This window comes from Sceloporus occidentalis, unplaced genomic scaffold (assembly GCF_023333645.1).
Source record: "Sceloporus occidentalis isolate IW3139 unplaced genomic scaffold, rSceOcc1.0.p SCAF_20, whole genome shotgun sequence".
NCBI lineage: Eukaryota > Metazoa > Chordata > Lepidosauria > Squamata > Phrynosomatidae > Sceloporus > Sceloporus occidentalis.
In genome coordinates this window covers 1,572,166-1,644,254 of record NW_028317000.1, presented here as the reverse complement: position 1 = coordinate 1,644,254, position 72,089 = coordinate 1,572,166, and the positions used below count along the sequence as shown (strand labels likewise).

General features: G+C 42.9%; 1 long non-coding RNA gene and 1 other non-coding gene across 2 annotated transcripts; both read right to left on the bottom strand.

Moving 5' to 3' along the window:
• Nucleotides 1-28,939: 28,939 nt before the first annotated feature.
• Nucleotides 28,940-29,066, bottom strand: LOC149301706 (U11 spliceosomal RNA). The gene has a single exon (XR_016272193.1). It is a non-coding gene; the product is annotated as a U11 spliceosomal RNA (small nuclear RNA).
• A 10,512-nt stretch (nt 29,067-39,578) lies between these two features.
• LOC149301705 (uncharacterized) lies at nt 39,579-58,119 on the bottom strand. The gene is made up of 3 exons (XR_016272102.1): nt 58,018-58,119; nt 52,190-52,302; nt 39,579-39,773 (listed from the first exon to the last, which is right to left on the bottom strand). It is a non-coding gene; the product is annotated as an uncharacterized LOC149301705 (long non-coding RNA).
• Nucleotides 58,120-72,089: the final 13,970 nt, after the last annotated feature.

Genomic DNA, 72,089 nt, shown 5'->3' with positions numbered 1-72,089 from the left:
AATTTTTGACTAACCTTTCTAGACATTTACATGTGTGTGTACCGAAGACATCTAATGCCCTGTTTGTTCACATCTTTTATTTTACAGTGAGATTTACTGTGGCTCCCATCCTCTCTCTCAGCCTCCTCTCTAGAATTCACATATTTGGGATTAGATCTCACTTTTGAGCTATCAGATAAAACCCACACACCCCCTCCAAAATTCAATTTAAAAACCTCATCATCAAATTTGCCATACTTTTGCCAAATATATTCTTTCTGGTCTTTGTGAGGTTCAGCTTCTTGACTGTAGTCTCCATTGTAATTAATGACTGAGCCAAGGTATGAAACATCTTGGACTATTTCAATGTTTTCATTGTCTACTTTAACATTGTGATTTATGGTTTTATCTGTGATCATTGTTTCTGTTTTCTTAATGTTTAAACCTGCCTTTGCACTTTCTTCCTTGACGTTCTTATGTAATTGTTCCAAGTTTTGGCTATTTCCTGCTAGTATTATATTGTCACTTGCATATCTTTTGATGTTCCTTCCTCTGGCCTTCACTCCTCATTCCTCCATGACTAAACCTACTCTGTGTATTTTATGTCCAGCATATAATGTTAAACAAATAGGGGGATAAAATGTACTCTTGCCATATTCCCTTTCCAATTGGAAATCATTGTTTCTCCATATTGTGTCCTTACCTCTTGTCCTGAGTTATGCATCAGGACTATCAGATGTTGTGTTCTTGGTCATAGCCCAAATCTTCTTACCATTTTTCATTACAAACCTTATTAATATGGAAGAAAAGGCAAGCTAGAGGCGGCCACAGGAATCTGCTTGTCCCTAAACATACAGGAAAGGGCAAGATCCCATCCATCTCCGACCTGCTGAGACAATTGAGAATGGCTTTTGAACTTTGAAATTAATTTGCAGCAATTGATGAACTGTTTCTGGCTAGAGTTGTTACTATAATTACTAATAAATGGTGCTGACATTACAATTCTGGAGTTCTGTCAAACTCCAATAATCATTTGTTGAATTGCTCCTGAACTTTGCAACCATTTCATGAAATGCATTAAATGTGCTACATATTTGATGTTTAAAAATAACGTTTTCAAAGATGCACTTCTTCTACTGCACCAGAAAAAGAGCATTCTGCATTATCACGCCGGCAATTTGTGGCAATTTTCCCAATGGCAAAAGCAGTCAAAGGATACGATGCAAAATCAGATCAAATCATCTCAATAAAGATTCATGGAAAAACTGTTTAAAAACCTCTAGAGAAGGAGACTCCATCATTTTCCAAGGCAGCGTGTCCCATCGTCTAATAGCTCTTACCATCCGGAAGCCCTTCCTACTCTTTAGGTGGAATCTCTTCCTATAGCTTGAATCCATTGTTCTGGGTCCTAGTGTCTGGAGCAGCAGGAAACAAGCTTGCTCTACCCTCAATATTACATTCGTATTACATTAGTATTAGTGTCAATGATGTTAAAACAATTCAATATATACACCTAAAAAGGTAAAAAAAAACCAGTAAAACCAGTATAAACTAAAATAATACACTATCCTTTTTACAAACCCTTTCCTTAAAGGCAATGAAGTTCTAAAAGCCTTTCTGAATAACAAAACAACAACAACAAATGTGTTTTTTCCAGTTTGGTTTTTTGCTCACTATCAGAAGGAGAGCAAAAAAAGGACCATTCTAGCTCCCAGTGAGAGGGGATTTCAGAGCCTAGCTCCAGCCACCAAGAAGACTCTGTCTTGTGTTCTCCTAACTGTAAAAGCTATGAGACTGAAAGGATCTCAGAATCCAGGCAGGGCCATATCAATCAGTTGCTAAATGGTGAATCAACACATAGGTCAGTACCATTGATTCAATAGAGTCTACTTTATTTGGGACAAACAGGCCTGCCATGGTTTGTCAGATATCCTGGACTTACATCATACAGGGCTTAGGTGCACGCCAAAAAATGCATGGAAGCATGATGCTTTCCCAGAAATTGCTACTTCTATTTGTTCTGCTGAGAAAAGTAGTGATTTAAATATGGGTGCACTGTTAATGAGCAGCGCAAGGTGCATTTTTATGCACATGGAAACCTGAATGGTTTCTGATTCTATAAACTGAGGTAATCGTAGTACTCTGTGAGGACCCAGAGGACCTCCACTGCATATTAAAGAACACGTGATTTGGCTATTTGTGTGTATGCTTCTATACTATTTTTTAAAATGATTGGTGATTAAGATGATACACATTTATTTTATTTTTTAGGGGTATCCTAATAACAAAGAAATGTTTTATTTCTCCTCTGCTGTTTATGTTTTGATGTTTTCAAAATATTTCATATTCAGAGCTAGCCTTTGGCTGACTAAAAGATCCTGTGGTAGAAATTATGGTGGATATGACAGAGAACATGTGCCTCACAGCTTAGTTAGATTAAGGGTATATGATGTTCCTGAATGTCTGGCTGACACCACTGCTGTCATTCATAGCAATACAAAAGGAAACCAGCTTTTCTAGGACTGGGCTATGTGAAAGACATCCTGCCCTACAGACCCAGGAGAGTTGATAAAAGAGTTGGGTAAATATAGATCTAGTTGAAGGAAATTCATAATGTCCCAAGCACAAGTCTGATCTAAAGTCTGCTATATTCAGGACTAACAACAGGTCTGCAAACACTTTAGAACATAAAGAGGCAACCTCATGCCTTCGATATTTTAGAAAGACACATCCGAGACGGCAAGAAGTTAAAGGTCGGGGGGGGGGGGGTGGTCCAAAAATTCTGGAGACCACCATACTGGATCTAACCTAGCCCTATACATTAGCAATTGAAAAAAATGGTTATGTGATACTTGTCAGACAGATGCATTTCTTCTTTAGAATAATCCATTGTATCAGTAATAGCAAGCTGAAAAGTAGGGCAAAAGCCACTAAATGTCTGAATTTCACCTTATTTTTAGATAAGAGATGTAAGTTTACAACATTTCAAGCCTGTAAGGACTGTAAGATTGTAAACAGCCCTTCTGAAAATTCTATTTTTGTGCTATCATTACTTGGGAAACTACCTAAGATATGCTGTGAAAGGGCATGTTGTAGGAATTCCCACAGATGTGAGATAAAATCCACATATTAAAGTTTACATCCCATGCCTAGTGCAGGAGGAAAGGGCAGGAAATGGCGGTCTGATAATCTCCCAAGTGGGAAGAACTAATCTAAAGGTCTGATGTTACAGAGAGTAAATTATAGTTGAATACTGGGGAAAAGATCTTGATATTCAACAAGTTAAACAATGGAGCCAAAGGCTAAAATTGTAGTCAACTCTCCCTAATTGGAAACTATTGTTACCATCACCAGCCCAAGCAACTATTCGTGTCAATAGTCTTAAGATGCAAAAGTTCAGTACAGCTAGTTTTTGCAAACTGTGGCGGGTTACAGACCGCCATTTGGGACGTCCTTAGGACATCCCAGTTTAAAAAAGGGGCGTCTCTTCTAGACGCCCCTACTCCTGTTACGGACTCTGTCCGTAACAAATGGCGGTGGCCGTTCCACACGGCCGCCGCCATTTTGATGTCTTGGACGCCTAGCGTTCAGACGTGTCGCGGCGGAAGTGACTCCGTGAAAGCGCACCTTGCACTTTGCGGCGCCACTTCCGGGGCCCAGGAAGGAGCGCGATTTCCGCGCTCTTTCCTCGCAGCGTCCAGGAGTCCCGTGGTTTAGAAGCTGCGGCTCCCGGACGCTGCAAGTGGCGGCGGAGCCAGACCGCTGCTTTTCGGCAGTCTATAACCCGCCTTAAGTAGGTTTAATAAGGTTTTGCCATTATTCTCATGTCTATCGGTAATTTAAAATATGGAGGACCTGACTTCAGGTGACCCATGTGCTGCACATCTACCATAAATATTAATATTTTAAATTATTTTAAAATATATTAAAATTTCCTGAGAAATTTGGATGAATGGAATGCTGGGTTTCTGCAGTCATTCTTCACCATAAACCATTCTGGCTGAGGCTTCTGGTCATATTTGGACGGTTACATGTGCCCCTTATTGTGGGTTTTTTATTTGTGGTCCAAACCTTGTTAACCATCCCAGCTATAAAAGACAGTTTATTCAATTGGACTGATATATGTATTGACTCTCCATTCCACAGCTGATCAAGTGAATCCTTTTAGTTGGGACTAAACAATTGCACTGAAGCAATCTCAATGTCAGTCTCCTATGCCAAGACTCCCAAAGGTCTTCTGAGAATAATTTCATACTTCCAAGGAGCAAATCCTTGTGGTGCCATTCTATCCTTCCCCCAAAACAGCTTAGTATTTTTACAGAGTCGATCATATGTCTGGAAATGTTCAGCATAGCTTTAAGAATATTCAGTAAATGATTTACTCACATACTGATCCACTAACAGTTACAAGAGCAAATATACCTAGCGACCTTTATAAAGGTGAAATTACATGTGACAGTCAAGTCACATGAGGGGTTTCCCCAAGTCTTGGTATTATTATTATTATTATTATTATTTACAAAACTCCGTTTCTGGGCAGCTACTGTCTGCACCAGAAATTGAAATCACTGTTGGGGGAATTATGCAGGGTTTTTTTTTTCTACAGATGTCTTTCAAATCAAATTTATTTTCATATTTTCATATCAAACTCCTTTTTGCTCTGGGGTTTGAGAAATAAGGAAAATATGCATATCGATTCTCCATGGAATGGATCAAAAGCAGCTCAGAGTAACAGAATGTGGAAGTATTTCTGTTTCATTACTCCAGTTAGGGTCATATGTGCAGAACTGTTCATGTCTTTAATTTGTATGTTTTCTTAACTGGATCTATGTCCATCCTTTTCTCCATAAACTATGGCATTTGCTACCCTGAAGTGTGCTGGTGGCCAGTAAACTGGGTGGTTTTAAAGGTAGGATCAGGCAGAAATTCATTCCAGTTCATTTTTATTTTGAGTGGACTAGTTTATAATTTCCAATTCAGTGTGTGTGTTTGTGCACACATGCCTTCAAGTTGCCTATCAACTTATGGCAACCCTATTAATTCCATAGGGTTGTCTTAGGCAAAGATATTCAAAGGAGGCTTTGCCAGTTCCTTCCTCTGACATATAGCCTACAGTACGTGGTATTCATTGGTGGACTCCCATTCAAGTACAAACCAGAACTGACTCTGCTCATCTTTCAAGGTCACACTGGATCTGGATCTCCCCATTCCACAGTTGATCAAGTTAATCCTTTTAGTTGGGACTAAACAACTGCACTGAAGCAATCTCAATGTCAGTCTCCTATGGTTCCCTTTAGAGTTTTTAGGCCCTCCATCCAATTTGTTGTTTTTTGTGTACCTTCAAGTTGTTTCCAGCTTATTGCGAACCCCTATCACAGGGTTTTCTTGGCAAAACATTTTCAGAGGTGGTTTCACTTTGCCACCCTCTCAGGCAAAGGGGCTGACTTGGCCAACGTCACTCAAGGGTTTTCCATGTTCTCCAGAGTCATAGTTCAATGCTCAAATCACTGTGAGCCTTATCGCTTTGTTAAACAAACTCAGCAGGCAAACAGAAAGATGCCAAATAATTTCTATTTCTGTATGATGTCATTACCTTTCATTCTCTTTTAGTTGTAAACGCATAGGAGAGTATTATAAAAATGTCATAAAAATGTCCCATTTGCCAAGCTGAAATAATCCATTTGCCAAAAATGATGTTTTTACAATGCTCTCCCACGCTTTTAAAGCCTGAAGAGAGTGAGTTATGCATAGGGAGGAAAAAAACACAGAAGTCTTTGCATTTGCCTTCCAAGTTTGTTCAATAATGTGATAAGGTGAAGTCGAAGGCTTTCATGGCCGGCATCCATGGTTTTTTTTATATATATAAATTTTTATTTTTTATTACACAAAAATATGATATATACAATATACAAATATGGATACCAAACAAATACAAACATAATACACAACAACGCACGGATACATTAAACATACATGTTTATTCATTACTGTTTAAAATTCTCTTCAAGTACTTCCAGCAACCATTATGGTACTTAGCTATCTTAACATATACTATATTCCACCACATCCAGCTTGAATTTCTTAGCTTTTGTTATCCTGTCTATCTATCCTAGGATAGAAGCCAAGTATAACTCAATTCCAGTTGGAATCTCCCAGCATAATAAGGGCCTATAGTCTAGCTTCTTCTAGAACAGTCAATATATTGAGACGCCATGCCATATCTATGATATCTTAAGCCCACAATATAAATCCAAACATTTCCATCTCTTATGCATCCATGGTTTTTGGTGGTTTTTTCAGGCTATGTGGCCAGGTTCTAGAAGATTTTCTTCCTGACGTTTCGCCAGCATCTCTGAAGATGCCAGCCACAGATGCTGGCGAAACATCAGGAAGAAAATCTTCTAGAACTTGGCCACATAGCCCGAACCCCCCCCCCCCACAAAAAAACCCGATGTGATAAGGCTTTATACCACGCTGACTCCTTTCAGTCCAGTACTTGAGCCAAAACGGAATTATACAATATTTGCACTTTTCCAAAGATTGCTATATGCTTCTGTGGGTGGGGCACTCACACCCTGCGACATATTGGCCACGTATGTGTTCCAAACAAACTCTATCTTTCAGGCACAAACCCACACACACGTTTCACAGATGCTTCAAACTTTACTAGACACAATTCACAGGCTCCAACAGCCAAATAAACTTCACAGTCAAAGGCAGTCTCTAGTTTCTTGACTGAGATTCCTCGTCGACCTCTCCCTTCCAACTGGACCACTTCTCCAGGGTTCCTGTTTCTTCTTTGCCTCTCTCGCCAAGCCTCGGACCCTGCTCCCAATGTTCGGCCTTTGAATCCTACCACTCTCTTTCCAGCGTTCTCTCTTCCTTTTGGGGCCACTCTCCTTTGTGGGGATACCTAAAGTCTCCTTCCTCTTTAGCATTGTGAAGCTTTACCTCTAGGTGTGGCCCAACTCTTAACAGCCAATTCTTCCCTTGCAAAGTCACTGGGCATCCCTCTCTTCCAGGACTCCTAATCACCTTTCTTGTCCCTTTCCCAGCTGCCTCTCTGCATCCAGTTCTGCATCTCACCCTCCTTCCCACATTCTCCTGTCCCTCACCTTCTATCCCCCGTCCCCAGGTCCAGGCAGGCTTTCCCTGGGTCCTCCCTACTCTTCTGTTGCGGTTCTGCTCGATCAACCATCTCCTTGCCCTCCCCTCCCTGACTACAGCTTCACCAGTGAAAAAAATGCATTAAAAATATATAAATTAGTGAAAATATTACAGAATATTTGATGCAACAGGCAAATGCCAATTGTCATGACCAGCCAGGCTGAGGACTCGGAGGACTCAGAGGAGGAGGCTGAGTTTGTGTCTCAGGTGCAGGTGGAACCTGAGGCCGAGCCAGGCCCTAGCTCTGTGATGCCAGCTCCAGCAGAGTCAGTGCAGCCAGGCCCTGCAAAGACCCTGTGTCTGTTTGCCTTGCAAGCTGGTCTCAGTCCTTATCAACAATTCTTGGCTGCTTTCCTGGATACCAGTATAATTCTGGCAGTATAAAAGAGAGCTAGATCAAGAGAAGAAGTACTCCCATTCTAGTCTGCTTTAGTCAGACCTCACCTGAAAGAGTTCTGTGCACCACAATTCAGGAAAGATTGTGAACAAGCTGCAACATGTTCAGAAAAGGGTAAACAAGATAGCCAGAAGTCAGTAAACCAAGTCTTATGATTTAGGGTGCTAATATATTTAGCTTTGGAAAAGAAAAGACTGAGTAATTACATGATAGCCATCTTTAAATATCTGAAATAGTGTCATGTGATGGAGCAAGCTCATTTTTTGCTGATCTAGAAATTAGAATATAGTTTTAAACTGCAAGAAAAAGAGGGTGGTGCACTCTTCATCTTTGGAGGTTTTTAAATGGAGGTTGGATTGGCATCTCTCAGGAGTGCTTTAGTCATGTGTTCCTACATGGATTAGATGCCCCTTGTGGTCCCTTCCAATTCTAAGATTCTTAGATTGTATGACAGATCCATAATGAGGTTCATTATCAAAATATTATTATTTGTTTTTGTCAAGTTTTGGTTCAACTACTCCATACCCAGCAATCTGACAACTTCATTTTAGATGTCTGAGCAGCAGGATTGTTTTCAAGTATATAGCAAAACTACAAAAGATATACTTTAGTCGAATGCTTCCCTTCCTATCCCCAGGTCTAGATATGCCAAGAAATGGCTTTGTCTTTTAATTTTAATTAATTTTAATTTGTTTTTATTTATATACAGTGGTCCCCCGGGTTACGAAATTAATTCGTTCCGCGGTTAATTTCGTAACCCGAAAAACCTTCGTAAGCCGAATTCCCATAGGCGCTAATGGAAAAAAAGCCGCGGCTCCGCCGCGGCTCCATTTAAAACAGCGCCGGGGTTTTTTCGTAACCCGAAAAAACCTTCGTAACCCGAAACAATAAATCCCTATGGGATTTATTCGTATCCCGAAAAATTCGTACCCCGGGTAATTCGTATCCCGGGGTACCACTGTACCGCTATTCCAAAGATCATAGCTGTGAACAGCAAGTAAGCTAATTAGCAAGTAAGCTAATTTGCCCCCAACAGTCTGGGTACTCATTTTAGCGACCTCGGAAGGATGCAAGCCTGAGTCGAGCTTGGGCCCTTTTGCTGGTCTTGAACTCGCAACCTTGTGGCGAGTTAATGGCTGCAGTACAGGCATTTAACCACTGCGCCACCAGGGCTTAGACTTACTCATGTTAGTCCAGGGATGCATCCAGTGCATAGAGCCCCTCTTCTCAAAGTTTTGCCTAACCAGTAGCTGATGGCTGACTAAATGCCCACTTTGAGAGCACTGGGATATCTTGCACCAGTTTGAGAAAACGAGAGCAGCAGCAGAAGTGGGGATTTGCAATAAAGACTCCAACTAGCGGGCAGCAGCAGAAGGATTTTAGGTTTCTGTTCTCCCACTTCTTATAGCCTAGCAGTGCTTCCAGACCAGGCCCATAAGCTACAGCATTAAGGATTTCCAACCAATAGCAATTAACTAATTCACTATTTTAAGAAGAATAGTCAGTTCCTCAGTCTTGTTTTCATAAGGGAGAAACAGTCCACAGTTTATCCTCCTTTTCTTCTTCTCCTGGGATTTAATGGCAGCTTTTGTATCCTCAGCCTGCCCAAATCACACAGAGCCACCTGCTACTCAACAACAGGCAGCACTTTCACTGGGAATGGCTGGGAAGAAAACTTGAATGCTATTAAAAACATTTGACATTACACCTGTATATGACACCAATAGGATTCTAGCCATGCTGTTTGCCGGCATCTCTTTCAATGTAAATTATAAAGTGAAGGGATGCAGCCATTGGTCTGGTTTAGAAATTGGACTGAGTTCAGGAACACCTTTCATTCTGTAACAAAGGTGCGTTACAGACCGCCCCTTTGGGGCGGCCTATACCCGCCCCTTTCCCCGACGGATCTGGGCCTCAGCTGCCATGCAGCAGCCCTGAGGCCCTAATCCGCTGCTTCCAGGCCACAGGAAGTGGCAAAAGGCCACTTCCCACGGCCTGGAAAGAGGTGCCCTTGGGGCTTCAAGCCCCAAGGACACTCTGAGAGCAGCAGGGAAAGGAGAGAGGGGCCACTCAGCCCCTTTCTCTTTTGTGATGCTGGCGCTGCCATGTAAAGGCTGCGCCAGTGCCACAAACCCAGGAAGGAGCTCCGTTTTGGAGCTCCTTCTTGTGCTGCAGAAAGGGCACCACAGGTGCCCTTCCACCGTGCCACACCATTTGGAGGTGGCATGGTCGTGACGTCCTAATGGCGGCGCCCATGTAGAATGGGCGCCGCCATTTTGTACATACTGTGTACGTACTAGGGTTGGGGGCATCTGAAAGAGATGCCCCTGGGCAACCCTAGTACATACAGAATATGTACTAAAAGGCCCTTCTGGGAAAGGGCCTCAGTTTCACTAGAAAGTTTTGTTCTGGATCAAGTGCGCATGTGTGCCATCTTTCAGTGTGCCACTGATTTTACGGAGTGAGGAGGATTGGGGATTGGGAAGGGGCTAATTTTGAATTTTTATTGTATTCTGTATTTTTATTGCAGTAACCTGCCCGGATTCCTTGTGAATGGGTGGGCTATAAATAAATAATTTATTATTATTAATATCATTATTATTATTATCATAGAGGGAGGTGAGAGAAGAGAAAACAAATAAGCAGTTAGATAAATTGTGAAGCAAGAAAATTCACACCAAGGTACAGAAAAATTCAAAAGCATCATTCATGATTTTTCCATCTGTCCACCCTGAATAGTTTCCAGTGAAGCCCCTACATGAAAGAAATATGGATGGAATCCATTTTAATGTGCCATCATTGGGCTATAGCCCTGTGTGCTCTTGTTGTATCTTGTTAAATTATTTCAGTTTGTGATTTTGTTTTCTCTATCCTATCCTGAGATCCTGGCATACGCTAGGGGAATGATATATTCATAAATAAATATAAATGAATATGAGTACTCAGTATAACCAAATCAAACTGGCTGACTATCTTTGATGGAGAGTTCCTGCATGGCAGAATGGGGTTGGACTGGATGGCCCTTGCGGTCTTTTCCAATTCTATGATTCTATGATTCTATGACCATAGGTTCAGGACAATTAAGAGATGGCACTTCTTCACACAACACACATTAATTTGCAGCACACACTGCCAAATCTTAACTGACTTTCCATGTTGATTAGACAAAAGTCATGGAGGATAGGACTAACAACCACTGTTTGTCTTGTTAAACTGAACCTCCATGTTCCAAGACTATGTGCACCAGAATGTTAGGAGTTTATCACACAGGACTGATTCCATGCAGAAACTGATTTTAAACAAGAAAAAAATCTGCAAAAGCGGGTAGATGTTCAAATGACATCAGGGGTTAACCACAGGGAATTTACAGCAATGATTCCAAAATTATGGAATGGCCTACCAGAAGAGATCTGTTGCATTACTACCTTAGAGGCCTTTAAGAAGGCACTCAAAATGGATCTCTTCTGGCGGACTTACCTTTCAGACTCTATATAAAGATCTATGACAATATCCCACTCTTGACTGTGATCACTGACTAGTGATAAACTGATTTTAGAGAACTAATAGGAATTGGTAAATTCAATATTAGTGTTTTATTGATTGTATTAGTATTCTGTATTATTTCTATTACCTTGTATTATTTTATTGTTGTTATCCCGCCTCGATCTTTGGAGAGGCAGGAAATATAAATAAACTCTATTATTATTATTATTATTATTATTATTATTATTATTAACCAGAACAAAAAGTTGGGGGGGGGAAACTTGCGAAAGTGGGTAGATTTTCAGACAATGTTTATGTGAAGGTGAAATAACACTACATTAACCTGAACGGGAAGTTGCCCAAACCTGCTCCTTTTCACTTTTGGGAACTTCTGAAAGTAAAAACGAGTGGGTTTTGGCGACTTTCCATTTGGTTAATGCCTTGTTATTTCACCTTTACACAAACACATCTGAAAAAACAACCCACTTTTGTGGAGGGGTTTCAGACTTTTAAATGCCGTGTCCACACGAGGTTTCAGCAATTTGCCTCCATGTGATAAACTCCTTAGATGGTGAGGACAAACAATGGCAAATAGTCAAAAAGTTCCCATATATCAAATACTCTGATCAAATATTGATCAGAACAGAGGCTGCAGTCAAGAAATCAGAAGAAGACTAGGATTGGGGAGGGCTGCTATGAAAGAACTAAACAAGATCATAAAATGTAAAGATATAATGCTAAACACTAAAGTGAGGATCATCCAAGCCATTGTATTTCCCAAAACCATGTACAGATGTGAGAACTGGATTGTGAGAAAAGCCAATAGGAAGAAAGTTCATTTGAAATGTGGTGCAGGAGAAGAGTGCTAAGAATACCATGGACAGCCAAGAAAACAAACAAATGGGTCCTAGAAGAGATCAAACCAGAACTCTCTGGAAGCCAAGATGACCAAATTGAGGTTTTTGTATTTTGGCCATATCATGGGAAAATTGAATCATTAGAAAAGACAATGATAATAAGAAAGGTGAAGGGCAGCAGAAAAAGAGGAAGACCACATGCTAGGTGGATAAATTCCATTAGGGAGGAGACAGGCCTGAACCTGCAGGACCTAAGCAGAGAGGCTGAGGACCAACTCAAGGACAGCTAACTTCAACAACTATCAGTATACCTACAAGACTAAAACTCTATACTAATTTACTTTTAGAACCTTCTACTGTGCATGTGCTCCAATAAAAGCTGTTATTGGCCCGGTACAGATGGGCCTCGACGCACGTCTTGATGACATGCTAGAGTTGCCTCGGGCGTTGCTTACAGATGCCCCATAACCCTGGCACTTATTCTCTACGTCAAAATGGCGGCACCCTGTACAGATGGGCGCCACCATTTTGACGTGACGGACGGTTAGTGTCTGCACATCACAGTGCAATACTGACATTGCGAGTGTGCCATTGGTGCACTGCAGCATCAGAATCGTGCCGCAAAAAGAACCTGCTTTTTCAGGTTCTTTTTCCACCAGTGGAAAACCGCGCAGTTTGTCTGCTGCGTTTTCCCCCAGCAGAAAACTAGGCGCCGGCAGACCACCCTTTTTGGGCGGTCTGTACCGGGTCATTATTACCCAATTATAATGATGCTTCAAATCACGTGGTTTCATCAGCACATGCTACAAGTCTGTGTTTTCATTCCTCCTGGTTTTTTTATACTCACTTATTTTGTCACATTTTCTGGCATTTTAGCTACAATATTGTGGAATGGTCTGGAACAGAAGGGGTGTCATCACCCCTAGTGATGCCAGTGCTTTCAAGAATCTACTTGGGAGGCTGCAGAAAAGAAGAATCTCACAATTTGTGACTTGGGGCTGATGAAGCTTTTCTAAAGATGCAGAGAGATTGAAAGAGAAAGAGGGAGACAGAGACAGAGATCTTATAGCCACCCTCTCCATAAATTAAGGTAAGTGAACCTTCTGAAAATATTAAAAGATTTTTGTTGTTCTGACTTGCCATCATGACCGCAATGTTTTGGAACAGTATTTTCTTTTATTCCCAATCATTAATTGCAATAAAATAAAATAAAAGTCCAAATGATTTAGCTTAACTTTATTTTATCCCTTGATTCTGCTGTGTGAATAAATTGGGTCAAAATACCCTGTCCCTGGGCTTTGCAAAACAGTGCAAGTTTATTTGCAGCCACCCTCAGTGCCTGCCCTTCACCTTCAGCTTTTACTTGGGTACATAAATTCTGTCCCCTTCTAGAGCTGTGTGTTTCATATCAAGGCACTACAATCTTTATGAGGGTGAAGTGTTTGCAGAGCTCCTTCTTAAGCTGCTTAACATAAGTATGTGTGTGAAAGATTAACAGCTTTATAAGGCAAAGTGGTTAAGTGACAAAAGAGAAGATGATGTAGGAAGGGGAGAAATAGGGAAGCCCCACCAGTCTTCAGCTGCCTGAGGAGCATCCAGGGAACATTACTGAGGGAAGCCGTTTCGGCCAAGCCAGGGACAAGCTGGTGTTGCAGCAAAGAAAGTGAAGATATGGCCAGCTCAGGAAGCACTTCTCAGACCCCAGGTGAAAATGCTGAGAGCATTTAAAACAACATCAAAACACATCTCTTCCAGCAGGCCTACCCAGTCAATTTGAAAAATGACTTTTTAATTTCAGTGTTTTAAAGTATATAGGTATACTTTAATGGTTTCTTTTGGCCCGGTACAGACTGACCTCGCTGCACATCTTGATGATGTGCTAGGGTTGCCTTGGACGTCGCTTACAGATGCCCCACAACTCTAGCATGTATTCCGTATGTCAAAATGGCAGCGCCCTGTACAGATGGGTGCTGCCATTTTGATGTGATGGATGCTTAGCATCCCCACATCGCAGCGCGATACTGATGTTGTGAGTGTGCCACTGGTGCACTATGGCATCAGTATCACACCGCAAAAAGAACCCGTTTTTTACAGGCTCTTTTTGGTCCGCGAGGAAGCCGCACGGTTTGTCTGCTGCAGCTTCCTCACAGAACAAAACAAGGCACCGGCAGACCGCCCTTTTTAGGCACTCTGTTCCGGGCCATAGTATTTTAACTGTTTGGCTTTTTCATTTCATTTTTAAATGTGTTTTGTATTTTAATATGTTGTGCCTTGCCTCAAGCCTTGAGGAGAGGAGAACAAGAAATAAAATTTATCATCCTCATCATTTCTACATTCTAGAGCAGGGGTAGGCAATGTTTATTTATTTGTTTACAGCATTTCTCTTGGTCCCTGAAGCCAACAGAGGTAGTTAGGTGATGGACAAGAGTTTGTATGTATCCAAGCAAAGGCTACATATGTTGCCCAGCATTTTCATGTAGCTCCCATGTACATGTGATGACATCTCTGGAAAAAAGTGGACTGATTCAGTGCTTGGAACTGCACATGACAGGTGACAAATAATAAGTGATACTTGACGATTGGGCCATCAAGATAGAGTGTTAGCAGGGAGCTGTTTTTCTCATTGCAGGTTCTTTCAAAATTGTGTCCACTTTAACCTATCTTAGGTGGGGTACAGACCTCCAGAAAGAGGCGGCCAGGAGCCGCCTCTCTTTTCCGTGTAGCTATGCAGAAAACAAAGGAGTGCTGAAAAGCGGCTCCTTTCACCGCCGCCGCAAACGGGTGGTAAAAGGCGGCGGCGCAAGCACGTCGCTGCTGCACAGGTCCATGAGGATGGTGTGCAGTAGTGACGTCACAGTTGTGCGTGCTGTGTATATGGTGCTGCGCAGCAATGACATCATGGTGACATGCTAGGGTTGCAGGGTGTCTGGAAACGGTGCCCCGAGGCAACCCTAGCACGTTGCCAGGACATACTAAAGGGCCCGTCTGGACCGGGCCTAATTCAACAGACTTCCTTTCTCTTCTGTTGTTGTTCTGTGCCTTCAAGTTGTTTCCAATTTATAGCAATCCTAAGGTGAATCTTCCTCTAAGGCTGAAGGAGTGTGACTTTCCTAAGGGCACCCAGTGGATTTCCATGGCTGAACAGGGATAAGAACCCTGGCTTCTACAGTCACAGGCTAACACTCAACCACTGTGTGTCACCAAACCAAGAAGAAGTGGGGAGTTTCAGAAACAAGTCTTACAAATCTCAAAGATGAAAGGGGCATCATAATGCTGCACCTCACCTTAGAGGTCACAAAAAGGTGTGTGTGAAGGCTATAGTACATATAAAGGCGAAGGTGTTCTCCGTTGACAAGGTTGTCAAACCGTGTCTGACCGTAGAGGCCAGTACTCATCTTTGTTACTAAGCCTAAGAGTCAGCATTATCAGAGACTACTCTGTGATCATGTGGCCAGCATGATTACACATAACGATGTGTATGTCATTAAATATTGGCCAAAACTTAGTGAAGGAAGAGGAGGAGACTGCTTTTAAAGAAAAGTTGAACTATGATATCAAGACAATCCTCCCTTAGAACCAAGAAATTTTGTAACTTACAGATGTCTACAGACTCTCAAGGGACTCTTTGTGTGACTTAAGCTTTGAAAGAGCAGTAAACTATCTGAATATGACTTCCAAATAGAATCATAGAATCAAAGAATCATAGAGTTGGAAGAAACCACAAGAGTCATCCAGTCCAACCCCCCTGCCATGCAGGAAATCTCAATCAAAGCATCCCCAACAGATGGCCATCCAGCCTCTGCTTAAAGACCTCCAGGGTAGAAGACCTCACTACACTCTGAGGGAGTGTGTTCCACTGTCGAACAGCCCTTACTCTCAGGAAGTTCCTCCTAATGTTGAGGTGGAATCTCTTTTCCTGGAGCTTGCATTCATTGTTCCGGGTCCTGTTCTCTGAATCAGCAGAAAAAAAGGTTGCTCCCTCCTCAATATGACATCTCTTCAAATATTTAAATAGGGCTATCATATGAGCTCTTAACTTTCTTTTCTCCAGGCTAAACATCCCCAGCTCCCTAAGTCGTTCCTCATAGGACATGGCTTCCAGACCCTTCACCATTTTAGTTGCCCTCCTTTGGACACGCTCCAGTTTCTCAATGTCCTTTTTGAGTTGTGGTGCCCAGAACTGGACACAATATTCCAGGTGGAGCCTGACCAAAGCAGAATATAGTGGCACTATTACTTCCCTTGTTCTAGACACTATACTTTTATTGATATCATTTATTTACTAAGTGATACTGTACCAAACACTTTCAAAAAGATAGCCTGTTTTGCTTCTAGGCATGAATTTTTAGGAGGAAGTTCTGTAATTACAATAATTTTATTTATTTATTTATTTATTTATTTATTTCAAGAATGTATATCCCGCCTTTCTCCCACAATGGGATTCAAGGCAGGTTACAATAATTTAAAAAGACAAAATAAATTTTAATAGACAGAAGTAAAAGTGTTAATTTACAAAAGTTTAAAAAATTATTAAACATTATTAATTTTAAAACATAAGTTAAAACACAGTTAAAACCAGCACAAGTAAAATTCAGCCACCAGACCTCTGCCTAAATAAAAATGTCTTCAGCTGCCAGCGGAAAGAGAGCAGGGAGAGGGCTGGCCTGACTCCCATGGAAGGGAGTCCCACAGTCTGGGAGCAGCTATGGAGAAGGCTTTCTCCTGAGTCCTCGCCAAGCACACCTACGAAGGTGGTGGGATTGAGAGAAAGTCCCTTCCTGTGGATCTTAGTGCTTGGGGTGGCTTGTATATGGAGATATGGTCCCTCAGATAGTCTGGACCCAAGCTATTTAGGGCTTTCAAGGTCAAAACCAGCACCTTGAAATTCTGCCTGGAAACGGCACACAACCTGAGATTTCAGGGGGAGTATAACCCCATCCATCACTGGTGACACCGCACCCTGGATGACCTCTCCTAGTGGTTTCATATAGATGTTAAATAACATAGGGACAGAAGAGAACCCTTAGGGACCCCACAGGCCAAAGGCAGGGGGTCAAAAAGGCATCTCCTAACACTACCTTCTGGGCTCACCCCTTCAGGAAGGAGTGGAACCACTGCATAATAGTGTCCCCAAGTCCCATCTTAGAAAGACGTCTCAGAAGGATACCATGGTTGATGGTATCAAAAGCCACTGAGAGGTCTAGCAGGACCAACAGGGACACACTCCCCTGACCCTGTGTGGGTCATTCACCAAAGCGACCAAAGCTGTCTCAGTGCCATAGCAAGGTCTGAAGCCAGATTGAAATGGATCTAGATAATCCATTTCATCCAGAAACCCCAAGAGCCAGGAGGCCACCACTTGCTTCAGACCCTTGCCCAAGAATGGAATATTAGAAACTGGCCAATAGTTATCCAGAACGGTGGGATCTAGGGAGGTCTTTTTTCAGTAATGGTCTCACCACAGCTTCCTTTAGGCAGGATAGAAATCTGTCTTGCTGAAGTGAAGCATTCACCACTGCCTTTACACACTTGGCCAGTCCCCCTCTAGCTGCTTTCAGAAGCCAGGAAGGCCAAGGATCCAGTATACATTTGTGGTGCTCAGTTCTCCAAGGATTCTGTCCACATCCTCAGGTTGCATAAATTGAAACCTATAGTGATAGCAATAGTAAGTACATTTCTATACCGCTTATCAGTTCACTTAAGCACTCCCAAAACGGTTTACAAATTGTAAGCTAATTGCCCCCAACAATCTGGGGACTCATTTTAGCAACCTTGGAAGGATGCAAGCCTGAGTCGAGCTTGAGCCCTTTGACTGGTATTGAACTCACAACCTTATGGTTTGTGAGTGAGTAGTTGCAGTACAGGCATTTAACCACTGCGCCACCAGGGCTCATATAACTTATCCAATAATACAGACAAGCAGGCATCAAGATTATATCCACTGGACCTGTGTCAATTACAGCATCCAAGTCAGAGCAAATCCGAGCGATTTTGTCTGAAAAGTGTCTTTCATATTCTTCACAGTGAGCTGTTGAGTGGTCTTTGTCTTCTTCTTGGGGGGCAGAATTTAAGAAGTCCCTGATTTCTTGGAATAGCTTTGCTAGACGGCACTGTACAGATGCAATGGTGGCAGAGAAGTATAATTCCTTTGTTGCCACCATTGCCACAGCATAGACTTTCCAATGAACTCTAGCCCATGTTTAGTCGGACTCACTCCCAGGCTTCTGCCATCATCACTCTAGTCCCTGTCCCACTCATTTCATCACCATCAGCTCCCTGGTAAACCAGGGAGCACATTTGGCTCCACTTTGTGGGAGGAGACACTTAGGGGCAATTGTGTCCACTGCCCTGACCATTTCCCCATTCCAGAGATCAGTCAGGGCTTCGACATGATCATCTGCCAAGGCAAAAGAAAACTCCCCAAGAGCCATCAGGAACCCACCTGGATCCATTTGTCTCCTGGGCAGACCATCTTAATCAGCCTACCACCCCTGCAGAAGGTGTCTGAGTCCCAGTGAGTGTAAACTCTACCAGGTAGTGATCAGTCCATGACAATGGAAATGCAGGAACCACTCCCAGATCACTATCATCCTGCCCAGAACAGAAGACCAAGTCCAGACTGTGTCCTGCCACATGGGTGGCTCCAGATATTACTTGGGACAGCCTCATGGTTGTCATGGCAGACATGAAGTCCTGAGCTGCTCCTGACAGAGTAGTCGCTACCTGGATGTTGAAGTCCCCCAGCACAACAAGGTGAGGGCAGTCCAACACCACCACAGAGACCAACTCAGCCAGCTGAGGAAGGGAGACTGTTGTGCAGCAAAGTGCATGATACACCAACAGAATCCATATTCTGCCTGGCCACCCATCTTTAAATAGACACACTCATACCCCGTAGACTGTGGGACAGGGCACCTGGTAAGGGAGATGGCATCCTGATAGACCACTGCAGTCCACCTCCCCACCCCCCAAGCCTCATCTGCTGATGTATGGAGAATGCAGGTGGACAAAGCTGGGAGAGATTAGCCACCACCACCACCACCACCCTCAGCAAGGTCTCTGCAATACAAACTAGGTCAGCATGCTCATCCAGGATCAAGTTCTGGCTCAAGTCCTGGATCAGTGGTGTCTTTCCATTCACTGACCTAGCATTGAGGAGCACCATTTTCGGCCTATTTGAAGTGGTCACCTTGAGAATAACCAGTGCCCTGTGGCTCTCCCTTCTTCCAGGGTAATAGTGCTGACTCCCCAGTGTCAGAATCCACCTTAAGTCAGTCATTCAGGGTATATTCTGCCATGAGGTTTGTAGAGACAGATGATTAGATAGATGATAGCTAGCTAGCTAGCTAGCTAGCTAGCTAGCTAGCTAGATAGATAGATAGATAGATAGATAGAGATAGGGAGATAGATAAACCGCAGAGTGGGGGTCAGGGAATAGGTTCTCACCCACAAATAGGGAAGATATAGATACACATATAGAGAGAGGAAGTAGAGATATAGATAGACAGTCACTTTGAGAATAGGGGGCTGCCACCATGAGGAATGGGCCGGATGGTCACGTATTGCATGGCAGTTAGGCAGTTTTATGAGGGGTTGTTGGGAAACTGATACCAAAGGTGCATACAGTCTTAGATCTCTACTTGGTAGAGGAACTAGGAACCAAATGGCCAAAAAAAACCCTTCTTCCCCCCCTTCAGAACAAAGGGAGAAATTCTACATCAAAGGCTGAACCGAAGGGAACCAACTCAAAGGGAGGGGTCTGGGGAATTCTAAGGTTCTGTCTCTATTTGGAGTTCTTCAGATTCAACAAAGACGTGGCCAGGAATACTTCTACTCAAGTCCTTACAATAAACTTTCTGATCTACCTGAACTTTGTCTTGGATTTTTGGTCAGAGTAATCCCAAGTCTCACACCCAGGCCATATCTCCCTCTGTCTACTACTGTCATAATGCTGCTCCCTGGGCTACATCCCCTCCCATGACCTCCTTATAGCACATGTTGCTGTTGGTGGCAGGTTATTTAAAAGATGCCAACAACTCAAACCACCCCTCCTCTTCCAGCTGAATAGATTGGCCCTGGCCCTCACCCTCACTTCCCCGTTTTTGCTGTTTTGATGGCAACCCTCCCAGAAGCAGCCCCCTCACAGCAAGCAGCCAGTTTATATCCCCTTTCCCAGAGGCAGGCATTTCTCCTTGTATTGCATGGGCCCTGAAATGGGCCCATTGCTTTCCAAAATGGAGGCATGTATGGGCGCGCACGGAACAGGATGGGGCTAGGAAAGCATGTTACTGCACAAGGGAATGCCGCTGCTGCATCCTACATCCGTTCCAGAAGGTGTGATTTCTAAGAACGCTTTGGAACAGTTCTCAGAAATTGTGCCCTTTGGAATGGATGTAGGATGCGGTTGGAACGCCCGGCAGCAGTGGCAGCATTCCCTTGTGCAATAAGATGTGTTCCTAGCCCCATCCCATTACGTGTGCGCCCATGTGTGCTCCTGTTTTGGAACTGTAATGACTGGACAGGCCCTGTTTCAGGGTCCGTGCGATAAACATCAGGAAGTAGTTGGGTGTCTGGGTCCTGGCTCTGACAGTCCACCAGGTAAGGTAAGGCCAACAGCAGCAGCATTAGCAGTAAGCAGGCAAGAGGGTGGCAAACCTCTTCCTGGGGTGTGGGAATGGCAGTTTGTCTCTGCCCCTGTTCTGGCTCCCCTTTGTCCCACAGGCACCTAGCTTATGGCCCCATACAGACAGGCCAAAATAAAGCTGCTTCAGGTCACTTTGGAGGTATGATGTTTAAATGATGCATGCATCCTAAGAGTCCAGAAGCTATGCCAAAGCTACAATCCAGTCCTAAGGCTGGGAGCACATCTTCGGTGCAGCTTCCAGACTCTTAGGACGCATACATAATTTAAACAGCATATCTCCAAAGTGACCCAAAGCAGCTTTATTTTGGCTTGTCTGTATGGTGCCTTATATCCCTTTTCAGAAGGTGCAGGTGTTCCTCCATGGCTATGCAGCCAAGAACGGACTGGGTGCCTGGATCCTGTCAGGGAGGAGTGTCCCAAAAGTCCACCAGGTAAAGTGAGGTCAGCAGCAAATTTCTTCCTGGGGTGTGGGGATGACAGTCCTGGTCTCCCCCTGTGCTGATAATTAAGTTTTAGGGTCGATTTGAGCCTACAGGAATGATGTTTTCAGATGACTTTACCCTTGTGATGTAATGTAATGCATTTGCAATATATTTGATCTTTGTGTTTTATTTGATTTCTTTTTTGTAATGTCTTACTCTACACAAAAAAATTTGCTTACTTAGTTACATCATGTCTCATATATTTAAACATATTTGTGGCCTGGATGACAGAAGTGAAAGAAACTGATTTCTACATTTACTTTCTTCCTTGTGGAGTAATATTTACCCTTGGGTCTTGTATGCTGCTGCAGTTCAGAAACCAAATGAAACATCAAGTCAAGCATACTTTCCCTCTCTAGATATCAAGGAGAACAGCATAATTCAGCCAAAGGGGAAAATCCATTTTGAGTCCCAGCTAGTATAGATTTACTGAAATGAATTGGAATCTTTACTCATCACTCATGTAAGGCCCATGCGTTTCAATCATCTAACCACTGTTCACTACCACTGATGTCCAAGGAAAAGTGTTGCACAACCAGTGGAGATGATTTTTTTATCCTGGTGCAGATATCTGTCATGTACTCACAGTTTTTGACTCAGGAACCCAAACCTTCAAGTCTTATTGAGAAGCCAAAGCATTTCACAGCAAAGTGATGTTGTTAAAGACTGCTTTAATATGATACTTTTCTGCCATAACAATAAAGAGGTTTTGTGTTATCATTTATTGTCTAAGTGAATTTCATCATAGGTGCACAGCCATAAAACAATGTCATCTATTTGTCAAAGTTGTTAGATTGAAAAGAATAATGTGTTTACCAGTATTTTATATGGTTGAACATTGCCTCAGTTTTTATTGTTTTGGGATATTTACAAGCATTCCTTAGAAGCAAACTGCCCGTTTGCATGGTATATTGTTTTAAGAAGGCACCACCTGGGTATTTCCCAGGATTTAGGAAAATGTAGCACCAGGACGGGGGCAGTTTTAGTATTTGCCAGAGTCCCATCACCAATCTATTGCCTTAACAACTTTACCATTTCCAGTCTGCACAGAGTATCCGAGGAAAGTTTTTTGTGGGTTTTTTGGGCTATGTGGCCATGTTCAAGGAAACTTTGGACATGTGCATAGGTCTTCTCAGGCCCCAGCAGTTGATTTCTTGAGCTCTAAGAAGTAGAAAAAGCTCCTAGTTTAGTCTCAAGACTCACAAATATCTTTTGTATGGTTGGGGAATACTTTACTTTTTCCACCTCTTTGGTGAAATCATCTTCGGATGCAGGGATGGCTCTGCTAATAGGCAGAGGGACGTTGTCACTTCTGGTGGCATATATCTGGGAGTAGGGATGTGAAGAATATATTTTTAAAATTTTATAAAAATAGCTGAAAAAACATGTCTCTTGAGTGCCAAGAAACTGACAAGAATTTTAGACTGATGAGAATCTACAGTTTGGGACATTGTGTCCAAAACGTGGTACACAGTTACTTTCTACAGAAAACAGCATTTTCTGCAAAGAAAGTAATTTTTCACTGCCAGAATGCCATCTTCTGTTGAGAAAATATTGCTTCCTCCACATACAATGTTTTCTGCTAATAAATACCACATGGGAATTTTGTTCCGAAAGAGGGAATGTCAACACTGGACATAAGTCTGGGGCCACTCTGGAACATTATGCTCTGGAACTGGCCCTGGATTGGTCACAATGACGGTTGCATGCACTGGGCTGAACCCAGTGCAGAGGCCCAGTGTTGTCCACATGGACCAGCCAGGCTGATACCACATCAGCATGTCTGGCCTGGCCCACGTTCTTCCATACCTACAGGAGCTCTATAGACTACCAGCATGCTGCCACTTCTCCAGAAGGTCCACCCATGAGAACAACAAAAAGAGAAGGTAGAGGGACCCCCGATCATATGGCAGCCAAGTGATCAGTTGGTCTGGAGAACCTCGCCATGTGACTGGAGGTTCCCTCTATCGCTCTTCTCATTGATCTCATAGGTAAGAGATGCAGCAGCATGTCAGATGACCTGTCCATGGAGCTCCTGCAGGTGTGGAAGCAGCAGCGGCTGCTCCAGGGTCAGGTCATTCTCTTACCTATGCTGCTCAGTGTAGGGAAGGGGAATGGTGTGTTGCCTGGCATGTGCAGGTGACCCAGCCCAAATTAGGCCCAATACAGCTGTTTATATGACACAAACCCCCATGCTCACCCTAATTTTTCCCAACTTTGCCAACTCAGGGGCAAGGCTGGGTTAACAGAGAACAGTGTTTCACCAGAAGTCACTGGAAGTCATGCAAACAGACAGCACACTTAGCCAGGAAAAATTAATCAAGATCAGATTCTGCATAATCCCTTTATTGATAGGAGTGATGGTGTGTGATAGACCTGGCGTTTGCAAAAGAATTAAAACCCAGGTATACCACCCTCTGGAGGAGATACTTCATTGTCCAGAGAACAAAGGCAATGATTGTCCAGTCATTTACAGGTACTTTTCTCATTCTTCTCTCCTGGAAACTTCATTTTAATCCCAAAATCTTCCCCAGGATATGCTTTGCCCTATAGATATGCCTGCTAAGACACCCCCAAGCTGGTTTTACTTGAGATTCAGAAAGACACTCTGTCAGTATCTCACTTAATTCCTCAATATTGCGGGCAGCTGTTGAGCCATTTCACTTCACAGAATCCCCCGAATCGAACCTCTGCTTCTGGAACTAGTACAATATCACCTGCTGCAATCCCTCAAGTTGCTATCTGCTAACACCTTTTGTATCATTAGTTCTTGTGAATGTGTGTCAGTGTGAATGGTGATTCCCTTTTACAAATAAAACTACGGTGGGATACAGACCGCCCAAAAAAGGTGGTCTGCCGGTGCCTCCTTTTCCACCGGTGGGAAGCCAGTTTCCCGCCAGCAAAAAAAGAACCCGCAAAAAGCAGGTTCTTTTTCTGGCGTACTTGTGACACCTGAGTGCCCCAATGGTGCACTCATGATGTCATAAGTGCACCGTGATGTGCGGATGCTAAGCATCCATCGTGTCAATATGACAGCACCCATGTAGACAGGACACCGCCAGTACACACTAGGATTAGGGAGCGTCTGCATGGTGCACACTTCCTAACCCTAGTACCGCCGCCAACACGCCACATTTTGCCCATCTGTACCAGGCTAACATTTGAAACTTATATTCTGGAGTTCTGTTTCTCAGAACAGATATGCATAGACTTGTCCTCTGCTTTTAGTTTATTATTTATTTATTGAGGGCATTTATATCCCATTCTTCATCCCAAGCCCTCTCAGCAGCTTGAATTTTGTTAATAAAACTCCCCTAATAAATATTGATTGTAAATGCCCTCTCAGGACCCTGCCATTTTGTGTAACATATGTGACACATATGTGACTGGGTACAATCCTTGAGCTTAAGTAGAGTTCTGTGACTTACTTTTATGCACTCTATTATTTTATTATTTCTATAGGATGTGAATTTATTGTATAGTTTATTGTACAGTCACTTTGTATTTTATCCTATCTTGTAAAACCATGCCTTAAGTATTAAAATACAAAGAGGCATAATTTACAATAAATGCTACTTAGCTACTTTGTTAAATTTTACCCCATGGTAAAAAACTGTCTTCTTTGTTCTTGTAATAGTCTATGACCATAAGAAATTGCTGAGTGATAGGTTTTAATTTTTATGCCACCTTGACTCTCAGTCACAATATCCTTTAATCCTTCTTCTGGTATTTCAAGGACAAAAATTATGACCTCAGTTGTTGCCTTTTCTTCCAAGAAAAGTGTTACTACTGTAGTTTAAAAAAATACTATTTTCCCCCTGTAACATCTGATCATTTGACAGTTGTAAAAACTGGAAAGGGAGAGTGGCCTATCACATCTGCAGAGCAAGCTTTTAAATGTGATTCTTCCAAACTTGTGGGCCAAAGGGTTAGGAGGATAAGAGAGGAGAAGAGAAATGGTTGAAGAGGGTGAAGATTGGGAGACGGAGGAGGAGAAGATTGGTTAACGGAAGGATGAAAAGAATGGGAGGAGTGTGAGAGGAAGAGAGAAAGAAATGATGAAGGAGGAAGGGAGGGAGGCTGGGATGATAAGACTGATATGTGACATCTGATGATTTTGTTTGTTAGATAGAGAGTTAGATATGTGGGGTCAAATTGGGATAAATTGCAGAGGTGATGAAGAATTCTGATGTGTGATGATTCATGTTCAATTTTATTACTTTTATGTATTATCATCTTAACGCTGTAATACATTCATTTTTATTTTTTTTACCCAATTTTGTATCTTGAACCTGCGGTATAGATTTTTATGATCAGTTTTATAACTATGTCTCATACGTCTAATGTACTTACATTGTTTTACATTTATATGACAGCCATACAGTACTTTATATACATTTCAGATTCTGCTCTTTTCTAATTGCTATAGAATTTCATAGTGTGTTTTACTTGTTTTAGTGTTATTTTGTGTTGTTTTGAAATGGCTGAAGGGCTAATCATTAAACATTTCTTCTTGTTGTTAGATATATTTGTGAAATAATAAGTCTGGAATAACAATAAAAAAATAAAACCAAAACTCGTGGACCAAAAGCAAGAAGTTTCCCTTGCAGTTGCCCAGGCTGTTCTTACCTCTCCAGATACTAAAAGCGCAGCTTATACCTCTGGCTTTTATCCAACTGCTACTCCCTGCGGAGACAACAGGCAGAGTAGAAGCTTGGCACTAGTCAATGGGAGCAAAGCCAGGAAAGGTGGAGGCTGCTCCCAGGAGTGAGTATATAAGAGGGAGGAGCAGGTTTGGAAGATGTTGTTTAGTGTGCCCTAAAGGGTTAAGAGCCATTGAGGCTGGATTAGGCTGCTGTGAAGGCAGTTAGAAAGGGTTTTAGATACCAAGAAAGGTACAAAGAGTGCCCTTAATTAAATTGTTGTAGACATAGTGTTTGGTGACTAGAGGAATCAGAGGTAACCAGAAGGGTTAGAAGATACAAAGGTTTAATAAAGGTTTTGTAAGAACTTAAGGTGGGTTACAAACCTTGCAAACCACGTGACTCCCTCGCGGAGCAAAAAAGGAGCTACAAAATGGAGCTCCTTCTCGCGGCGTGGCTATGACGCCGCAAAGCGCCGCTGGTGCACTCGCGGCATCATAGCCGCCGCGACACATGCAGAAGCACAGTGTCCGCTACGTAAAAATGGCGGCGGCCGTGTACTTTAATGGCAGTGTGTAACCCGCCCCAGTCTGTAAGGAAAGATATATAAAGCTAAAGGGAAACAATTACAAAGACAAGCTAAAGAAACTGTTATATTGTGTAACTAATAAAGTATTTATACACCATATCCATTGTGGACACCACCCACTGAAAGAGCTACTGTATTCAGCCTGACTTGTAAATTAATTTATTACTATGTTTCAATAAGCAGCTGTCTGAACTGATTTCAGAAACATATATTAAAAATGCTTCTAACATTGAGAAAAGTCTTTTAGATTTGGGACACATTAGATAGTGGGTGTGTAAGAGAATACACTCGTCCCTCCACATTAGCTGGGGTTAGGGACACAGGACCATAGAGTCACGCTGGAGGACCTAGAGATTCCTAGAGAGAACATATTAATATAATCTGTGAATAATCAAATCTGCAGAAGTCAAAGTCGCAAATGTGGAGGGACGAGTGTAGTTGGTGCCAAGCTGGGGAAAAACTTGGGACCCAGATGGCTGGCATCTAAAGAGAGTTATAGTACAGGAGACACTTAAGAGAGTCCTGAGTTCAAGTCTCACCTGAAAAATTGGTGGGATAGTGGCCATCATCTTCACATAATTGGCGGCAGCGGTGGGATCAAAAAGACCCATTCTGCTGCCATCTGAGAAAAGAAGTTGAGTGGGTGAGTCTCACCTTCACACCCCCAAACAGAGTAGGCTCATTAATTCAATGGGAATTTACTATGTCAGTAGATTCACTGTTCTACTCTGTGGAGACAAATACTGAATTTAAGCTTTTGACTCTCTTTCATACATTAGATCAAATGTGAAATAGTTTTTTTTCTTGTATACCTTGGTACAGAAATGTGACACATACTACTAAGCTCTAGAGCAAGGTTCGGCTCTTCCAAAGCTGGACAGACTACACATGCCAACATCTTTAAGTATTGCCTGAGTGGGGATAATGGGAGCTGAGGACTAGTCACATCCAAGGAGACTCACATTACCCAGTCTGGTCACAGACTCATTAAATACTATTGGGGAACACTGGCTAGCTGCCAGAAGTCAACATGGACAACTCTTTCTTAGTTCAATGCAACACAGTAGCCCTCCTGAATCAATCCTGTATCATAAATGAAAACAGAGTAGGGATGTGAAAATCTCAAGGTCTCAATTTCATTGCTGCAAAACACACTGTAAAACAGTTTGAGAACACCTTTAACTGCCCTGGCTGAATGCTATGGAATTCTGGGAACTATATGACTGCTCTCCACTAAAGCAGGGTGCAGTTATTGCAGAGATGCAACTCATGTTGCCTCCCCCCCCAAGATGTTGCTGGACTGCAAACTCCAGTTTTCCTCACCATTAGCTAACTGGCTGGAATTGCTGGGACTGCCTGAGGTTAACATCCAACAACATCTGGACATTCAGATGTTTACCAATGCTCTTTAAACACTATACAGATGGGTGCTATAGTGTGCCCTCATCACGTGCAAGGGGTGGGACTTCCAGATGCCCCTCACCCCTCGCATGTGACGAGGGCATCAAAATGGCGGCGCCCTGTACAGATGGGCACTGCCATTTTGATGTGACAGACGCTTAGTGTCCGCACGTCGCGGCGCCATTGGCACAATGCAGCTTCATAATCGCACCACAAGAAGAACCCGGGTTCTTTTTGCTCTGCGGGGAAGTCTCACGGTCTGAAGGCTGTGGCTTCCCCATGGAGCAAAGCAAGACGCCAGGAGACCGTCCTTTTTGGATGGTCTGTCCCGCGCCTTAGATACCTTTTCTGGTAGCCCACAACCTTCAAAAATCAGTTGGAGGTTTACATCTTGTTCATTGCCGAGTCATTAGATCTGTGTTGATACCAAGTTGTAAGGAAATCTAGAATAGCTTTAGAGAACTCCTCAGGTGGGATTTATATATTAACTTATAGATAATTTAGCATAGATTCCAGAATTTATTTTGATCAGATCTCTGCATTGCTTGCTCTACTGGAGGCACCCCTCTTTTCTCACTTTGATCACTCAACAGCAGTTAGTCATATGCCTGTTCACCCTTGTAATCCACTTGGTATATTAATCAGAATTGACTAACTCCCATGCTGTTGTTATCCATGGGACGTAGTAATAGTTACCTTTTTATTCTGACTTGTGCCCATGATTTTAGAACAATTTATTTTTAACTGTTGATGATAGCAGTACATAGTTTGCCAAGGGCTCTTATAAGATATGTACAAGTTGGAAATGGAAGGATAATATCATCAAGATGAATAATAGGGAGAAGATGTTTGAGCCAATTTTGGTAGGGAAAAACCTGTCTCAGCAAGAAGGAGTCAGATGTACAGTGTGTACAGAACACACACATCCTGGCTTCTACGCAGTTTACTAGGCTTTGGATTGAAAAGGGGCTGTATATAAAACATGGAAATAAAATAAGATAAACAAACAGGCAAAATCTGAGATAGGATAAGCTCTAAATATGTATATAATAGCAAACATATGTCCACATGTCAGTCTGGTACAATGGAAAGCCTACGGGCCTAGTCCAAAACAACCAGTAACACCAGTGTGGCCCGTGGAAACACTTGGAGTAGTTAACAGTGAATACTATAAGACTGTATTTGGGAATGAAGGAAGATTTGAATTAATAGGGTCCAGATGATTCAATTATAATTCATTCCAAAAGAAATGGAACGGTACTTATCTAATAGTGACCTCCTCAGTATTTTAGAACAAGTGAGTATCAGCTACTCAGGGCAGAAAAAATAAAGCCTCCAAAATCTCTTTATACCAATTCTACACAGAAAGTTAGAAGGCCACAACCAGCTCTCTCCATGTGCTATTCATAGCAGAAGTTCCTTTTTAAAAGAGGGCTGGAAAGGCTGAGCATGTAAATCATGGGGCTGCCATGTGATACTGAAGTTTCCCAGTAACAACACTAACTACTCTTGCATTCACTTGCATTCAGAAATTCAGTTATTGAGGCCCTAGTTTAAAACAGATTTATTTTTGTAGGTTTTCAGAGTGTAAAGAAGGGTTTAATGAAATTATATTAGATTCTGTATTTTATTGTTTTTATGTTATCTTGTGTGTAATTTTATACTTTCAGTAGTGATCATGTTCATACAGCGATTGTTTTTTGTGGTTGTTTTCTATGTTTTTATGGGGATTGTTTAGTACATGGGGCTGATGTGAAGAAAACTGGGATATAAATCAAATGAGTAAGTGTTCTCTGTGGTAAAAGTTCTCATTGCATGTAATCTGGGAATTTTTTGCAATTATACTAAACCAGTGATGTAATATTCCATTTCAGGAATTGGGTGGTTGACCTTTCATACATGTACTGTTTCCTTGATCAAGAGGAATCATACAATCATGCAGTTGGAAGAGACCCCTAGAAGGGCCATCCAGTCCAACCCCATTCTGCCATGCAGGAACTCTCAGTCAAAGCATCCCCTGAGACAGAGGGCCATCCAGCCTCTGTATAAAAAACCTCCAAATTAAGGAGATTCCACCACTTTCTGAGGGAATGTTTTCCACTGTCAAACAGACCTTACTCTCAGGAAGTTTCTCCTAATGTTGAGCTGGAATCTCCTTTCCTGTGGCTTGCATCCATTCTTCTGTGTTCAAGTCTCTGGAGCAGCAGAAAACAGGTTTGCTCCATTCTCAATGGAGTTTATCACACGGGAGGAATTTCTCTTTATTTCGAATGAAAAGAAAGTGGGGCCAGGATGCATTCATGTGAATTCGCTAGTTCAGCGAATTTACGTGAATTCAAATTGCGTTCAAACTGACTTCCCGTTGCCTGAAAATAGCTTGCCATTGCCTAAAATTACGTGTAATCACCTCACAGTCCAAACACAATCATGGGGTTAGCATGTGAAATCCCATGATTGCGTTCGGACTGACTTCCCGTTGCCTGAAATTGTGTGTGTTAGTCTATCATGCTATAATGTATGATTGTGTTCGGATTGCCATTGGATTATACTTCCAATTTCCCTTGCCTGATAACGTCCAATGTGACATCCCTTTAAATACTTAAACAGGGCTATCATATAGCAATAGTAATAGCAAGTACATTTCTATATCACTTATCAGTGCACTTAAGCACTCCCTAAGCAGTTTACACAGTGCAAGCTAATTGCCCCCAATAAGCTGGGGACTCATTTTAGCGACCTCAGAAGGATGCAAGCCTGAGTCGAGCTGGAGCCCTTTCACTGGTATTCAACTCCTAACCTTATGGTTTGTGAGTGAGTGGATGCAGTACAAGCATTTAACCACTGCGCCACCAGAGAATGCCTTAACCATCTCTTCTACAGGCTAAACATACCCAGCTCCCTAAGGGACTGTGCAGGCCGCCCCTTTTACAGCCAGATCAGGGCCGCGGCAACCGCACGCTGCAGCCCTGATCTGGCCTTTGCAGGGTGCAAAAAGGAGCCATAAAATGTTGCTGGTATTGGGGGACCATTAGAGGATCTCCCATTGTCCCAAGTACAAAAGAGGATGTTGGGTAGAAAAATTAAGTGCCCCTTCCCTTATCCCCACCAATAAAATTATAATGTTAATGTTAGCTGTGCTTCCTTCTGCACAGCTGAGAGTACCACAATTTTTCTCCCAACATTTCCCTCCTTTGTTTTTAATATAAATAATTCACAACAGACAGGTTTGCAATAAAAATATATATCATATTATTTTTTTAAAATAATGTTATTTAAAAATTAAAAAAAACCTCTTCTGTTTCAAAAATGGGGAAGAGCAGGATGAAAAAGTTAACTGAAGGGAAGGGAAGGGAAAAGAAACATGATGCATTTAAACTGGGAAGGCAAGGGCAAAAGGTAAAGAAGTTTAATTTACATGGTTAGAGGTGGAGAGAGAGATAGGAGTAATATTTAGATGGGGAGGAGATTTGGGGATTGGGATGGTAAAGGATAGGAGATTATTACTGAATGGGAAGGGGAAACAATATATATGGTGGGACACAGAGAGGTAAGAGTGCCTGAAATGTAGTCTCTATCTGCTCTAGGTGGGCCTCCATTTCTGAAAACCAGCTGCTGCACTGTATATATTAAAAAAAGGAGAGAATAGGGTTTCCATTATATATGGATTTTTAACCATGTGCCACCTGCTATAAATACTGTTAGCAAGTGATGCTGGTTTTCTTTCTCTTCACATTCCCATACCTTGCTGCCTCAAAATAATAACAAAAGGAGGAGTGCCGTGATGCCGTGCGCTATGTGGTGTGGCACACGGCAACATGGCACCCTGGGGGTGGAACTGGGGCATGCATGATGTAGAGGGGTGGAATATTAATTATTATTATTATTATTATTATTATTATTATTTAGACGCTACACCCCGATTCCGCCCCCAGCACAAAATGCTGTTCTGCACAGAGCCAGAGTCTCCTTAAGCCAGGTGTCCCCCATCCTATATCTATGCATTTCATTTTTTCTACCTAAGTGCAGTATTATTATTATTATACTTTATTTATATAGTGCTGTAGATTTACACAGCACTGTACATACTAACAATAAAATTGATAAAAATGCAACCTGCCAATGGGGTACAGTCTACACAATACATATTAAACAATAGATAATAATACAAGCTGGACTTAGATAAAATAAGTAGGCAAGAAATTAAAAACAGCAAATATCAAATCAAAGATCAGATAACAATCAGATAAACAATCACACAATGCCTGGAGACACTTCCCTGAACAATATAGTCTTCAACTCAGTTTTGAAACTGGTTAAAGAAGTGATGAAGAAAGGTTCCAGGAGTGAGGGGCAGCAATTGAGAAGGGACGAATCCAGGACGGGGCAGTGGAAATCCTAGGCATATCTAGTATCTTACATTTCTCCCTGCTGAATATTATTATTATTATTATTATTATTATTATTATTATTATTATTATTTTCCCACCTCTCCCGAATGGATCGAGGTGGAATCACAACCCAGTAAAATACATACAAAGACAGATCAATAAAATACAATAAAAATAATTACATTAAAACTATACAGTGGTCAGAAAGTGGAACAGTATTCCTTACAGGAGGTCAGGTGGGTAAGCTTGCCGGAAGAGATCCGTCCTAAGTGCCCTCTTAAATGCTTCCAAAGAGGAAGTTCATTTTGTTAATTTTTCCCCAGCTTTCCAATCTATTCAGGTCATTTTGAATTTTGATCCTGTCCTTTGGAGTATTAGCTACTACTCCTAATTTGATGCCCCCAATTCTGTCCTCCAAGTCATTGATAAAGATGTTGAATAGCACTGGGCCCAGGGCAGAGCCCCATTGGACACCCCACTGGTCACTTCTCTCCAGGATGAAGAGGAGCCATTTCTGAGCAGTCTCCTCCAGTTCCAGCAGAGCTTGTGACTCAGCAGCCCAGCCTCCCCACAGCAGAGTCCAGGCACAGAAGATATGGACAATGAGGTACCTACCTTTAGCCAGTAGAGAACTGAGAGGACATGCCTCCACTGGTCCAGGAGGCTTTATAAGACACACTCAGCAATTGGGAAGCACCTGTGATTAGGAACTTGATATATAAGCGGGTGCAAGATGCTGAGCAACTTCATCAGAGCTTATCTGAGCTTTCTGGTGAAAACACATTTCTCTGATTCCCTTGTTGCCTGAAACCTTGCCTCTTGGATTACAGATTGATCTGGAACCCTTGACCTGTGGACTGCCTTGCTGACCTGCCTTTCTGGAACCCTGGACCCTTGGCTTGCCTGACCTTTCTCTATTGGACACTGATTTGCTACTTGGATACTATATTTGATTTCTTGCATTTGTAAAGACTTTTGGTATTTCCAAATAAAGCTCTGTTAGGCTGTTCTGAGCCATTATCAGCAGCCTTGGCAGCTTTCCCAGACACACTGTTTCAAATTATACCTTTAGTATCTCCCTTTTGAGAAACTCCCATCTGGAAGAGACCACAAGGGCCATCCAGTCCAACCCCATTCTGTCATGCAGGAAACCACAATCAAAGCATCCCCAAAAGATGGCCATCCAGTCTCTGCTTAAACATCTCCAAAGAAGGAGACCCCACCATTCTCCAAAGAAGTTTGTTCCGCTGTCGAACAGACCTTATTGTCAGGAAGTTCCTCCTAATGTTGAGTTGGAATCTCATTTCCTGGAGCTTGCATCCATTATTCCAGATACTATTCGCTGGAGCAGCAGAAAACAAGCTTGTTCCATACTCAACATGACACCCCTTAAAATATTTAAACAGGGCTATCATATCACCTCTTAACTTCTTCTCCAGGCCACCCCTTCAGGGCCTTCTGTTTAAGCCCTAAGTTTCTTGGTTTTGGAGCTATGACAGAGATAGACAAATGGATATCTGTCGGGCTGTCCATCTATCTAATAACCTATCAGCACCAGGAATTTCCCTCTTGCTCATGTTTGTCATAAATTTTGCTCTTAATATGGTATTGTAAATCAATTGGATACCGTGGGTCTCCTAGAGTTTGTTCAACCATGGATACCAAAATCCATAGATGCTCAAGTCCATTATATACAATGGTGTAGTAAAATTGTGCCCCTTACATAAAATGGTAAAATCAAGTTTTGCTTTTTGAAATTCAATATTGAATATTTCAATTTGAATATTTTCAAGCCATTGATGGCTGAATCTGTGGATGCAGAAGGCTGTATTTTGGTAGATGTTAAATTAATTAACATTCTCACTTTAATAATGAGTGTTCCAAAACACAAGCATTTATGCACATGCACTGAGAAACACAATTTAATACAGTCACTGCAACAGGGAGTTCAGATTTGGGTGACATCCAATACTGCTTGTATTGCATCCCACAAGAGCGAAAGCTGAGCCAAAATTCATGCATTGTAAACAGGTAGAAGGGTTACCTAAAGTCTTTGTTCCTTCCACCATGGCTCAGTTCAAATGATATTTCCAAAGAGAGACTGCAATAGAATTTCACATAAGCAGTCCCGGTTCCTCTGCCAAGGGCACTGTTGTCAAGCGTCGGTGATGTGGCATGACGTGCAGCACCTAAAATTCCAGGACTATTTTTGTTCTCTTCCTGCTTCTCTCCCTCCCTTTCTCTCTCTCTCTCTCTCAGAGCTGCTTTTGTTTTCTAAGATCTTTCTGACCTTTGAAAATGCCACCTCCATTTATGGGCCCATCCTGTCTGGGAACCGGTGCATTTTACACACAAAAGCCTAGTGAAGCCATTGTGGTGTTGGAGACAACTTCAGTTGCAGGTACAGAGGAGTTTGTCAGACAAGGAAACTGGAAGTATAATCCAATGGCAATCTGAACGCAATCATAGGATTTAATGTTATTGCATGATAGACTACCACACACAATTTTGGGCAATGGGAAGTCAGTCCAAACGCAGTCATGGGGTTTCACGTTATTGCGTGAGAGGTGATCACATGCAATTTCAGGCAATGGCAAGCTATTTTCAGGCAATGGGAAGTCAGTTCGGACGCAATTCGAATTCACGTAAATTCGCTGAACTAGAGAATTCATGTGAATGCGTTCTGGCCCCACTTTCTTTTCATTCGAAATTAAGAGAAATTCCTCCCGTGTGATAAACTCCCGAGTCAAAACAAGCCTTGATGGTTGACTCTGATGACTGGTGGAGACTTGAGGCTGGCAGTGCAAGTAGGGGAGCAATGAGGAAAAATTATCATAGACCATTATACTAACACTAGATTTGAGCATGCCATAATGAACCCCTACTTGTACTTGAATAGTTGCTCCTTTGTAATATACCCATAGCGTGTCTGGATGCAGCCATGTTCATCTACATACCCTACTTTCCCCAGAAGTAGAGGCAGTCAGGGTTTTCCATGCTTTCCACCATTTCATTATGAAAATTGTGCAGGACTGTGGCACCCATTTTCTTGTGCTTATCATTCTACCCCCTTTGGGAGTAAACACATTATTAAAGTACACAACTTCCAGGGTTAACTATCTTACTAAACAATGAGACAGCTGAGTTAGGCAGCAGATACTGGAGGGTCAAGAAGAGTCTTGAACCCATTGCTTCCCTCCAAGATCCTAAACTAAGTTATTCTGAGATTACTAGGATTACCTTTCCTCTTCAGCCACACTGCGGGATATTATTTTATTGTCCATGCTAAAATAAGATTGAGCTGCTATTCTAAGGTGCAATCTTGCCTCTTTGCCTCAGAGTACAAAATGGGCACCACATTGTATAAATATATCCTTTCTTCTACAATGGCTTGCCCTCCCCTGGTTGAAAGTTAACCAATGTTCCTTTGGCTAAAATTATACTAGGGAGGGAATAACATGTCGTCTGGTAATATGTTATAATGTACAATACGATGGTCCAAAATATGAAATGCTTACTGTGTACACAGTACATAGTGCTCAATGCTTGTATGAAGGCATGTGGAAATAATTTGTCGCAGTTCACTAAACAACAGATTTTTTTGTTTTCTCAACTCCCTTAAATTTTTATTTACAAGCAGATAAATTTCCCAACAGCTTACCTAGATGTGATCATTTTCATAGAATCACAGAATCATAGAGTTGGAAGAGACGACAAGGGCCATCCAGTCCAACCCCATTCTGCCATGCAGGAACTCCCCATCAAGCCACTCCCAACTGGACTAGACAGGCCTGTAGAAATCGACAGACATGCTGACATTTTCTGCTGGAAATCCCTCTTCTAAATAGCTTGCAAAAATGTGGGAGAGCCACACACTTTCACATTTGGCCAGTCTAGTATTTTGTTAATAAATGTATGCATCCATAATTTAAAGTAATACTAATAACAATCCTTGCCTGATATTTATAATCTCTTTAAAAAACCAAGGAGCTGTTGTAAATTCTGTTCGTCTAGCTGAATCCATCCCTTCTCCAGTCCAAATGCATTGCTATTGTTTTTTAGTAAAATAATTTTATGTAAACATAGCATCGGATAGTATAGGAAGTGTCCAAAAGCGGGAATGAATGATTTATTCAGTCTCATTTTTAATCTAATAGGTTATGATTATGTGGAATGTCCTTTTCAATGACGCTGACAAAGTGGTAGGTCGCATATGATAGTTAATAGCAAAACGCTAAGCATATTTTCTCAGCTTACTTGCTTATATCATTCTACTTGTTAGTACATTTTTAAAGGATTGCCACCTTACTTAAATTACTTTATATTTTATTGTTATTATTTTACTGATGGTTGTAACATACTTTGCTGTATGTTACATCTGACAACTGAAACAATAAATTGAAATTGAACTGACCCCCATGGGGCTCCAACCCTCCCAAATCCATTTTTCTTAATCCCAGCATAGCCATGATTTCCTCTAATTTACCAAACCATTACTTTCTATAACTTCATTTCATGATTAGACACAGTTCCCTTGCCTGTAGCCTGTGTATGCATCACTCCTGCAATGAACCCTTCAGAACAAGGAGCTACTCTTTAATTATACCAGAAATGTCATATTGGTTGTACCATGAAGTAACAAAAGCAGGTTTCCACAAGCTTCCTTTTAATTACCATCCTGCACATTACCGAATAATCCCAGGATGAATTACTGTATAATTTGTAACCTGTAGATAGTGCCATCAGACTTCTGTTTCATAGGCAGGGCGTATTCTTGTCTTATGGATATTCACAAGCAATAGTTATGAAGGATATGTGCGCTGTGGAAGACACAAGGACCCCAGCCTGGGAATGGTCATGTGAAGACGTGACACAAGAAGCTAGTCATTTGCTGGTTGTTGCAAATACTTTAGTGCTTAAACATAATAGAACATCTATATTGAATGAGACCAAAGGCCTGTCTAGTCCAGCATTCTATTTACACAGTGCCTCACAGTTGCCTGTCAAAAGTCTTCCATGCCACAACATCCTCTTGAAGGCCACAACATCCTCCCATTCATGTGCCCAAACAGTTGATTTATAGAAGGAATATATGACAGTCACAACTAGTCGAAACTTTTCACACTCCATGTTCCAATTACATATTTAGTGTTGCTTCTAACTATGCTTGTTTTATTGGATATATTTCTGTCTGACCCCCCCCCCCCCCAAGTTGGTTTTTGAGCTGTCTCATCTAAAGAGTTTTCTTGTTGAAATGGTCTTGCAAGGAGGGACACCTTTTGCCTCCTTTCATGCAGTGCCAGCAAGTGCCAGCTATGATGACACTTTTGTTCTCTCTGTGAGACTTGACTTCAGTGTCACCCACCACTACTGCTGCAGCCCAGTAGCTGTTCCTATATTATTTTATGCCTGTTAACCTGTCTATTATTCTCTTCTTCCCTCCCTCAATTCTCTTTTCCCTTCCCCTTTTATATGCCTAGGTATTTTCCCCACCTCCTCCATGCCTCCTGCTTTGTCCCTAGCAATGACATTGGAGGCCTCCTGGTCTTCTTACTTGGGGGAGGGCCCCGATGTTCCTGGGCTGCAGCACCAAAGCCTCCTTTGTCCCTGGAGGCAGTGGCTGCCTCATGGTCTCAATGGGAATGGCTCTGATGTACCTGGTTCCCAAGCCTTCTGCTTTGTCCCCACCAATGGCAGTGGATTCCTGCTCTCAGTGGGGAGGACTCTGATGTACCTTGCTCCCAAACCTCCCATTTGCTCCCTGTTGATCGCGGTGCCCTTCTGGGCCTCAGTGGGGAGGGCTCTGATGTATTTGGCTCCCAAACCTCCCACTTGCTCCCCGTTGATCGCGGTGCCCTTCTGGGCCTCAGTGGGGAGGGCTCTGATGTACCTGGCTCCCAAACCTCCCACTTGCTCCCCGTTGATCGTGGTGCCCTTCTGGGCCTCAGTGGGGAGGGCTCTGATGTACCTGGCTCCCAAACCTCCCACTTGCTCCCCGTTGATCGTGGTGCCCTTCTGGGCCTCAGTGGGGAGGGCTCTGATGTACCTGGCTCCCAAACCTCCCACTTGCTCCCCGTTGATCGCGGTGCCCTTCTGGGCCTCAGTGGGGAGGGCTCTGATGTACCTGGCTCCCAAACCTCCCACTTGCTCCCCGTTGATCGTGGTGCCCTTCTGGGCCTCAGTGGGGAGGGCTCTGATGTACCTGGCTCCCAAACCTCCCACTTGCTCCCCGTTGATCGCGGTGCCCTTCTGGGCCTCAGTGGGGAGGGCTCTGATGTACTTGGCTCCCAAACCTCCCACTTGCTCCCCGTTGATCGCGGTGCCCTTCTGGGCCTCAGTGGGGAGGGCTCTGATGTACCTGGCTCCCAAACCTCCCACTTGCTCCCCGTTGATCGCAGTGCCCTTCTGGGCCTCAGTGGGGAGGGCTCTGATGTACCTGGCTCCCAAACCTCCCACTTGCTCCCCGTTGATCGATGTTCCCTTCTAGGCCTCAGTGGGGAGGGCTCTGATGCACTTAGCTTCCAAGCCTCCCACTTGGTTCCTGTCAATCGCAGCACTTTGTGATAGGGAATTAAATTGAACTATATTCTTTGTTAAGGCTTTCAGTTTTTCCTGAATATTCCACCATTCTCTTTCACTGCATGACTTCAGGTTGTAGGGATAAAAATGTGTGGTTTTTTTCTTTTTTGGTCTACTTTTCCCAGTGTACATGCCTTTATTGTGGGCTCCTCTTCCTCACACTTTTTTCTAATGCCTCTTTTCACATTACAGAATTATAGTGCTTTGATACCATTTTAAGGACTATGGCTGTATCACACAGACTCTTGGGATTTGTGGTTTGGTGAAGCACCAGTGGCATCACTGGAGGAGGGTGTGTGTGTGGTGCAGCCAGCACTGACTGAAACCTCGGAAGAGGGGTGAAACTACTCAGGCCCTCCCCTCTTTGCTGCCCCATGCTTTCCCTCATGTGGAAAAGGAGGAGGCGGCACCAAGGGAGGTCACACATGCTTCCCTTCACATGCTATCCTGACCTTTTCCACATGAGGAGAAGGACAGGGTGGCACTGAGGAAGGCGGCGTGTAATGCACCCCAGACGCCACACCCCAGGAGCCCTGCCTCCCACACCGGGTGACACAAGGCGCAGGGATGCCACTGTGAAACACTTTAGCACTTCCAAACTGGCAAATCCTAGGATTCAATAGGAAGAAGCCATGGTAGTTAAAGTGAATCAAAATGCTATGATTGCACAGTGTGAAAGAATTCTGAGCTAAGGAGCCTCTAACGTTTTCTCATATGGGAGTTGCCCCAGCCCCTTGATTATTTTAGTTGCCCTTTCCTGGCCTTTTCAACTACTCCCTGATACACTGCCTCAAACAAATCCCTTGGGGAGAGGAGCTAATAATACCACCAACACTTTATGGCTCCTGTTTTTGTCAGATAATTATATGCTGGATTATCAGGCCGCTCTTACATTGGGTAGCTGTTTTAATGATGGAACATCTCCTGAGATAAATAAAAGCAATATTTCTCTTTTATTGCAAGGGAGAGAAATGGTTGACTTGTCCAAACTACAGCATCACCAAACCCAGGATGATGGAATAAACCTGGCTCAGGAGCAGATGGCATCACTTACTGCAGAACTGATTGGCTGAAGGGAAGGAGGCTCAGCTGTTCCATTATAGCTGGTGGGATGGTATCTGTGGGGCTCATCTTCTTATTCTTGCATATTCAGTAGTAACCACACTGCAAAGTAAAACAAAATCCATAATCCACAAAAGAGCTATATCTTAATTGGCCGGCCAAGATACACAGAACACATCCTGCAAGCTTTTGAAATGCCACTGGCTTTTTTAAAAGGGAAAAGATGTTTAAAATCATATTGGAGTGGGGGGAAATGATGGTGTTGGAGTTACAGGACTACAACATCTGATACAAAATGTAGGTCTGTGACTCAAACACTTGTATTTTTCAACATCTTTTGCCTGCGGAAGGAGCCAGTGGAGCTTTTGTGGGTTTTAGATTTTTGTTTTACTCCTGGCATGTCTCTGTGATCAGATTCATTTGTTTCCCATTTGGAAAACAATTTGTTCCTACAACAGCCAATCCATATGCCAGATTTGTACACAAATGGCTCATTCACACTGTGAAATAACCCGGTGTGGAAGCTGGGTTATTTGAAGGTCGTTCACACTGACACTGAATAGGCTCAGTGGAGTTGGGGTGGGGGGGGGGGGGGCTGGCAAAAAAAAACAACCCATTTTAACATGGTTCTAATGGAACCAGAGATTTTACACCATCTTTTCAAAAGAACCAGTCTTTTTTTACCAGCTGCAAATTGGAACTTGCTGTCAATTCAATTCAGAGTACAGGAAGGGAGGGCTTAATGGGCAGGAGATGGATCATGCCCGCTCCTTTGCTCTCTCCCTGCCAGACAAGCACCATTGTTTTTCCCTTTCAGCACTAAAAGCAGTTCCATAAATGAAGTGGATTCAAACTCAGCAAATGCAAATGGGAAAGCACTCAGAGTCAGGGGCTTTCCCAGCAGATAATGATCCCCAGTTAGCAGACACTAATCCTCTTTGCATTAGCCTCCCAGCCTGAGGCCTGCCATCAGCACAGAACAAGACACATGCAATTCACTCCTGCATTCCCAGGCTCACACAGCATATATAGACCCACTTTTTCCAGGCACGCATTCTCTGAAGATGCCAACCACAGATGCTGCTTGCGAAACGTCAGGAAGAAACTCTTCTAGGACATGGTCACAAGAGCCCCCAAAACCCACAAAAAACTATGGATTCAAACTTCTTGTGCATTGGGAAGTGGTCTCTTTAAAGTGCGTCCCAGTTTTTTCCCCCTTCTGCCAGTGTCCCCTTATCTGCACCGATGGCTGATTCCCAGAGCTCACCAAAGCCAGGGAGGGGGTTCTCCTTGGAACATCATTAGATAATGTACTTCTCTCTTTTTTATTGATTTGACAGCTTATGCACATCTTTGCTATTGCTTGGCCACAGTTGACAGTAGCTTTAAAGACTTGCATCATCAGTATGACAAAGAGGCACCTCATTTGACTGACAGTTTAAAAAAACTCGAGAATGATCAAAATGTCAGTGTCAGAACCCCTTCATTCATTTATTCATTCGGGGTTCTGTCATGATGATATAAAGAGTTTAGATTAAGTCATCTAAGTTAGTAATTAGTTACATGCACTTTGATGATAGGTACATACAACCTTCACCTTGTTGTATGACGTGTTGGAAGGTTGGAAGGCAGACTAGTTAAAGCTGCTGATCATATTTAGTAGTGAACTTATATATATAGTAGTTGCAAATTTCCCATGATGCAGCACTGCAATTTTCCCCCATTTCCTTTCGGTGGTCCTTTTACTTTCAGGGCAACTCATTTTTTATATTTGTGTATGTGCGTGAATGTGAATATACAGATATGTCTGTCTGTCTATCTGTCTGTCTATGTGTGTGTTGAAATTGCTGAAATGGAAGGGAAAATAAAAAAGAGGGACGAAGAAGACACAGAAATATTCATGAGGCAAATATTCACACAATTACGTGAAACAGGGAACAAGAACTTGAGCACCTTTTCACCCCAGAAACGGACAAAGTCATGATTCATTCAGACCCCCACTGAGCATGCGCACGGGTGCCCATTCGAATCATTGAATCCCACCAGTGTAGTAATACAATGTGCACTCACTCCACTTTGCGTGAATCCACATCACGTGACTTGCCTTGGATTTGATTCTCCCTCGATTCAGAAGGGCAATGGAAGGGCAACCAGGTGTGATAAAACATTCATGTTATAATGTGAATTCGCATAGTTGGACCTACAGTCACCCCAGATCTGAGCTGCAAAAACCTCTGTGTGATAAACACCTGTGTTTATGCATCTGTGTCTGTATAAGTACTGGCCTATGGCATTGTGAGCAATGCCTTTTCTCCTTGTTACTTCCTCCAAAGAGAACATACATGTTGGAAGATTTGTTTATTTTTTAAACCTTTCTCTGTCTTATCATCACTCTCTATCGCTCCATGCTTAACTGAAGGAATGCATTTAAAACGTCATATTCACTCAATACGCCTTCATCTCCTTCAAAGGTTGTTGGTCCTTGAGACATTTTCATTTTAAGACTGGTTTGCTTTAGGTGATTGATCATCCCTCAGAGCAGAAGTAGGTGCAAAGGAGTAAAGGAACAGACCAAAAAAGTTGAGAACCTCCATACATTTTGTCTTTCTGATTCTGTGACTACAGCAGAACTGGACCAGAATATTACAAAAATGTTTGACCACAGTACCAAAAAACTTTTATGTGGACACTTATCAAGAAAACAGTTGGAGAACTATGGTGTCTAAAGTAGAGACAAGAAAGTTCCTTTTTAAAGTATATAAAGACTTATATTCATTTAGATTAACAAGATATTCCTGTAATATCTCTTTACTTATTCTGTGCTGAAATTTCCCTATTCTGTCCTCTGCTCCTTTATCCTCAGGTTGAGCTCCCTTTTCCTTTTCTGAGAAGATTGAGGCAAAGAAGGTGTTGAGTAATTCTGCCTTTTCTCTGTCTTCTGTTAGCATTTTGTCATCTTCTCCACGCAGTGGCCCTACCGTTTCCTTCTTCTTCCTTTTGCTGCGGATATATCCAAAAAAGCCCTTTTTATTGTTTTTAACCTCTCTAGCAAGCCTGAGTACATTCTGCGCTTTAGCTTTTCTGACTTTACCCCAAAACATGCCTGCTATTTGTCTGAATTCCTTTTTCGTGATTTCCCCCTTTTTCCATTTCTTATACATGTTCCGTTTCGAACTTAGCTCGGTTGAAAGTTCCTTAGTCATCCATCCTGGTTTCTTGAGACATCTCCCATTTTTCTTTCTCACTGGAACTGTTTGAAATTGTGCCTTCACTATCTCCCTTTTGAGAAACTCCCATCCATCCTGAACTCTCTTCTCTTTTAGTATTTCTGACCACATGATCACCCTCAATACTTCTCTAAGTGAGGCCAGAACGCATTCACATGAATTCGCTAATTCAGCGAATTTATGTGAATTCGAATTGCATTCGAACTGGCTTCCCATTGCCTGAAAATAGCTTGCCATTGCCCGAAATTGTGTGTCATCAACTCTCACGCAATAATGTGAAACCTCGTGATTGCGCTCGGACTGACTTCCCATTGCCTGAAATTGCCTGTGGTAGTCTATCACACAATAACGTTAAACCCCATGATTGCATTTGGATTGCCATTGGATTAGACTTCCAATTTTCCTTTGCCTGATAACATCTATGGAGAGCACCATTTGCACTTGCCTGCTGTATACATATTTTCCCTAACATCACAGGAAAAAGTGTTCAGAATTCTAATTCATTCCTCACTTGGTCCTTGAACAGGATTCATATCCAGACTTTGAAGAGTTTCACACCAATACTTTGGAACTGGATAGATAGAACTGGAGGGCTACAGACAATCAGAGCAGGTGGTACTGTACTAGATGGGCAAATAGCCTAACCTGATATCAATTCCCTATGGTTTTGTTCCACGATTAATCTAGACTTTGCTTTGCTTCTCATGGCATTCATTACTAACTATGACTAATATGCCAATGGAATGCTCAATAACCTGTCCCAAACCACAAGAATGCTGCCTCATATTACAAATACTGTAAGGCTCATGATGTCACTGAGTGCCTATGGAATGAGTTAACACAGCAGTTGCAGAACAGACAATTCTGGATGTCCTTAAGAATGTAACCATTTTTGTAGGGCATTGTAGTAAACCACAGAGAAAGGAAGGGAGAATTCTGTCCAGTCCAAGTATACTGCATTTAGGATGGCCAAAAAAGGAGGAAAAAGGAAAAGCAACACCAAAGAAAATGGCAAAAGGGGGCAGAAAAGTGCATCAAATATATTTGGCATGCCTTCACAGGCCAAATAAAAAAGTGTGCTGTCCAAACAACATATGGGGTTATTCGGGCTGAATCTGGGTGTTTTCATTGCCTCAGGCCTTTAATCAGGAGGGGAAAAATGGTGATATATCTTGTTTTCGAGTATAAAATCCAGACATTTGTCCATGTGGACTGCACTTCATAGCAACATCTGTGTGAGGTCAGTAGAAGGAGTTCAGAAATGCATACATTTACACATATGGGGGTGGAGGAAAAAATGGAGTGGCACCTGCCATGTGAGCATGTACACTGAGATTTATCAGAACAGAGTATGTTTGAAAGGGAACACTATTGGACATTTCTCCTGAACTCACCTTGGTGTGTGTGGATAAGCTTGTGGTTGCTGTGGATTGAGTGATGGGATAACCTCATGATGGGCCTGAGGATGAACCCTATCCGAAATCTGATGTCAGTGAGACCAGGACCCACTGATCCTAAGCAGACTATTTTGAACTCAGCAAGAAAGGGAGGAATATGGATGTTTCAGTGATTGAGGCTAGAAAGTGGAATGGGGGTCACTTGAAGTTGTTTAGATGGCAGCCCCCTGACAAGCGGGCGAATGGCAAACCTCGGTGCCCCAGATGGCAAGAAGTGAGAACAACCAGCCACCCAACTGAGTACTGAATAGGGTCAAGGTTATGGCTAGTGTAGCCCCGTAGAAGGCCAGAGTGAATCGACCCTGAGACCACTACCTTTAACTGTCTACTATGGGAGACACCCTTTTATGTAATATATATAAATATGTGACTATATATCTGTATATCTATCTGATAGTCCTGTTGAGGAACCTGTACTTAGGGCAAGAGGCTGCTGTCGGAACAGAACATGGAGAAACCAAATGGTTCCTAATTGGCAAAGGGGTCAGACAAGGCAGTATCCTTTCACCCTATCTGTTCAACTTGTATGCAGAACATATTATAAGAAAAGCAGGCTTGGACACAGAAGAAGGAGGAGTGAAAACAGGAGGAAGGAATATCAACAATCTAATATATGCAGATGGCACCACAGTACTAGCAGAAAACCTCACAGACCTGGAACACCTACTAAGGAAGATCAAAGAAGAAAGTGCAAAGGCAGGCTTAATGTTGAACATAAAGGAAACAAAAATAATGACCACCGAGGACCTTCACAAGTTCATCCCAGACAATGAAGAAATAGAAATACAATTGACCCTTGTTATACGCTGGGGTTTGGTTCCAAGATCCCCTGTGTATAACAAAATCCGTGTACGCTCAAGTCTCATTAAATATAATGATATAGCAAAATGGTGTCCCTTATACAAAATGGAAAATCAAGATTTGATATTTGAAATTTATACTTCTTTTGAACATTTTCAAACCATGGATGCTTGAATCCATGTATTAAAAAAATCTGTGTATAAGAAGGGCCAACTATAGTAAAAGATCCTCCAGTGGATCCTGGGACTCAGCAGCCCAGCCTTGCCCCAGTGGAAGTGCCAGATTTGGGAGACATACAGCAGCAGAGCACTGAGGTTCCTACCTTCAGCCAGAGGAGATCAGAAAGGGCGTGCCTTCGGCGTTCCAAGAGGCTTGCTGAGAAACACTCATTAGGTAATCAGCAGCTGTGATAAAGGAGCTAGATATAAGATCACCCCCAGTATTTCTCTAAGTTTACTAAAATCAGCTTTCCTAAAGTCTAGAATGCGTGTCTGACTCTGCCTGGCTTCTCCTTTCCACTGTATAACAAACTCCAGAAGAACATGGTCACTTCCACCTAAGGATCCCACCACTTGCACCCCATTAACCAAGGCATCCCTGTTGGTTAGGGTCAGATTCAAAATAGCTGATCCCCTTGTTGCCTCTTCCACTTTTTGGACATTGAAATGGTCTCCAAGGCAAATGAGGAATTTGCTAGACCTTGAGGATTTGGCTGAGTTTGACTTCCAGCAAATATCAGGATAGTTGAAGTCACCCATCACTACTACATCTCTCCTTTCAGAGTGTGAGTCATCTGTTCTAGAAAGGCATCCTCCATTTCCTCCATCTGACTTGGGGGTCTGTAGTAGACTCCCACAATAACATCCCTGTTGTTTCCCTGCCCTTTAATTTTTATCCAGATGCTCTCCACCTGGCTTCCAGGATTGATGTCCTGGGTCTCTTCACTGGTGTAAATGACCCTGACATATAGTGCTATTCCTCCTCCTTTCCTGTTTGGCCTATTTGTCTTAAAAGGGTTATAATCATGAGCCTCATCCCACTAGGTTTCAGAATGCCAGTGAAAAGGAATTAAATATTAGGGTTTTTTTGAATGACTGCAAAAATGGGGCCTGAATGACCAAGCTGGGTTGGGGATTCTGGGAGTTGTAGCCCAATAAGTGAGATTCATGATTCATGAGGTCTTTGCCATCTAAAGCTCCATGGTGGGCCAGTCAGATCCCTTAACAAGGTCCTGAAGATATACTGAAAAGGAGCCAAATTAGGTCATCTCTCTGACTCAGAATTTTCTTCTGCCAAGTAGATCACTGCAATGACATCATAGGTGTTTTCCATCACTCATTCTGATGACTGCATGATTGGATGAGAGAAGAGGCATTAAAAACACATCAGAGTGAAACATATTTTTATTGCTGTGATTATTGGGTAGAGTTGCCAAGGCACCCCAGGCTAGAAACTTTAATAGAAACTGCCACCTAGCCTACATCAGCCCTTGCTGCAGTGTAAAAGGTGTGAGGTAGCTGAAACCAAGATGATCTTGGCTTCCAATTAGTCTGGGCCTTTGATAACCAAACTAAAATGACTAAAATGATATTAAATGTGTGCATTCATTTTGACTTAGATCCAACATAAGAACACAGCAGAGGCTTTTATCTCCAGATTTATAATGGAGTTTGACTCATAGATGCTTTCAGATGACAATTTTCAAAAACTAAAGATAACCATGTGGGAGCTGTCATTCAAAAAGGTTACTCCAGGGTCCAGGCTTTGTTAGGAGTAATGGTCAGGGGTGAATCTGCAGTATTTGCTCCCAGGGCAATGGAAAATGCAATTTGCTGCTATCTTTCTCTAGCCCCACCACTTCTGTCCTGGCTTCGTCTCTGAGGTATGGTGAACCAGTCTTTGGAGACAGCAGTTGTTCAAAGAGGGTTTTATCCAAGGCAAAGATGATCTTTGTCAGAACCAGCTCACTCTGTTTCCAATGTACAGACAACCAGTCAGATTGTGATGGAAAAACAAAGACTTTATTGCAGGCAAAGGAATAGAAGTTGCTAGAAAAGCATTGGAGGCCCCATTCCAACTCACGCATTTGCCTTGGATGGAACTGGTCAGATTCAGTTCCTCCCCCCCTCGAATCTCTCTGGAAATGAGTGCCAATTATCTTTTACCTTGATCGGGGTAATTTACCCCTCCGAAGTTCACATTTGTGGTACTGGTTTAAAATGTAGGCTCCTTTGCTGTCAATCAAATTCACTTCTGCTTTCGTCAAAGGTGACGTTTCCTACAGCCATTGGCCAATGGAACGGGTGCTTTCACTTCTCCTTTTTTTAAAAAAAACTGGCAGCAGTGTGTGCATATTCTGTCAAATTTAAAAACCTCCAGGTGTATGTGTGTGTTATGTGTATTTGGGCCATTACAGATTATGGAAACCCTAAAATGACCCCATCCTGGGATTTTCTTGGCAAGATTGGTTCAAGGAGATTTGCCATTGCCTTTCCTCTGAGAGAGTTTGCCTCCCCCAAAGTCATGGGTTTCCACAGCCTTCCAGCCTCCCCTTCGCTTCCAGCCCAATGCTACAGCCCTTGCCTCCCCCCATGCCATGCCATCCCGTTCCAATAATAATAATAATAATAATAATAATAATAATTCCTCACTCCAGAATGCCCTCTCTGCATCCTCTTGCTTTGTTTTCCCTCCTTGCGACCCCAGAATGCACACACATACATAAGTAGCACAAGCATTCACATATTGCATCAATTTGCCAAATTGAAAGGGAAACATTTGTACCATTTGCATTGTAGCATTTGCATATTACACAAAAAAATAATATTTTTAAAAAGCCTCTTGCAAAGTGAGGTGCCGTGCCGGCAGCAAGCAGAAAGGGGAATGTAGCACAAGCAGACACATCCTATCAAAATGTATCTCCCTGTAGCAAAAAGCATTTGCATAGTCTGTCAAAAATAAAAATATTTTAAAAAGGGAGAGAAGAAGCTGCCTGCGAGAGGGAGGCTTGTTCCGTTCTCTGCCCTCCCTCTGACCTAATTCCCTCCCCTGAACTTGACCCTTCGTCCTGCTCCTTCCTCCTCCTCCTCCTCCTCCTCCTCTACCCCGATGAAGGGGAGGCATGTTCTGCCCTCTGCCCTCCCTCTTCCCTAAATCCCTCCCTTGAACTTGACCTGATCATGACCAGGGTGAAGTTCATATTTGCCGGACCCAGTTTTTCTGAAAAGATACAGCTTAAAGTCCGTTTTCAAAAGACCCACGCCAAGGGGCATTTGCCCCTGAATGGGTGTGGAAGCCTTGATTTCGCTTGTGGAAGAATTGGGGCCAATATGAACTTCCTGTGGTTAATCCAGTTCCTCAACCGGGGTAAAAGGTAGTCTGAATGGCCCCCTAGTTAGATCTAACCAATTTCAGCCCCAACATAGTATTAAAACCTAAAACAATAAAACTCCATCCATCCTCCCACGTATTGGCTCACAAAACTTATTCCCACCAGTGATCTCTAACAGTTTCATTATCACCCATCGTGCCCCCCCCCCCAATTGTCATTCCCAAAGCTCTAAGGTCCAGAACAGACTGCAGAAATAATCCAGTTCAAGATCCCTTCAACTGCCCTGGCTCAGTGCTAGGGAGTCCTGGGAATTGCAGTTTATTGTGGCACCAGAGCTCTCTGAAAGTGAGGGCTAAAGGTCTCACAAAACTACAATTCCCAGAATTGCCTAGCATTAAGCCAGAGCAGTTGAAGTGGTCTCAAACTGGATTATTTCTGCAGTGTGTTTTGAACCTAAGGCGGGGCGGGGGGAGGAGGAGAGGAAAAAACACTCCTCCACATTCCAAGCCTCTGGCAGAAGCAGTCAGTATACCAAGCAACCAAGGTTCTGATGTACATTGCCCAAATCGGCCCATCCTCCAGCCAACACGAATGCCTTCCCATCTTCACATATATGACCTCCTTCCTCTCAGCCACACAATACCAAATAAATCCCCAAATCCACCCCAAAACCATACATAATGGCAGAAGCAATCAAGGCACTGACAATCCTTGCCTCTACACATGATTAAAAAATTATAGATGGACTTACACATTAAAGTTTATTCATATATCACTGTAGATTTACACAGCACTTTACATAACGAACAATCAAAGACAAATAAAACCTGCCATTGGTGTACAGGCTAAAAGCAAAGCAAATTACAAAATTAAAACGTATCTTAAAATAATTTTGAACATTAAATTATACTGACTTATGTTGATGATTTGATTGTGACTTATCATGATAAAGCCGATTGTGGGGAGAAAGAAAGAAAGTGAAATGTAAACTATTTAACCCTCCTGTTCCCATTTGCTGACTAGAAATCTTATTGTAGTTACTGCTGGACCTATTGCAGGGTGCCTAAACCAGACCCTTTGGGCAACTAACTTTGGGGACCTGATGCATTAGAGGTATCCCTAATATGCATAACTCAAATATGAGTAAGAGGAAAAAAAGAAAGTCTTCCTTTGGCACATTGAGGTTTGGTAATAGAACTGGAAGCACTGGATGAACAGGTAACTTTTACAATTTCTGTTTTATTGTTTAATCCCTACAATAAATACTACTGACACTCAGACACCTCACTTGGATTCCTCAGTTTCCTAAATGGAGAGAGATCAAGCTAGAATCTAAAATAAACACGAATACCCATAGACACTGAACTCAGTCTTTAGAGCAACCAAACAGTTACAACATTACATTGAGAATCCTGCTCCTGTACGTATCTGGCCAATCAAAATTAAGTGCAATGTCTATGGCAGCAGTGGAGTTGGGGAGGCTGGAGAACTATGGCCCGTTACAAACGGGCACCCTAGCATGGACTCAGTCCGTACTAGGGTTAGAAAGGGGCATCTCTTCCAGACGCCCCTAACCCTAGTACGGACTGAGTCCGTACGAAATGGCGGTGGCCGTTCCACACGGCCGCCACCATCTTGACATAGCGGACACACTGCGTCCGCACATCGCGCCCTGGAAATGACACCGCGAGTGCATGCTTTGGCACTTGCGGCGTCTCTTCCGGGGTGCAGGAAGGAGCGTAATTTTTGTGCTCCTTCTTTGCAGCGTCCGGGAACCCCACCGTTTGGCTGCTGCGGTTCCTGGATGCTGCAACCGGTGGCGGCAGCAGACCGCCACTTTTCGGCGGTCTGTAACCCACCTATGTCTCCATTCATGTTGGCCATAGATATAGTACAGCCATTGATAGGTGTATCTATGAATGGGCAGCTTGCCAACACTAATAATTAATTAAATGTTCTGAACATGGCACAGGCATGATACTCTCTTATCTTTTGCCTCAGGGAGAAAAATATATTAGCTCAAACCTGTATGGTTGTTTAATACCTGAGGATATATTGTCAGCGTGAATTAAGCAATTTTGTCTGTAAAGCTTGACAATGGCCAGGGCAGTGGACATGACTGCCTTAAGTTTCCCCTCCCACAAAGAGGAGCCAAACAAGCCCCTTGGTTAACCAGGGAGGTGGCGGTGATGAAACAAGTGGGATGGAGACTACAGTGACGATGGCAGAAGACTCAGAATGAGTCTGACTGAATACAAGCTAGATCTGATTGGAAGGCCTATGCAGTGGCAATGGTGGCAGTGACAAAATTAAAATTCTCTGCTACCATTGTGTCTGCACAGTGTCATCCAGCATTGCTGTTCTGAGTGGTCAGGGGCCTTTTACATTCTGGCCCACAAGAAGAACTCAGTCAGGCAAAGCTCCATCATGCCTAGTGCAGAGACAGAAGGGCCTCCCTGCATTCATCTGTCATGGTCCTGGTCAGAGGGAGAGAAGAACCACTGGACTCGATCCTCTTCCCCACTATCATTCCCTTCTCCTTTTGTTTCATGTCTATTTTAGATTGTAAGCCCGAGGGCAGGGAACTATGTAATTAGCAATTTGTAAGCCACTCTGGCAGAAGAATAGGGTATAAAAACTCTGAATGAATGAATGAATGAATGAATGAATGAATGAATGAATCCCAATAGACCCCTGCATCTGTAATACAAGCCAGGTTGGCAAGCTCATCCAGGATCAAGTCCTGAATCAGATGTTTTTTCATTTACTGACCTGGCATTGCGCAGCAGTGTTTTCAGCCCAAGGGGCCTATTGCTAAGGCTAGTCAGACTATTTGAAATGGGGAATATGTATTTTTACTTTACTTATGATTCTGTCATTGTATATTGCATTTTGTATGCATTATTTTGTTGTTCTTATACTAGTCTGTGACAGTAATAAATATTTATCTATCTAATGGGGAAATAAAATGGTTAGAGTCTAAACACATGCGAGTGCTGGAGTTGATGCAAAAATTTCACACTCACTTTCCAGACCAACCAGATCATCAAAGCCAAAGTGCTGAGTGGGATAGATGGCTGTATTTTAACTTTGTGTAAAGTTATCACATCTCAGGATAAGTAGCCGGATATGGGATGAGGAAACAGAGAAACAATGCAATGCAGTGTGTAAAGAACAGAGCACAGTACAGGTTGCTGAACTAAATCTCTGCAACCTCCATTTAGGTAATTATGGGCCTGAACAGACAGGCCAAAATAAAGCTGCTTCGGGTGACTTTGGAGGTATGCAGTTTAGTGACACACACATCTTAAGAGGCCAAAAGCTGCACCAAAGCTGCACTCTAGTCCTTAGGACTGGAGTGAGGCTTTGGCACGGTTTCCGGCCTCTTAGGACTCATGCAGCATTTAAACAGCATACATCCAAAGTGTCCCAAAGTAGCTTTATTTTGGACTGTCTATTCGGGCCCATAGTAACAGTCCTGTAGATGAAGAGAGCACAATATCAGCAGGAAGTAGTGCTTCTCTCAGTTAAGCTACATCCTTGTAGTAGAAATACCCATTGCCAGAGAGACAGAGAGAGAGAGAGAGAGAGAGGGAGAGAGGGAGAGGGAGAGGGAGAGAGAAGAGTTTATCGCACAGCTCCTAGGGATGTGATGGAGGTAGAACAGGATGGGAACAAAATTGGTCAAGAGACACAATTTACCACATGCCAGAACACTGCCAACGCCACCAGAAGTTCCCATTCCATTCCAGATCCGTCCCAGAGGAGGCGATTTTCAGGAACGCTTCTGAGCAGTCACTGCAGCAGTCCAAGACCTAGAGAAACATATTTGAGTGTCATCAGCATACTGATAACATCCCATCCCATGTCTCCGGATGATCTCACTCACTAGCTTCATGTAAATGCTTGCTGTTGTGTGCCTCCAAGTTGTTTCTAACTTATGGGCCCAGAACACCCTCCCTCCCTTCCGAGCACTGGTTCCTGGTGACCCTAAGGTGAAACTATCATGGGGCAAGCTTCATCAGAGGGTGATTTCCATTGCCATCCTCTGAAGCTGAGAGAGCGTGACACCTATTCTGCAAGATCTACACTGGCTGCCCATTCGCTTCCAAGCACAATACAAGGTGTTGGTCATTACCTATAAAGCCCTAAATGGCTTGGGCCCAGGGTAATTGGCGGACCGCCTCTCCCCGTACAATCCGCCCCGCACTCTCAGGTCGGTCGGGAAGCATTTGTTGAGGGTCTCGAAGACGAGATATATATTGACCTCACAAAGGGCATTCTCCATCTCAACCCCGCAGATTTGGAACACCCTCCCCGATGAGCTCCGTTCCGTCACCTCCCTAGACCTTTTTAGAAAAAACCTTAACTTTTCTTTTTCAACAAGCTTTCCCCCATGTATCCTGATATTGTTTTCCCTCGATATTCACATTGTTTTATCCAGCTAGTTTGTATTAGGTTTTAATAGTTGTATGGTTTTAATAGCTTTTAATTGTAATTTTAGTAGTTTTATCATCTGATTATGATTGTAATATGTTATGTTTATTTTGAATTGATTTGTTTTGTTTCTGTTGTACACTGCTTTGATCTATTTTGGAAAAGCGGTTTATAAATAAACATTATTATTATTGTTGCTGGTGGTGTGTGTGTGTGTGGTGCCTTCAAGTTGTTTCCAACTTATGGGGCTCCTAAGGTGAAATTATTTCTTGGCATGTTTCATCAGAGAGAAGTTTGCTATTGCTAGCCTGTGGCTGAGAGAGTGTGCTTTGGGGTTTTCCTCAGGAAGTCCTGCTCTGGATGGTGAAAGTCCCACCCCCTGGAAGGCGGATGTCCTGTCAATTGAGGTCCTGCCCCCTGGAAGTCCCTCCCCTGGCGCCAGGTAACACCCGGTGTGGGAATGCCACTGAGTTTAGGCACTCAGTCTCTAAAAGGTTTGCCATCACTGGCCTATATAATAATAATAATAATAATAATAATAATAATAATAATAATAATAGGATTTATTTATATGCCACCCAATCACTGGGAATCGGGTGGCTTACAACAAAGGGGATAAAAGATGGTTCCCTGCCCTCAGGCTTATAATCTAAAAAGGCACGACACAAAAGGAGAAGGGAATGGTAGGGGGGACAGATCAGGTTCAGCATTCTTCTCTCCCTCTGAGGCCTGGACCAAGGCAGATCGACTGGAGGGAGGGCTCTTTTTTCTCTATATGCTTCCCTGTTGTTCCGTCTGCTGTCCAGATGCTACGTGCTGTTGGGAAAAACTAAGGTCCCTGATCTTTATTCTAATGTCTCTCTCTCTCTCTTTTTTTTTAAACTGGATTTGGACTAGACCACCCTTTAGATAGAGGATTCCTTCAAATAGGATTCCCACTTCAAACAGAAGACTGTCTTCCACAAAGCAAGGCATGTACCCAACCTAAGCAGAAGACAGAAGTACAGGTTTACCCAGTTGTACAAGAGGGTCACCAAAGGTTTTTCATTTTCTCAGTTTGGCAAAAAGATCCAAGTGATTTGTGTATAAGAAGGAAACAGGGAAATTCCCACTGACTTGCACTCATTTTAAGAAATTCATATTTCCTCTTCCTTAATGCAAACATTTTTGGCAAACCTCTCCTCTGGGAATTTTAAGAAATCAGACACAAATGCCTGTCTAGAGTACAACTGACATCCTATTTCCCAACCTTCTCCAGCTGCAATATGTATTTCTGGGAAATCTCTGAATTCGGTCTTAGACAGCCAATCTTTGTGTTTGTACATGTCATTGGGATTTGAAATCTAGATACCTATTTCCCAACTGCATCAGAATGGATCATGTGCTTTAGCAGGGATGAGGAATATGTGGCACTCCACATGATAGACTGCAGTTCCCATAATTCCTTACCATTAGCTATGTGGTCTTGGGTTGTTGGCAGTTGTAGTAATGCATTGCCCATCTATGATCTTGACAGTGCTTCAGAATTGTTGAAAAGAAAGATATTTTAATTTTATAAAAATGAGGAATATATTACATAGGATTGCAGGCTATTTTATGAACCTATAGGAATCAGGTTAGGACAAACCAGCCGCCTAACTGAGGTCAAAGTCAAGCTCAGTGGTTCCATAAATTTTATCACTTTATGTTTGAAACGGCCACGTTCCTTTCTGGATCTTATAAAGCATTAAGGATAGTATAATATTTGAAAATATTCTCTAGAAAATGGTAAAAACGTGTTTCTCAAATGTTGGGAAACTCTGATGAGAAGAACCTTAGATGGGCAAGAATCTTTACAGTCGAGACTAATTCTGTCAAATAATAAAAATAATAACAACAAAAACAACAACAATAAGGCAGCACATAGTATTTATGTATAGAAAACAGCATTCACAGATTTTGTTGATTTCTGGATAGAAAGTGCTATTTTCTGTGCTATAAACTTGTTATGTGTGCAGAAAATCTGCACAAAAGCATGTTTCTTCTTCTTCTTCCTGGATGGGATTAGGCTCAAAGTGTCATGATTATGCAATATTCCTTAAATCATACTGTAGCACATGTGAGTACAACCAACCCATTGAAGGCCAGATACAGAATGTGTAAAAATTACTTCTTTGGGTTACAGCTCCCAGAATCTCCTAACTAGCATGGCCAATCTGAGTTTAGTAAATAACTCCTACTTGCTCATCTAGTCTGAGGACGTTATCAGACAAGGGAAATTGGAAGTATAATCCAATGGCAATCCGAACGCAATCATGGGGGTTTAACATTATTGCGTGATTGACTACCACATGCTGTTTCAGGCAATGGGAAGTCAGTCTGAACGCAATCATGGGGTTTCACGTTATTACGTGAGAGGTGATCACATGCAATTTTGGACAATGGCAAGCTATTTTCAGGCAATGGGGAGTCAGTTCAAATGCAATTCAAATTCACGTAAATTCACTGAACTAGAGAATTCACGTGAATGCCTTCTGGCCCACTTTCTTTTCATTTGATATTAAGAGAAATTCCTCCCGTGTGATAAACTGCTGAGTTTTAACTCTATGCATTAGACCAGTTATTCCCAAAGTGGTCAGTACACCTACCTAGGGGCAGTGGAAAGATCCAGGGTACAGCTGAGGAGGCCAGTGGGCAGGAGAGGGGCGTTGGGGGAGAAAGAGAGTGGCAGGGGGTGTCATTCAAAGTATTGGTGCACAAGAAAGACAAGGGAAATGAGCAGCCTTTAAGACTATGACGGGGATGAGGGTTGCATGAAACTTCTTTTCAGGGTCCTTTAAAACCACAAAGCAGTGTCACTGATCATTTTGTGTGGTGGTGTCTCCCACCCTTCATCTGTCTATTTTGGGATGGACTGGAGCAAGGAGTTAGAACATTTGACAGTGGGGGACAAGCAGTAGCAAAAAAGACCTTTCACATTAGGGACCCTGCTTAAGCTTTGGGAGTTTGCTTGGATTTGGCTGGCGGGTTGGAGCTGCTCTACTGCTGCTGTTTTCTTTTGTTTCATGGGACAGGCAGAGAGAAGAGGTAACAGAAGCAATAGTGTGTGAGTGTGTGTGTGTGTTGTGACACCTGAAGCTGTGTGGGGAAGACATGTCTCCAGGGTAAAAAAGGGAGCAGTATCTAGGGTTGATTTTTTAGAAAAAGTCTTTCCCCTTGGAGTTCCCCATCTCTCCCAGTTTCCAGTCCAGAGCATATATGGCCTCTGTAAACTCCCTATACACACACTACCTGTGCCCCTCTCTGTCCCAATGAAAAAGGATTGAGAGTCCTTCCTCACCATGGAGAAGCTTCTCCCTTTGCACCTGGTCACCTTGGGAAAAGCAACTGAGCAGCTGGCTGAGCAGAGACAAAGAGACTTCTTGCCCACACTGGACTTGGCAGAAGGGGTGGTGCCCATTGTACAAGACACCCTTTGGGTTAGAGCATTACTTTATTAATCTTTGGCCCCTGCTAGAAAAGCATTTACAGCTCTAAGGTACCAATGTATGTCTTCTGCCTATTTGACGGGCAGATATAATAACACTCCTGTCCATCTAAGACTATATAACTGCAAAACCGGGGAAGTGGAGAATATCAAACATTACCTTTTACATTGTCCTCTGTATATATCCCCTAGACAAAGGTTTCTTGAATGTATTTTAAAATCTCTTTCCGATAGATCTTGCTCTCAGCAGATTTGTGTCCTTTTGGCCGGCAAGAATTTATTTGTTACTTCTATCGTAGCAAAATTTGGTTTAGCTGCTAGCAATATTAGAATCAGTTTTCTTGATCGGAATGATGGCTAGAACCATTCTAGTTGTATGTTCCTATTATTTTATCATTTATGATGTATTATTGTTTTTTGTTTATGGGTCTCTCTTACTAATTTTACCATGTTGTTGTATTTGTGGTTTTTGTGCCTTGGTTTTTTTATATACTGTTTTTGTATTTACTATTTGGATCTATTTTATATTGTGACAGCTTTTAGTTTTTAACAATAAACTTCTGTTCTATTCTATTTATGGGATAATTTTGCGATAACCATGACATTGCATGACGTCATGTGCAAAACCTAGTGTTATTGCACGATATTGATGGGAGCATATCACTATGCTCCCGTCTTTTTTGCCAATCTGATAAAGTCCATAGCCGTGTCAGTCTGTACAATCAGTATGCAGAGAAATCTTGCTGCACCTTTGAGATTAACTGGAAGAAAGAAGTTGGCAACATGAGCTTTCATAGACTTCAGTCTACTTCCTCAGATGCCTTTAATAGAGTGAAAACCAGGGACAGACACACACACACACACATATATATATGCCACAGGTATGTGAGACTGTCAATTCAAATTTGAAATCCTTTGTGTATGGAAATGAAGTAGAAAGTTGATGACTGGCCATGGTGGGAAGGCAGGCAGACATGTGCGAGGGAGCTCCTCGCACCGTCTCCAGACAGAGGGGTTCAGAAAGCTATTTAGCTAATGTCATTACTTCACAGCTTTCTGGGAAGAAAGCTAAATTGAGGCTTGAAGGAGGTGAAAGTTACCCAAGACAACGTTGATGTTATCTAAGGTTACTGACCATAGAGCAACCAGCCCCCCTTGTACTGGGATTCCACAAATGGGCGAACAAAGCCAAGCTGTGAAAGATTTAAAACCAATAAAAACTTCACAGAAACAAAGACCGTCTGTGAGGTGTAAAGGCATTTAATTACTTCAAAACTTATATTCCGTCTTCCAAGGACATTGACAAAAAAAGAAGGATTCCCCTTCTGAAGATAAGAAAAGACAGTTCACTGACTTAGGAGGTAAAATGCAGCCTTTCTTTAGTTTAAAATTTTGATTTTGCTGCCGAATTAACTCCACAATGGAAATTCAGTTTGAGATAGTACCTGAAGTAAATTAAGAGGTGTGAGGAGGAGGAGTTATATAGCTCTGGGAGCTCTGGGAGGAGTTATATAGAGCTAGACTCCTAGCTCCACCCCCCAGTGACTCACAGATGTGACCCACAGAAGCTCTACCCCTCAGCAACAAGCACACTCTCCTAAGGGTTTAAAAAAATTCAAACACTCACCAGTCAAAATGGCTACCCAGCAACTGCTCTCCTTCTCCTCTCTGTAGCAGGAACTGGTCTGGAAAGGCTCTAGCAGGAGTTTTATAGAGCTAGATTCCTAGCTCCACCCCCTAGTGACTCACAAATGTGACCCACAGAAGCTCCACCCCCTCAGCAATAAGTACACTCTCCCAAGAGGTTTTTTTAAAAATTCAAACACTCACCACTCAAAATGGCTACCCAGCAACTGCTCTCCTTCTCCTCTCTGTAGCAGAAATTGGTCTGGAAAGGCTCTGGGAGGAGTTATATAGAGCTAGACTGCTAACTCCACCCCCTAGTGACTCACAGATGTGACCCACAGAAGCTCCACCCCTCAGCAACAAGCACACTCTCCTAAGGGTTTAAAAAAATTCAAACACACACCAGTCAAAATGGCTACCCAGCAACTGCTCTCCTTCTCCTCTCTGTAGCAGGAACTGGTCTGGAAAGGCTCTGGCAGGAGTTTTATAACTCCACCCCCTAGTGACTCACAGATGTGACCCACAGAAGCTCCACCCCCTCAGCAATAAGTACACTCTCCCAAGAGGTTTTTTTAAAAATTCAAACACTCACCACTCAAAAAGGCTACCCAGCAACTGCTTTCCTTCTCCTCTCTGTAGCAGGAACAGGCCAGATCCTGTAAATCCACATTTGGACAGGCAGGATAGGGCCCGATCACACCCTGTGCTTTTGGCTAGACAACGCCAGGCCAGGGGAACCCAGGGCTTTTGACCTATGTGGGCAACGCTTTGGAGTATCAGTTATCAGCATGGAGTAGTAGTTTGAGCATTTACGACTCTGGAGACCAGAATTCAAATTCCTGCCCAGCCATGGGGACCCACTCGGTGACCTTGGGCAAGTCACAGCCTCAGAGGAAAATAATGGTAAAGCTTTCTTTGAACAAATCTTCCAGAGAAAACCCTGTGATAGGTTCATTTAAAGTTGCCATTAATTGAAAATGCATTGAAGGAACACAACAACAACAACAACAACAAACCAGTTTCTGGAGTCCAGGTTGTTGTGCCTGTTTGTGAGCCTCCCACAGGCATTATGGGAACTGAAAGCCAGACGAGGAAAGTCTTTGTCTGATCCACCCTTCTTATGTTCTTAAATGATACAGGGAAAATCTATTTGGGTGTCTGTGCTATGCAGAATTAGCACAAAGCCAACTCAGGCACCCCCTGGAGCTTAGTGTGCCCCAGGCAGTTACTGAAAAAATACCAGTGTGTGTATAGTTTTGGGAACTGACATTTTATGGTCCAGTCGGAACTTTGAACTTGTCAAGAGATGGAAGGTAGCTAAGTAGAAAATGTGGTACAAGCTGTAATACTGACGATATAGGTCATACTTGGCAGATGTAGGAGAATAATGCTTGCTATCATTTGGGTCACCAATGGCAATTCTGCCTCTTGAAAAATGTGCAGGTTTACCATGTTTCAAGAATGCTTGGTAGTTTAGATGCAAATGTCAGCATTATTGCTGAGCATGGTAATAAAGGGCACAGAGATATCTTTCCATCTGTCTGCCTGAATAAAATGTAGTTCTCGGTATTTCATTGAGGGCAGGAGTGGGCAGATTGGTGGGAGAACAAGAATGGAAGCTTTAGTTCAAATTGAGAAACTGCAGTTTGTTTTCCAATGAGTTTATACAACTTACAGGAGCTCCAAAGAAGACTTGTCACTACACTCCAAGACAGCATGTTCCACTATCAAACAGCTCTTACCATCAGAAACTTCTTCCTAATGTTCAGGTGGAATCTCTTTTCCTTTAGCTTGAATCCACTGCTCCATGTCCTAGAAAACAATCTTGCTTCTTCTTCAATATGACATCCTTTTAAATATCAGTTTGCTCCACCTGAAAACCAAATTGAGTGACTGATGTGGGATGCATTACGCATCTGTCATGCCAATGACATCTATATGCCCTCCTCTCTGCAGGGCCCACAATCGCACATGAAAGAAAAGGGCAGCACATCCACTCACCATGGTCTTGGGTGACTGTTGTCTGAAGCCTGGTGCTCAGCAGCATTTAAACATGGCTCTCCTACCATTTCTTAACCTTCTCTTTCCAGGCTAAGTATACCCAATTTCCTAGACTGCTCCTCACAGGGCATAGTTTCACTGGCTGTGGGCACCTGGTGAGTTCAGCACCACTGGCTCACAGATTTTATCTCCTCTGTAGCCATTCAATGTGGGGGTTATGGAATTTTATCCAGTTCCATCCTAAAACAATGACTTTGGCTATTGTAGGAGCTACCCCAAGCAGCAAGGTCTTCCCATATTTTCCAACCTCCATAAACCCAGGCTTGGTGTGACAGTGGGCCAGGGCACTAACCATAGGGCTGCCATCTGTTTGGGTAAACTTTAGAGAAGTTGATCGGGTTTTTTTATGGCTCTGCATCACTCCCACTCTTATTGGATAGTTCATCCTCCCATGATGATTCCTCCACCCCCTGGACACTCAAGGATTAAACATTTCCTCACTTCTGACCTGTTGATGCCCCATGTTGAGTTTTCCCATTCATTGTCTTGGTCTCACCATGTCTGGGCAGTGCACAGAGTGGTTGTGAGGCGGTTGGCAATCCAATGTCACTCTCTGCCACATCATAGGCACAGTCCCAGGAACATCCACTTTTCATCCTCTGATTCTACTGGCTTGTGGGAGGATCAGGTGGGCTTTTGGGTGGTGTCACCTCCTCCTCCCATCTTGGGTCCTCTGGCTCTGTCTGCTGAATTTCAGAATGAGCTCCCACCTTTCTGGCTAGTTGCACCCAGATGAGTAAGATATTTGAATTTCCCTGTAGCAGAGTCTATTCAAAGATGTCTGTATTCAGGCCATCTCAGAAATACTTGATCTTTGTGGTGTTCAACTAGTCAGGTATGGAGCTTGCCAGCTGCCTGAACTCCACCACATATTCAGGCATTGACTTACTTCTCTGCTGCAGCCCTTGGATGTTGGTGTGTGCTTTCTCCAGCTAAAATGGGTCCATAAACCAAGAATGGTCATGAAGGCATTGAAGTCATTCAGTTCTGCTGCCCTCATGTTGACCAATCACTCTGTGGCCTCTCCTTCCAGCTGTGCCAACACATAACACACTTTAGCAGCCTCTGACCAGAAAGTTTTCTGCCATGCATGCACATGCATGCATGTGTGAATGTGTGCAATAAACAGGAATGATGGAAATCAGTAGTCACAATCTATAATAGAAATTATATGTTCTTTATATTCAGATTGACAAAATATAATTAATATTTCAACACAACGATTTTAAACCCAGAGCCAGCACATGACAAATCTGTTCAGTTCATAGCTTGCCTTTGACTTGAGTCAAGCAAAATGACAGCTTCTTGGAATCCCCATCAAAGGCAGCTTTTAAGCCCTGGTCAGTGTATGGGCATGACTCGATGGGACAGGGAGCAGCCAGTGTCGGGTGGCATTTCTTCCCCTATGACTGTCAGGTCTCTCATCACCTGAAGTCTCCATGTCATCTGCCATGGCCCGCCTGTCACCAGAGGTTTTTTCCTCCTGTTCTTCTAGCACTGTCACTGCCAGCTTCCCTTGCATGGACAACTGGGACAGGAGATCTTGGAGACAACCTTTGTGCTTTTTAATCTCACTATATAGGCTCTGTAATTCTGCTTCCAAATCTTCACAGCTGGCTTCCCACAAAAGAATGGACTGAAGGCGACAGCCTGATATCCCATAATCCAGTGTTGTGATCCATGTGCTTTCTATGGCTCTCCATGTCCAGGACCCATGGCCATTGCTTCTGGCTTTCCCAGCCAGGGAAAACTAGAAAAAGTTTATTGAAAAGATCAGCATAGTAGCACATCCTTTGCCAGATCTGAGTTAATAAGCTAACTTTCACTTCTATATCCACTCCAAATTCACTCCCTCCTCTTCACATTCCATTCCAATGAAAAGCCAGACACTTGGTTCACACACAACAATTTCCCATAGCTGCTCCCTCCCTCCCTTTACACCAACCTCCCAACATGGCTACAGCATAGCTAAGCAGACCTAACTTGAACATGACAGAGGGAGCCATGAGGAGCAGCTCTGACAGACAGACATCTCAGCAGATCTCAGAGCACAGGCTGGTTCATAAGGGAGAATACAGTCCTGTACTATAACCTGGATCTGAATCATGTAGGACTTTAAAGGTCATAACCAATAATTTGAATTTTGCCCAAAAAGGGACCAGCAGCCAGTAAAGCTGTTGCAATTATGGAATTCTGTTCTCCTTGTAACCAACACCCTTTAGTAATCTGGCTGCAGTTCTTTGGGCCAGTTGAGGTTTTCAAACACTTTTCAAAGTCAGCCCCACGTAGAATGCATTACAGCAATCCAACCAGGATGTAATTAAGGCATATGCCACTGTGGCCACATCTGATGTCTCAAGGAATGGTTGCAACTGGCAAACAAGCTGTAACTGTGCAAATGCACTCCTAGCCACTGATGAAACCTGGACTTCCAGGATGTATCTTCAGTGACCCCATCTAGCACTTGCTGAATGTCTATTTGCTGATCTGCCTTTTAACTGACTAGGAGCACCTCTGTCTTGTCTGGATTACGTTTCAATTTGTTTGCCCTCATCCAGTCCATTATTGATGACAGCACCAGTTTAAGACCAGAACAACGTCCTTGGCTTGTTGTGGAAAGGAGTAATAGAGTTGGATGTCATTCTCATATTGATGGCACCGAACCCCAAAACTATATAACAATCAGACTATTCTTTCCAGCACCTGATGAACTCCTATCCACAAGAATACTGTCTTCTCCCCCACTTAACTCAGTTTAAACCTCTCCTGGTCAGGTTTAAGAGGCTCAAATGACATTTTCAGGATTCTTGTGATGCTTTCATCTGTGTGCCAAGTACAGTGTGAAACAACTTGCCATGCATGACCAGCTCACTGTAGAAAGAATAAGGATAGTCCTCTATATCTTCTTTAGAAGGCACAGAAGTTGTTCCACTACACCTGTTCCAATCAATGAGGACGGGAACCAGAATCAGCTACATTCATGAGAAACTCACCTCAGCCTCCTAAATTACTATTTTATTTGGACAAATATATAGACTCATAGAATTGCAGAGACCACAAGGGCTGGCCAGCCCAACCACCTGGCATGCACTAATACATAATCAAAAATATCCCCAACAAATGGCCACCCAAGCGCTGTTTGAAAATCTCCAAAGAAGGAGGAACATCAGTTTCACTTTCTTGGATACTCACATAAAAAAAAAACCCTTATGTTCTTCCCAAGAAGTTTAGGTTTGACTGCACCCATCAACACCATGGCTCACGCCTGCAGAAGTGCAGCCCCAATCCACCTTGAAGCTGCCTGAAAAAGGAACAGCAAAGAACCGCTCCTTTTTCAGGCAGCAAAAAGGTGTCTTTCCCTCCCACTGCGTCCAGAAACTGGTTTTAAAGTGCTCCAGCAGCATTTGGCTTGTAAACGCTACACCACCAAAGTGCCCAGAAGCCATCCCATGTGTGGGCAGCTGGGCGGATTAAAGCCAGATTCTAGTTGTTCTGGGGGCATGCGTCATCAGTATGCCACATCCCCAAGATGGCTGGAATCCAAATGTTTATGGCAGCCTGTTTCAGCCCTATGTTAGGATAAGAGTATGTTGTACTAGTATAGTGCACCACGGAGATGCTGGGCATCTGCCCTCAAACCTGGGCCCACAAATGGCCTACAATTCCCAGAATTCTAACCACTGGTCATATTGCTTGGAGTTTCTGAGAGTTCCAGTCCAAACCCTTTTGGAGGAACAAAGGTAGAACCACAGTAATATAGACAGGAGAAAATTTAAGGAGAAAATAAGAAAAATCTATATAGGAAAATGGGTCTGTCAAACATCTCTTAATCATGATAACTTAATGCAAAGGTAGATAACTGGTTCATCATGGATGACTAGATCCACATACACTAAAACCCAGTGGGCTTAATAGTATCAGAGCCGTTTCTCTAGCCTAGTGGTTCCCAACCTTTGATCCTCCAGGTGTTCTGGACATCAACACCCAGAAGCCCCAGGCAGCTTGGCCAACTGTCAGGAATTCTGGGAGGTGAAGTCAAAAACATCTGGAGGACCAAGAGTTTAGGAACCACTGCCTAGTCTGTGCATCAACTAGGGACCCACCTTCACACCATCAACATGGTAGAATATGAATGCTCATGATTTAGATGTGTGAAAGAGAAGTCTCTGAAACCAACTACTGTGAAACAGAGGAGTTTATCACATGTGAGGAATTTCTCTTAATTTAGAATGAAAAGAAAGTGGGGCCAGAACTCATTCACGTGAATTCACTAGTTCAGTGAATTTACGTGAATTCGAATTGCACTCGAACCGGCTTCCCATTGCCCGAAAATAGCTTCCCATTGCCCGAAATTGCATGTGGTAGTCTATCACGCAATAACGTGAAACCTCATGATTGCGTTCGAACTGACTTCCCATTGCCTGAAATTGCGTGTGGTAGTCTATCACGCAATAATGTTAAATCCCATGATTGCACTCAGACTGACTTCCCATTGCCAGAAATTGCATGTGGTAGTCTATCACACAATAACATTAAAACCCATGATTGCGCTCGGATTGCCATTGGATTATACTTCCAATTTCCCGTGCCTGATAACATCCAGATATGTTTAAACACTGCAGGCTGCTTGCTCTTTCACCCAGTTCTTTTCTGTGTGGGAATTTTGCTATTTTTTAATGAACACTTTACATGGTTGCAGATGGGACTAACCCAGATAAAATATTAATTACATCTGTTTGTATTTCCTCTGTTCTTTCTGTTATTCAAACTAAATTTACAATTGTTAACAAATAAGAACTCCATAAGTCCCTCTGCCAGTATAACAACAGAAAGGAAATACATTAAATGCTTCCCAAATTCCCCTTCATCTAATATTGCAGATCAAGCAGAAATTGTAACTATCTTCTGTTTCTTAGCCTCTAAAGACCAAATATATATGTACACACACACACACACACACACACACACACACATATATATATATATATATATATATATTCCATTCCTGGTAGCATTGTGCAAGCTATGAATTAAACAGATTTGTTGTGTGTTGGCTCTGGGTTTAAAATTGTTGTGTTGACATACTAATTATAATTTGTCAATCTCAATGTAAAAAAAAAATCCTATAATTTCTATTGTAGCCTGTGAGTATTGTTTCCATCATTCCTGTTTATTACACACACACACACACACACACACACACGCGTCCTAGAACACCTATGAGGACATAGCTCTTTTAATAATACAAATATAAAAATAATGTAATATAATTTAAAGCCAAAACCACAAATGATCATCTGACAGAGGCATTAAGTGAATGGACCAGTTTTTTAAAAAGCAACTCAGAATGACAATACTAAATATGTTAGACCCCACTGTTATTAATCTTTCAGAAAGAATTGACCTGAATTAGGAGCTTATCGCACGCCGTTTGCATTTAATTTTGAAGCCAGATTTTATCGCATGTGCCAGGGGCCAGGCAAATGCAACCCAGTTGCAGCCTAGGTCTCAGCCACACTTATCCAGTATCTTTTCAAAACCGCGAGTCTACCATTTTTGACAAGACGACAGAGAAGTGCGGTTGGACCCAGGCTGCAGTTGGATTGCACTCACCTGGGTCCCAGCGTGTGCGAAAAAATCCGCTTCAGAATTAAATGTGAATGGGGAAAGTAGCTATAAATGGTGTATGATAAACTCCTCAGTTTAAAATGCATAAAATGTGGAGGGAAGCCACCCCTGCCTCAAGGAGCAGAGAGTTCCACAACCTTCCTTTGGAGGTCTTTAAACAGAGGCTGGATGGCCATCTGTCAGTGGGGATGCTTTGACTGAGAGTTCCTGCATGACAGAATGGGGTTGGACTGGATGGCCCTTGTAGTCTTTTCCAACTCTATGATTCTATGATTCTATGAACCAGGTTCCACAACCTGTAGACCCTCTCATGACAGCCACACACTGAATTGGTTTCAAAGCACAGCACTGGTTTTTTAATAACAATTTCCACCACAGTGGCTGGTTTTACTTCTGAGTAGCCATGTTTTGGGAAGCACTTCTGAGTATACTGCTGTAAACCTTTGGTGTCTGTCTTGCAGCTTCTCGCTTCATGATTCTTCTGACAAGCTACCGAGAGAATAATACACATTCGTAGCATGGGAATTGATGGAAAAGACAGTACTCCCCTCCAGAAGAGCCATACTTCATAGCTTCCTTTAAAAAACAAATATCTTGTTTAAACTGAACTACAAGGCAAAATATGCAGGGCCAATTCTGCCCATCTTTTTTTGTCTAACTCCATTTAATAACACTAAACTCTCCCCCAGTAATAGAACTCCAATTCTCTCTCTTTCTCTCAGAACTTTATCGCACTGCGTTCCTTCCACGCGTTCTGAGAACGGAACGGAAGGAGTAGGGATGAGTGCGGAATGAGTGGGGGACGGATTTTACCGCACGCATCCGTCCCTCATTCGTTCCGTTCCCCCTCTCTTCCGTTCTTAATCCGTTCCAGAGGGGGAAATTTTTGAGAACTGTTCTGAACAGTTCTCAAAAAGCGTCCCCTCTGGAATGGAAGGGGCAGGGAAGAGAGGGGGAACGGAACGAGTGAGGGACGGGTGTGTGCGGTAAAATCCGTCCCCCACTCATTTCCGTTTCCTGCTGGGCCGAGCCGAGAACCCGGTGCGATAAACTTCTCAGTCTCTCTTTTCTCTCTCATCATATGCTATCATATCATGCACCCACACACCCACAGAGGTATAGATCATTCAAAAACACAAAGAGTGATCAGGAAACCATCTTCTAGCCATTGGCTTCCACTGGTTAAACATCTATCCTGAAGGGGTAGCCAGCAATTCTTGTGATTCCACCAAGGAATTGTTGGACAGCAGCCATCACATAAAGTACACAGAGCTATTTCTTGCTTTATGCTCCTTTTCTTGCCACCGCCCTTCTTCGTTTGTGAGATTTTCCTTAAGGAACAATCCTATCAGTGCTTCATCCTTCAGTGCAATGCTTTCCTTGTGATGACAGCAGCCACATGAGATCTCTGTTGGGGAGATAATTGTTTTTTGGAATAATTCCCCAACCCTGAATTTTTCGGAGCAATTATCAGCTTAGGTACCAGCAAGAAATCAGCACATTTCCCCCTCTATCATGGCTAGTTGCAAGTAGCTGCATTTTCCTCTGAAAAGGCATTAATACTCACCAGCATTTCTGTCTGGCTCTTACCTCAGATGTTTGAAAGTATGTCTTACACATAAAACTAGCAGTATGGCCCACAATTTTGGTACACTGGCATTTGGCATATTGCAAGATGCTGTTTGTTCTTCATTTTTAAGTGTTATATTCTTTTTTCTGTTTCCTAGACTAATGTGCTGATTGGAATACCAACTTTGTGTAGACTGTGCACTTCTTTGAATTCTGTGATGCTGCTTTTAGCCCAAGAATAGGTTACAAATATATATAGGGGAAAATATACAAAATGTGCATGTTAGAATCATAGAATCATAGCATACTCAGTATTTCCCTTACCTGCAGCGGGGTGGTGGTGATGGTGGTGGTGGTGGTCCGGAACGGATCCCCGCATAAGGGAAGGGTGCACTGTAGTCCCATTTCCCATCAATGGCTGATTTCAGAGACACTATCTCAGAAACAAGGGGAAAGTGGGGGTTAAACAAAGGGGAGGGGAGGAGGGCTAAACTAATGGATTTTATAGAAATTGGTTACAGTGCGCCCGCGTCATACGCAGGCGCCTTTTACACAGCTTTCAGCTTATGCCTAAAGCCACGCATTGGGAGAATAATGGAGCGTGCGCCCATGGTACACACACCACGCCCTGCGCCATGCACAAGCCCCATTATTTTCAATGGGGCTTGAGCATACGCGCAATTTGCCTTACGCAGAGAGGTCTCGAATGGATCCCCGCGTAAGGCAAGGGCTCACTGTATTTCCTGTGGCTTTGTTATCCTGAGGATGGGCTACCCAGGGGAAGATTCTGCTCTTGGTGCCTTTCGCTCCTAATAACCAAGCCAAGAATGCTGGAGCAGCAATCCAGCATCTGGAGTGGTGCACTTTTCCCACCACAATCAACTATATTGATGGGAGCTGTAGTAATTTTTTTGGATAAACAACATCTCCCAGAATCCCCATCCAGCACAACATGAGCCATGCTGGCAGGGTGACCCTGGAAGTTGTAGTATGGGTTACCCTGGATGTTGTACCTGAAAAAACTGTCAAGGTGGAAAATCAATCAAAACCCACCAGACATTGATCAACTGCAACTCCTAGGAGCCACAGCCATCATAGGCCAGGAATGCTAGGAGCTGCAATCTAACATCTTCCTCCCCTCCCCTCCCCTTTGTTTAATCCCCACTCTTCTCCTGCCTCTGAGAGAGTGTCTCCCAAATCAACTATTGATAGGAGATGATATTACAACTCCCATCAATGTAGTTGACTGGGGTGGGCAAAGTAAGTAGCAATTAATCAGCATTTGGCAATATAAACAATATAACAATATTGGCATATAAACAATATAGCAGACAATCAGAACTTGAAAATGTTATCTTTTGGTTTAGCAATCCCATTATCCACCAGCCAAGGTGAAAACTAGTCATGCTAGATGAGGAATTCTGTGACTTGCACTCCAAAAATCACAACATTTCCAAATTCTAAAAGCACAATAGGGAAATTTAAAACACTAGGTGACCATGCATAGACAAATAGACAAAGCCACTCCCCTAATTCCATGTTAGGAAACAACAGGTACAAAGATTAATCTTAAGTACCATTAAAAGCTTAGGGGAATTGGGTGGACCTGGCCCAGAGTCTAATAGATGGTAATGATGGCTAAGGGGAAAATTCCAAACCTCTAATCCAGATGTGAGGTTCTGTGGTTATTTTGTTAGCGATGGAAGTGCCTTCTGGAGATCTTCTATAGTTCTGCCATTAGATCCCATAATCTAAAGCTCATCTGTGACATTTAGAATACATTCACAGTTTAGACTTTGGTGAGCTGTGATACAATTTACCCTGTTAGTGGTTCTGCCTTCGTCAGTGTGGGGAAAAAGGATAAGCCAAATGGAGAATCCCCAGGTCTTGTGCAACTACTGCTGAAACGAATGGAGGGGGGTGGCCACCCTTCAGCCAAAGAAAGGATATGATTTGTAGTACTAATGTCTGAAAGCCACGTGGTGGGAGAATAATGGTGTGTGTGCCCATGGTGCGCATGCCACACTGTGCGCCATGCACGAGCCCCATTATTTTCAATGGAGCTTGAGCATATGCACAATTTGCCTTACGCAGAGGGGTCCGGAATGGATCCCTGCGTAAGGCAAGGGCTCACTTCTGCACCTACAGATATTACGCACACACACATAAATCTGTTCTTTTAAAACTGATGCCTATTTATTGGGCCACTTGCATCAAGAAACCAGTATCGGGACAGCAAATTCCAACATGTACACAAGCACAGATGGGGTCTTGTTGTCTTCAACCCTTATCTCCATCTCCTTCTACTTTGCCTTTTGCCTACTTTCCACATGGAGTGGAAAGATCTTAAGAAGGGCTCCAATGTATATTCTGGGAGTTATCCAAAACAATATTTTGCTGCCAGTGACGAGTAGCAAATTGTGTTCGATCACCAAAATTAAGATGCATATATATAGTACCAAAAGGCAATCATGTCATCTTGGGCAAATGAGATAGAAAATGCTGGTCACCTCTCTCTCCCAGCAGTAAAAATCCAGTAAGAGTATGCAAACCAATAATAGGGTATGATTACACTGTAGAAATAATGTAGTTTGACACCACTTTAAGTGCTGTAGCTCCATCCTATGGAAACCTGGTGTATATAGTTTTACAAGATATGAAAGTATGCTAGTGTCTCAGAAAATTGCAAGATCCCAGGATTCTGAGACTTTCAGAAGGGCAGTAAATGGGAAATGCCTCTGATCTACCAAGTCTGTAACTTTATCAAAACACAGCATGAATCATAGAATCATAGAGTTGGAAGAGATCCCAAGGGCCATCTAGTCCAAGCCCATTCTGCTATGCAGGAAATCTAAATCAAAGCATCCTCAACCGATGGCCATCCAGCCTCTGTTTAAAGACTTCCAAGGAAGGAGACTCCACTACACTCTGAGGAAGGAGTGTGTTCCTCTGTCAAACAGCCCTTATTGTCAGGAAGTTCCTCCAAAATTTGAGCTGGAATCTCTTTTCCTGGAGCTTGCATCCATTGTTCCGGGTCCTGTTCTCTGGAGCAGCAGAAAACAAGCTAGCTCCCTCCTCAATATGACATCCCTTGAGATTATTTTGGGCCAAGTCCTACAACAGGAATGAGTAATGAAATAACAGCCTGTGCCCCATGATCTTTTGGCTTCCTCTTTAGATCCTCATAGTCTCTTAGACTATGTCGAAGGCTGCAACTTACAATATTACTTGTTCCAACATATCAGAAGGAAGAGGTAATGTTTGGTGCACTTGATGAGTCTTGTTAGCCTCTCTGTTATGTCCTGGGTCTGCCCCTGGGAAACTGCACACCTCTCAAGGCATCTTATCAAGCCCATATACCACTGGTATTGTTTCTCACAACAGAGAATCACTCACTACCACCATGTCTCTGCTTCCTCTGGGAGCAGATAGTACCTTTTCCATACATAGGACCCTCCAAGCTCACCTCCATGACTTCAGTGAGTCTCTTGTCTCTGTTCTTCATAACTGCCATTTAAGGAGAAAGCTTGAAATTGATTGTGTAGCTCCAAGCTTGAAACATGGTTCTTGATCCTTTTTCTTCTATGTGTTACAATCTTCCAAATATCTTCCTTCTTTATAAATGGCTTAGATCAGTGGTGGTGGACCTATGGCACACATGCCAGAGGTGGCACTCAGAGCCCTCTCTGTCGGCACACACTCTGTCACCCCAGCACAGAGTTTGCCAGAGTTTGTTACTAGAAAGTGAGAGGAACTTGGCACTTTGTGATAAATAAGTGGGTTTGGGGTTGCAGTTTGGGCACTCGGTCTGTAAAAGGTTTGTCATCACTGGCTTAGATGATGGACTAGAAGGCATGCTTATTAAATCTGCAGATGAGAGTAGCTAATATAGTGTCCAGATCAAGGAAAGCATTAGTGGCTCTCTATTCTGCTTTGGTCAGACATCATCTAGAATACTGTGTTCAGTTCTGGGCACAACAGTCCAAGAAGGATATTGACAAGCTGGAACATGTTCAGAAAAGAGTGAACAGGATTACCAAAGGTCTGGAGACCAGAACATGTGAGGAACAATTTAGGGAGCTGGGTATGTTTAGCTTGGAGAAGAGAAGACTTGATACCTATCTTTAAATATCTGAAGGGATACTGCTCCAGAAACTGGGGCCCGATTTATATGGGCCTGTGCGCCGCCCCGACACATGCTGGGTGTTGGCCGAGGACGCAGCATCCATACCGGCCTCACCCCTAGCACATGACGGGGGCATCACAATGGCGGCACCCTGTACACACGGGTGCCACCATTTTGACATGACAGACACTTAGCGTCCACATGTCCTGGCATCTTTGTGATGCTGCAAGTGTGCCATTGGTGCATTGCGGCATCACAAAGGCGCCACAAGAAGAACCCGCTTTTTGCAGGTTCTTTTTGCTCCGTGATGGAGCTGCACGGTTTGTCCGCTGCAGCTCCCTCACGGAGCAAACCAGGGCGGCGGGAGACCGCCCTTTTTGGGTGGTCTGTATCCCGCCTAAGACATGGACCAGTGGGTTCAGATGACAAGAAAAGAGATGCTACCTAAGATTATGAATAACTTTTTCTTGTTGTAAGAGCTAATCAGCAGTGGAATATATTGCCTTTTTTTCTTTGAAGGTCTTTAAAAAGAGGTTGAATGGGTATCTTTCAGGAATGCTTTAAGTGTGTATTCCTGCATGGTCAGGGATTGGAATAGAAGGTCCTTATGGTAGTTCCTTCCAGCACTAAGATTCTCTCATCATATGTTGAGGTGCTAGGAAGAAGAAATTATCTTAATTCTGAGTCTG